This window comes from Salmo salar, chromosome 03 (genome assembly GCF_965601325.2).
Source record: "Salmo salar chromosome 03, fSalSal1, whole genome shotgun sequence".
Classification (NCBI taxonomy): domain Eukaryota; kingdom Metazoa; phylum Chordata; class Actinopteri; order Salmoniformes; family Salmonidae; genus Salmo; species Salmo salar.
Window position 1 is genome coordinate 59,051,775 of NC_138293.1, and position 72,089 is coordinate 59,123,863.

Here is a 72,089-nt window from a genome sequence, read left to right on the forward strand (position 1 = left end):
TCTTGCCGAGGTTCAGCTTGAGGTGGTGATCCGTCATCCACACTGATATGTCTGCCAGACATGCAGAGATGCGATTCGCCACCTGGTTATCAGAAGGGGGAAAGGACAAGATTAATTGTGTGTCGTCTGCGTAGCAATGATAGGAGAGACCATGTGAGGATATGACAGAGCCAAGTGACTTGGTGTATAGCGAGAATAGGAGAGGGCCTAGAACTGAGCCCTGGGGGACACCAGTGGTGAGCACGTGGTGCGGAGACGGATTCTCGCCCTGCCACCTGGTAGGAGCGACCTGTCAGGTAGGACGCAATCCAAGAGTGAGCCCCGCCGGAGATGCCCAACTCGGAGAGGGTGGAGAGGAGGATCTGATGGTTCACAGTATCAAAGGCAGCAGATAGGTCTAGAAGGATGAGAGCAGAGGAGAGAGAGTTAGCTTTAGCAGTGCGGAGAGCCTCCATGACACAGAGAAGAGCAGTCTCAGTTGAATGACCAGTCTTGAAACCTGACTGATTTGGATCAAGAAGGTCATTCTGAGAGAGATAGCAAGAGAGCTGGCCAATTCAGCACGCTCACGAGTTTTGGAAAGGAAAAAAAGAAGGGATACTGGTCTGTAGTTGTTGACATCGGAGGGATCGAGTGTAGGTTTTTTGAGAAGGGGTGCAACTCTCGCTTTCTTGAAGATGGAAGGGACGTAGGCAGCGGTCAAGGATGAGTTGATGAGCGAGGTGAGGTAAGGGAGAAGGTCTCCAGAAATGGTCTGGAGAAGAGAGGAGGGGATAGGGTCAAGCGGGCAGGTTGTTGGGCGGCCGGCCGTCACAAGTCGCAAGATTAAAGCCTATATTTGATAGGCTTTAGGGTTGCAGGCTGCGCCCTGTGTATTTTGGAGTTTGGAGCTGTTCTCCCTGTTGTTTGTGGTTTGCACCCTGCCTAGTCGCTGTATTCACCCTGGACTTTATTAAACATATATTCTACGGACCTCTAGTCTCCTGCGCCTGACTCACCCGTTTCCTGCTACCTTGAAATTCCTGACAGAACGTGGCTAACGAATGACTTGTTACAGAGAGTCACAAAATCGAAACCAACCTACAACAAATGACTCATTCCCATTTCCAGTTCTTATTACCGCTTTCTAGTCTCACACAACTGTGACTTGAAAGTTAGAAGTTGATGTGCTTGGTGTACATATCCCAGAAAGGATCAGATCAGATTGTGAATAAGGATGGTACAATTGTCACACAAGCAATTAACCTGTTAGGGCTAGGGGGCAGCATTGACACGGCTGGATAAAAAACATACCCGATTTAATCTGGTTACCACTCCTACTCAGTAACTAGAATATGCATATACGTATTACATATGGATAGAAAACACCCTAAATTTTCTAAAACTGTTTGAATGGTGTCTGTGAGTATAACAGAACTCAAATGGCAGGTCAAAACCTGAGAGATTCCTTTACAGGAAGTGGCCTGTCTGACCATTTGTTGAACTTCTTTTCCATCTCTATCATTTACTAAGGATCTCTGCTCTAACGTGACACTTCCCACGTCGTCCATAGGCGCTCAGAGCCCGGGAAAAAACAGAATGTCGTCATTCCAGCCCCAGGCTGAAACACATTATCGCCTTTCTCAAGTGGCCCATCAAGAGACACTAGCTTATGCGCGTGACCCCGACCGCCCCCGCCTTTGGGATTTTTTCCTCTGTTTGCCGAAAAGGAGATTCCCTGTCGGAATATTATCGCTTTTCTACGAGAAAAATGTCGTAAAAATTGATTTTAAACAGCGGTTGACATGCTTCGAAGTACGGTAATGGAATACTTAGAATTTTATTGTCACGAATTGCGCCAAGCGCGTGACACTTCTTTACTATTTCGGATAGTGTCTGGAACGCACGAACAAAACGCCGCTATTCGGATATAACGATGGATTATTTTGGACCAAACCAACATTTGTTATTGAAGTAGCTGTCCTGGGTGTGTATTCTGACGAAGACAACAAAAGGTAATGACATTTTTATAATAGTAAATATGATTATGGTGAGTGCTAAACTTGCCGGGTGTCTAAATAGCGAGCCCGTGATGCCTGGGCTATGTACTTAGAATATTGCAAAATGTGCTTTCACCAAAAAGCTATTTTAAAATCGGACATATCGAGTGCATAGAGGAGGTCTGTATCTATAATTCTTAAAATAATTGTTATGCTTTTTGTGAACGTTTATCGTGAGTAATTTAGTAAAATGTTAGCGAATTCCCCGGAAGTTTGCGGGGGGTATGCTAGTTCTGAACGTCACATGCTAATGTAAAAAGCTGTTTTTTTATATAAATATGAACTTGATTGAACAAAACATGCATGTATTGTATAACATAATGTCCTAGGGTTGTCATCTGATGAAGATCATCAAAGGTGAGTGCTGCATTTAGCTGTCTTCTGGGTTTTGGTGACATTATATGCTGGCTTGAAAAATGGGTGTCTGATTATTTCTGGCTTGGTACTCTGCTGACATAATCTAATGTTTTGCTTTCGTTGTAAAGCCTTTTTGAAATCGGACAGTGTGGTTAGATTAACGAGAGTCTTATCTTTAAATGGCTGTAAAATAGTCATATGTTTGAGAAATTGAAGTAATAGGATTTTTAAGGTTTTGAAAATCGCGCCACAGGATAGCCGTGGCTGTTACGTAGGTGTGACGAATTCGTCCCGCCTAGCCTAGAGAGGTTAACAGATGTAGATTTTTTTATTTTATTTATTTCCCCTTTATTTAACCAGGTAGGCAAGTTGAGAACAAGTTCTCATTTACAATTGCGACCTGGCCAAGATAAAGCAAAGCAGTTCGACACATACAACAACACAGAGTTACACATGGAGTAAAACGAACATACAGTCAATAATACAGTAGAAAAATAAGTCTATATACAATGTGAGCAAATGAGATGACATAAGGGAGGTAAAGGCAAAAAATGCCATGGTGGCAAAGTAAATACAATATAGCAAGTAAAACACTGGAATGGTAGATTTGTAGTGGAAGAAAGTGCAAAGTAGAAATAGAAATAATGGGGTGCAAAGGAGCAAAATAAAGAAATAAAGAAATGCAGTAGGGGAAGAAGGTAGTTGTTTGGGCTAAATTATAGATGGGCTATGTACAGGTGCAGTGATTTGTGAGATAGGGATGTATCAATCCGAAAGTATAACCAACTCATCGCAGCTCTACCACAAAAATGGAAGAGGCGATTACTCAAAAAAGAAAGGAATGAAGAGGTTTGTCTGCCTCCAATTAAAAACCATTTCAACTTTAAATGACTTAAGATGGAGAGTTTTGACAACTAAGGCGCATACAATTCAAGAAGTTGGGAACAGATGTTTATGTCCCAATACCATGGAATCGAGTTCATGAACTGACATACAAAACAACAATTGACGCATTAATCAGTAGTTTTCAACTTAAATGATTATATACAATTCCCGCCCCAAAGAAATATGCAAAAAAGAATGCTATTTGACCAAGAAGGAGAGTGATGGAGTGCTGTATCAGATGATCTGGCCTCCACAATCACCCAACCTCAACCCAATTGAGATGGTTTGGGATGAGTTAGAATGCAGAGTGAAGGAAAAGCAGCGAACAAGTGCTAAGCATATGTGGGAACTCCTTCAAGACTGTTGGAAAAGCATTCTAGGTGAAGCTGATTGAGAGAATGCCAAAAGTGTGCAAAACTGTCATAAAGGCAAAGGGTGGCTACTTTGATGAATCTCAAATCTCAAATATATTTTTATTTGTTTAACACTTTTTTGGTTACTACATGATTCCATATGTGTCATGTCATAGTTTTGATGTCTTCACTATTATCCTACAATGTAGAAAATAGTAAAAAATAAAGAAAAACCCTGGAATGAGTAGGTGTGTCCAAACTTTTGACTGGTACTGTGTATATATATATATATAATTTTTTATATTTTCCACCAAGTCCTCCAACTAGGGGCGACATGCAGACAGTCAAATCTCAGTAACTGTAACACAAGCTATATCTGACATACATTTTGCATTAGCTTGGTTGTAGTTTATCTAAATTCAAATCTTATTTTCAGTAATTAATTACTCTTTTGCCATGTAGCGGTGTAGCTAACTACTGAAACTACCCACTACATTTTTTTCTCTCCTGAACCACTGGGCTAAGCCGATGCACTCTCCTATCTGGCTGTCACATAGATCTCCTTACACTGTTAACATCTGACTCTAGAGTTATGTATACTTCCAGTCATGTTTTATTAACATTTTGTATAATATGACATTTCAGATTTACATATGATATTTTTGATGGAGGTCGTTTTGACCTCCATCAAGCGAATAACTTTTTCAAAGTAACTTTATTTACACAAACTATATTTCTCTCATCGGTAGCTTTACTGTAGCTCAACTTCTTCCCCCAGTGTGAAATAATTGGTAGCTTGGTAAACTATATCTTCAGAGTAGTTTCCGCAACAGTCAACATCAAGTGGAGAAACTATTTCACAAAATAAAGTGTTGAGAGTCATTAATAGCAGAAAGCAGGATTTGTGGATTTTAAACATAGAAAGAAGGCCATAGTGTGTGAAACAGATTCTACAAATGTAAGTTTCAGTTGGTCTGTGAGAGTGTGTCAAACGTTAACCACAAGTTAACTGCTGTACATGAGAGGTACATCTCTAACCGGGCAGTTTCACAAAGGAAATGATTGAGCTTGACATACAGTGCATTTCGAAAGTATTCAGATCACTTCACTTTTTCCACATTTTGTTATGTTACAGCCTTATTCTAAAATGAATGTAATAGTTTTTTTCACTCATCAATGCACATACAATACCCCCCACAATGACAAAGCATGCTGCGTGCTGCTCACCATGGAGCGATGGGGAAAAGGGGTTTTTCCCACAACTCCATCAACTTCAATCTAACCAATACTACAACCCACACCGCTGTCCACCGTCACCTGGACCCAGTGGGATTCGGCTCTTGCTCCCAAGGGCTTATGATGGGACGGCTGCTGGGTTCCTCCTCCAGATGGAGCTCTACCTGGCAACCGTTCACCCGGCTCGCTCGGGATACGAGAGCGTGTTCGCCCTCATCTCCTGTCTGTCTGGGAAGGCGCTTGAGTGGGCCAACGTGGAATGGGGAAGTATATAAGCCACGTTGGTCCACTATGAGGATTTCACCCGCCGCTTCCGGGCGGTCTTCGATCATCCACCTGAGGGGAGAGCGGCGGGGGAACGCTTGTTCCATCTCAGAGAGGGGATGAGGAGCGCACAGGAATTCGCACTGGACTTCAGGACCCTGGCTGCCAGCGCGGGATGGAATGAGAGGGCCCTGATCGACCATTACCGATGTAGTCTACGTGAGGACATTCGTCGGGAGCTGGCCTGCAGGGACACCAACCTTAACCTCAACCAGCTGGTGGATTCATCCATCCGGCTGGATAACCTGTTGGCCACCCGAGGACGTCCGGTTCAGGGTCCGTCCATTCCGTCCCCCAGCACCTCCGATTCTACAGCTATGGAGCTCGGAGGTGCTGCTCTAAGGGGGACCGGAGGGGGGGCTGTTACCTGCACTACCTGTGGCCGCAGAGGACACACTGCTGGTCGGTGCTGGAGAGGTACCCCAGGAAGTCGAGGCAGCAGGCAGGGCACTGGTGGATCATCCCAGGTGAGTATGCACCCAACTCACCCAGAGCTTCCTGTTGCACACATGAATTTCCTGAGTTTCCTAGTAGATTCATGCGCAGCTGGGAACTTTATTGATCGTTCGTTTGCTCGTAGATTAGGGATCCCTATTGTTCCTGTTGATGTGCCCTTCCCTGTACATTACTTAGATAGTCGTCCTTTAGGGTCAGGTCTGATTAGGGAGGTCACAGCTCCACTATGTATGAGAACGCAGGAGGGTCATGAGGAGAGAATTAGTCTCTTCCTGATAGATTCTCCTGCATTTCCTGTGGTGTTGGGGTTTCCCTGGTTGGCCCATCATGACCCCACTATTTCGTGGCAACAGAGGGCTCTCAAGGGATGGTCACGTCAGTGTTCAGGGAGGTGTATATGTGTTTCCATAGGTGCAACTACGGTGGAGAGTCCAAACCAGGTCTCCACCATGCACATCCCCTCTGAATATGCCGATTTGGCTCTCGCCTTCTGTAAAAAGAAGGTGACTCAACTACCACCCCATCGATGGGGGGATTGTGCGATAAATCTCTTGGTAGACACAGCACTTCCCAGGAGTCACGTGTATCCTCTGTCACAGGAGGAGACGGCGGCTATGGAAACATATGTCACCGAATCTCTGGGACAGGGATACATTCGGCCTTCCACTTCACCTGCCTCCTCGAGTTTCTTTTCTGAGAAGAAGAAGGATGGAGGTTTACGCCCGTGCATTGACTATAGAGGTTTAAATAAGATCACGGTCAAGTATAGTTACCCTCTGCCTCTCATAGCCAGTGTGACCGAATCATTACATGGGATGTGCTTCTTCACCAAATTGGATCTCAGGAGTGCTTACAACCTGGTGCGTATCCGGGAGGGGGATGAATGGAAGACAGCATTTAGTACCACCTCTGGGCACTATGAGTACGTCGTCATGCTGTACGAGTTGATGAATGCGCCATCCGTCTTCCAATCCTTTGTAGTCGAGATTTTCAGGGACCTGCACAGGCAGGGTGTAGTGGTGTATATAGATGACATTCTGATATACTCCGCTACACGTGCCGAGCATGTGACCCTGGTGCGCAAGGTGCTTGGTCGACTGTTGGAGCATGACCTGTACGTTAAGGCTGAGAAATGTCTGTTCTTCCAACAGTCCGTCTCCTTCCTAGGGTATCGCCTGTCCGAGTCAGGGGTGGAGATGGAGAATGACCGCATTTCAGCCATGCGTAATTGTCCGACTCCAACCACGGTTAAGGAGGTGCAGCGGTTCTTAGGGTTTGCCAACTACTACCGGAGGTTTATCCGGGGCTTTGGTCAGGTAGGGGCTCCCATTACCTCGCTGCTTAAGGGGGGGCCGGTGCGACCGGTGCAACCTAAAGGCTTTGTTTACCTCAGCTCCTGTGTTGGCTCATCCTGATCCCTCCTTAGCGTTCATAGTAGAGATGGACACGTCCGAGGCTGGGATAGGAGCTGTGCTGTCTCAGCGCTCGGGTACGCCACCTAAACTCCGCCCCTGTGCGTTCTTTTCGAAGAAGCTCAGCCCGGCGGAGCGAAACTATGATGTGGGGGACCGGGAGTTGTTGGCTGTTGTCGGGGCTCTGAAAGCGTGGAGGCATTGACTTGAGGGGGCTAAACACCCTTTTCTCATTTGGACTGACCCCCGCAATCTGTAGTACATCCGGGCGGCGCGGAGACTGAATCCTCGCCAGGCAAGGTGGGCCATGTTTTTCACTCGTTTTGTGTTCAGTCTATCCTACTGACCAGGTTCCCAGAACGCTAAGGCAGACACACTGTCTCGAATGTATGACACAGAGGAGCGGTCCACGAATCCCACTCCCATAATTCCGGCTTCTTGCCTGGTGGCACCGGTGGTATGGGAGGTTGACGTGGACATCGAGCGGGCGTTACGTGCGGAGCCCACTCCCACCCAGTGTCCAGTTGGACGTAAGTACGTTCCATCTGATGTTCGTGATCGATTGATCTGTTTCGGCTCATACGTCACCTTCCTCTGGTCATCCTGGTATCGGTCGGACAGTGCGCTGTCTTAGTGGGTGTATGTTTCCTCCTGCTCTGTGTGCGCCCAGTGCAAGGCACCTAGACACCTGCCCAGAGGGAAATTACAACCCCTACCCATTCCACAATGGCCGTGGTCACATCTATCGGTGGATTTCATGACGGATCTTCCTCCGTCACAAGGAAACACCACGATTCTGGTTGTTGTGGATCGGTTTTCTAAGTCCTGCCGTCTCATTCCTTTGCCCGGTCTCCCTACGGCCCTACAGACTGCGGAGGCCCTGTTTACACACGTCTTCCGGCACTACGGGGTGCCTGAGGATATAGTGTCTGATCGGGGTCCCCAGTTCACATCAAGGGTCTGGAGGGCATTCATGGAACGTCTGGGGGTCTCGGTCAGCCTGATCTCAGGGTTTCACCCCGAAAGTAATGGGCAGGTGGAGAGAGTTAACCAAGATGTGGGTAGGTTTCTGCAGTAGTATTGCCAGGACCGGCCGGGGGAGTGGTCAGCTTTCATCCCCTGGGCAGAGAGGGCCCAAAATTCCCTCCGCCACTCCTCCACTAACCTTTCCCTGTTTCAGTGTGTACTAGGTTATCAGCCGGTTCTGGCACCGTGGCATCAGAGCCAGATCAAGGCACCTGCGGTGGATGAATGGTTTTGGCGCTCGAAGGAAACCTTGGACGCTGCCCATGTACGCCTGCAAGGGGCCATCAGGTGACAGGCGAGCACCAACCGCCACCGTAGTGAGGCCCCGGTATATACACCGGGAGACCGGGTCTGGCTCTCGACCCGAAACCTGCCCCTTCGCCTGCCCTGCCGGAAGCTGGGTCCATGGTTTGTGGGGCCATTTAAAGTCCTGAGGAGACTGAACGAGGTATGTTATAGGTTACAGCTTCCCCCTGATTATCGTATTAACCCCTCGTTCCATGTGTCTCTCCTCAGGCCGGTGGTGGCTGATCCGCTCCAGCAATCTGAGGTGCGGGAGGTTCCGCCGCCCCCTCTGGACATCGAGGGGGCCCCGCCGTATACTGTGCGAGCCATCATGGACTCAAGGCGTCGGGCGAGGGGCCTTCAGTACCTCGTGGAGTGGGAGGGATACGGTCCGGAGGAGAGATGCTGGGTGCCGGTGGAGGACATACTATACCCTTCCTTGTTGCAGGAATTTCACCGTCTCCACCCAGATCGCCCTGCGCCTTGTCCTCCGGGTCGTCCCCGAGGCCGGTGTCGTTGCGCTGCTGGAGCCGCACGTCGGGGGGGGAATACTGTCACGATGTCCGCCGAAGTTGGTGCCTCTCCTTGTTCGGGCGGCGTTCGGCAGTTGTCGTCACCGGCTTTCTAGCTGTCACCGATCCACGTTTCTTTTTCCATTTGTTATGTCTTGATTGTTCACACCTGGTTCCCATTACGTTATTATTATTTCCCTATTTAACCCTCTGGTTCTCATTTATGTTTTTGTGCGTGATTGTTTCATGGTTTGTGTGTTAGTCTTTTGTGTTAGGGTTGTTATCCCTGCGTGTATTTTGGATCATTATTTTTTCAGAGTAAAGTACATTATTTTACTCATTTCTGTGTCCTGCGCCTGACTCCATCCTCACCTCCACATAACTGACACTTGACACATCCAGCTTTACAAATGGTGTAAATACCACAACAGCATATGGAAATATTGTTGGTTTGCTTGGTTTACATTTAAAGTTGTTTATAAATGTGTTAATAACTATCTATATAAAGCGTACTAACATTTACAAATGTAGCAATAAAAGTTAATATATGGTGAGTAAACATATAAAAACCTTATGATATTTTACTGAACATTATTATAAGGCGTTATCCATTTAGAAATGGCAATATCAGTAAATGTGTGTTTAATTGCAATGTGTTGGTTGTCTGTGTTTCTCCCCAACAGCTCATCAAATGGTGCTGTATTCATTGGCAGGTTCACACTGAACGAAAACTATAAACGCAACATGCTACAATTTCAACGATTTTATTGAGTTGCAGTTAATATAAGTAAATCAGTCAATTGAAATACATTCATTAGACCCTAATCTATGGATTTAACATGACTGGGAATACAAATATGCATCTGTTGGTCACAGATACCTTCAAAATAAAAGGTAGGGGTGTGAACCAGAAAACCACTTGCCTCATGCAGCACAACACATCTCCTTCGGACAGAGTTGATCAGGCTGTTGATTGTGGCCTGTGGAATGTTGTCCTACTCCTCTTCAGTGGCTGTGCGAAGTTGCTGGATATACTTGCATATAAGCAAAGAGGCACTGAGTTTGAAGGTAGGTCTTGAAATTCATCCACAAGTACACCTCCAATTGACTGAAATTATGTCAATTAGCCTATCAGAAGTTTCTAACGCCATGACATAATTTTCTGGAATTTTCCACGCTGTTTAACCTCTTACATCTAGACATTCCGCTAGCGGAACACCTGCTCCAATATCCAATGATAGGCGTGGCGCGAAATACAAACTCCTCGAAAATCCGAAAACTTCAATTTTTCAAACATATGACTATTTTACACCATTTTAAAGACAAGACTCTCCTTTATCTAACCACACTGTCCGATTTCAAAAAGGCTTTACAGCGAAAGCAAAACGTTACATTATGTCAGCAGAGTACCCAGCCAGAAATAATCAGACACCCATTTTTCAAGCTAGCATATCCTCTCTAGGCTAGGCGGGACGAATTCGTCACACCTACGTAACAGCCACGGCTATCCTGTGGCGCGATTTTCAAAACCTTAAAAATCCTATTACTTCAATTTCTCAAACATATGACTATTTTACAGCCATTTAAAGATAAGACTCTCGTTAATCTAACCACACTGTCCGATTTCAAAAAGGCTTTACAACGAAAGCAAAACATTAGATTATGTCAGCAGAGTACCAAGCCAGAAATAATCAGACACCCATTTTTCAAGCCAGCATATAATGTCACCAAAACCCAGAAGACAGCTAAATGCAGCACTCACCTTTGATGATCTTCATCAGATGACAACCCTGGGACATTATGTTATACAATACATGCATGTTTTGTTCAATCAAGTTCATATTTATATCAAAAACCAGCTTTTTACATTAGCATGTGACGTTCAGAACTAGCATACCCCCCGCAAACTTCCGGGGAATTCGCTAACATTTTACTAAATTACTCACGATAAACGTTCACAAAAAGCATAACAATTATTTTAAGAATTATAGATACAGACCTCCTCTATGCACTCGATATGTCCGATTTTAAAATAGCTTTTTGGTGAAAGCACATTTTGCAATATTCTAAGTACATAGCCCAGGCATCACGGGCTCGCTATTTAGACACCCGGCAAGTTTAGCACTCACCATAATCATATTTACTATTATAAAAATTTCATTACCTTTTGTTGTCTTCGTCAGAATACACACCCAGGACAGCTACTTCAATAACAAATGTTGGTTTGGTCCAAAATAATCCATCGTTATATCCGAATAGCGGCGTTTTGTTCGTGCGTTCCAGACACTATCCGAAATAGTAAAGAAGTGTCACGCGCTTGGCGCAATTCGTGACAATAAAATTCGAAGTATTCCATTACCGTACATCGAAGCATGTCAACCGCTGTTTAAAATCAATTTTTACGACATTTTTCTCGTAGAAAAGCGATAATATTCCGACAGGGAATCTCCTTTTCGGCAAACAGAGGAAAAAATCCCAAAGGTGGGGGCGGTCGGGGTCACGCGCATAAGCTAGTGTCTCTTGATGGGCCACTTGAGAAAGGCGATAATGTGTTTCAGCCTGGGGCTGGAATGACGACATTCTGTTTTTTCCCGGGCTCTGAGCGCCTATGGACGACGTGGGAAGTGTCACGTTAGAGCAGAGATCCTTAGTAAATGATAGAGATGGAAAAGAAGTTCAACAAATGGTCAGACAGGCCACTTCCTGTAAAGGAATCTCTCAGGTTTTGACCTGCCATTTGAGTTCTGTTATACTCACAGACACCATTCAAACAGTTTTAGAAACTTTAGGGTGTTTTCTATCCATATGTAATAAGTATATGCATATTCTAGTTACTGAGTAGGAGTGGTAACCAGATTAAATCGGGTATGTTTTTTATCCAGCCGTGTCAATGCTGCCCCCTAGCCCTAACAGGATATAATGTCACATAAACCCAAACCACAGCTAAATGCAGCACTAACCTTTGATGATCTTCATCAGATGACAACCCTAGGTCATTATGTTATACAATACATGCATGTTTTGTTCAATCAAGTTCATATTTATATCAAAAACCAGCTTTTTACATTAGCATGTGACGTTCAGAACTAGCATACCCCCCGCAAACTTCCGGTGAATTTACTAAATTACTCACGATAAACGTTCACAAAAAACAGAACAATTTTTTAAAGAATTATAGATACAGAACTCCTCTATGCACTCGCTATGTCCGATTTTAAAATAGCTTTTCGGTGAAAGCACATTTTGCAATATTCTAAGTAGATAGCCCGGCATCACAGGGCTAGCTATTTACACACCCAACAAGTTTAGCCCTCACCAAAGTCAGATTTACTATAAGAAAAATGTTATTACCTTTGCTGTTCTTCGTCAGAATGCACTCCCAGGACTTCTACTTCAATAACAAATGTTGGTTTGGTTCAAAATAATGCATAGTTATGTTCAAATATCCTCTGTTTTGTTCGTGCGTTCAAGACACTATCCGAATGGTAAAGAAGGGTGACGCGCACGACGCATTTCGTGACAAAAAAAATTCTAAATATTCCATTACCGTACTTCGAAGCATGTCAACCGCTGTTTAAAATCAATTTTTATGCCATTTTTCTCGTAAAAAAGTTATAATATTCCGACCGGGAAAGCGTGTTTAGGTTCAAAGAGAGAGAAAATAAAAACATGGGGTCGACTCGTGCACGCACCTCCGTCCCATTGTCCTCTGATAGAGCACTTACCAAAAACGCTAATGTTTTTCAGCCAGTGGCTGGAATTACATCATTCAGCTTTTTCCCGCCTTCTGAGAGCCTATGGGAGCCGTAGGAAGTGTCACGTTACAGCAAAGATCCTCGAGTTTTCATTAAAGAGAGCCAAGAAGAACAAGAACTTGTCAGACAGGTCACTTCCTGTAAGGAATCTTCTCAGGTTTTTGCCTGCCATATGAGTTCTGTTATACTCACAGACACCATTCAAACAGTTTTAGAAACTTTAGGGTGTTTTCTATCCAAAGCCAATAATTATATGTATATTCTAGTTTCTGGGCAGTAGTAATAACCAGATTAAATCGGGTACGTTTTTTATCCGGCCGTGCAAATACTGCCCCCTACCCCCAACAGGTTAATGAAAACCTGCTCCAAAGTGCTCAGGAAACTCAGACTGGGGCAAATGTTCAACTTCCAACAGGAGAAAGAACCTAAGCACACAGCCAAGACAATGCAGGAGTGGCTTCGGGACAAGTCTCTGAATATCCTTGAGAGGCCCAGCCAGAGCCCGGACTTGAACCCAATCGAACATCTCTGGAGAGGCCTGAAAATAGCTGTGCAGTGACGCACCCCATCCAACCTGACAGAGCTTGAGGTGATCTATAGAGAAGAATGGGAGAATATCCCCAAGTCAGGTGTGCCAAGCTTGTAGTGTCATACTCAAGAAGACTTGAGGCTGTAATTACTGCCAAAGGTGCTTCAACAAAGTACTGAGTAAAGGTTCTGACTACTTAGTTAAATGTGATATTTCCATTTTTTAAGCCTGTTTTTGCTTTTTGCTTTGGGGTATTGTGTGTAGATTGATGAGGGGTGAAAAAATTCATCCATTTTAGAATACGGCTGTAAAGTAACACAATGTGGAAAAAGTCAAGGGGTCTGAATACTTTCCAAATGCATTGCAATTAAGTAGCATACCACCCTGCATCTCACTACTGGCGTACCTCTGAAGCTAAGCATGGTTGGTCCTGGTCAGCCCTTGGATGGGAGACCAGATGTTGCTGGAAGTGGTGTTGCAAGGCCAGTAGGTGGCACTCTTTCCTCCACTCTAAAATGATCCCAGTGCAGTTATTGTGGACATTTTCCTGTGTGGAGTGCCATCTTTCAGATGGGATGTTGAACGGGTGTCCTGACTCTCTGAGGTCACTAAAGATCCCATGGCACTTATTGTAAGAGTAGCGGTGTTAACCCTGGTGTCCTGGCTAAATTTCCAATCTGGCCTTCATGCCATCTAATCATCCCCGGTTTCCAATTGTCTTATTCATCCCCCCCATCCCCCCATGTAACTATTCCCCAGGTTGTTGCTGTAAATGAGAATGTGTTCTCAGTCAACTTACCTGGTAAAATAAGGTTTAAATAAAACAAGATTATGTGCACTAACTAATATCATAGGCTAATTAATTTGGGTTTCAACACCTGAAGAACTAGAAACACATGAACTTCATTGCTATCAGTAAATATAATACCCACTGCTAGTAGCCATGTATTCATCCAACAGTAAATTGAATGTCCTAAAAAATGTTTTGCAGTTATTAGCTACTACCCATGAGCTCCATATCTCAAATGTCTTTGTTGTAAAATAGATGCTATTGAGATGAATATTGAGAGTTGAGAAATACATAATTATACCTACAGAAAACTGACCCTCCTCTCTTCGACAAGGGGACGAAGCTTGTTGTATGTTTAGAACATATTGTTTCTCTCTCGAGCGCATGGGGGAGAGGAGAGTGGCTCATTATATAAAAACATATTTTTGTGTGTGTCAATTTCGATGGGAAATTAATGGTTTGGTCCCCACAAGGATAGTAAAACAAATGTGTGTGTGTGTGTGTGTGTGTGTGTACTTGCTTTCTCCTGAGTGTCGTTGATTACACATAAGTGTGTGTATGTGTGAGCCTGGCTACAGGTGTGTGGGACCTTAATGTGTGAGGGCACCTGTCACCCAGCAGCACGCAGTAAAACTAGCTGTGTCTGGCTCAGAGGCTAACCAGGGCTGACAAGGGACGGGGGTGCAAGGCATCAGGGCTGACACACACACACACACACACACACACACACACACACACACACACACACACACACACACACACACACACACACACACACACACACACACACACACACACACACACACACACACACACACACACACACACACACACACACACACCAGGGGTGGAGACACCATGCAGCTTTAATGAGCTGCCTTTAAAAACCATCACACTCCTCCTACAGTCAGAAGCCTGACGAGGCATACTGAACACTGACTAGACACACACCAGTCAGGGAAAGTTGGGCAGAGATGGAAAATGTTAACTGCAGCCTGGTCTGGTGTTTATATAGATAGACATGCACACACAGAGGCTCAGCCAAAATATAACAAACTTCACTGCAGAACATTTTCTCTTATTGCCTTGAACTCTCCTAACCCAAGCATACAAAATACATACGATTATTGAGTACTGCATGTCATGCTGGCACTCTAGCACAATGAACAGTAGATTGCAAGAGAGATCACTTGCTGACTATCTAGCACAATGACGGAAAGAAATGTACTGCTTTTGAGGAGTGGTGTGAGGACAATCAGAGAGCTGTGACAATGTGTTCTTGAGGGGTGAGAGAGAGCATATGTGTCCTCTCCATCACCTGCCCTGAGGCAAAGCAAACTTCCACGCTGACAACCTCTGTGACACCAGTTTCTCTTTAGCTCTCTTAAGGCTCCGTATTGCAGCTGCAAACCCTGGCTGTGTCTGAAAATGTTACTAGCTTTCATATCCTTGCAATGGAGATGAGGATTTAAGGTCCCTCCTCCGGGCCTCCTCCTCCAATGAGCTTTAAGAGGAATTAAGGAAACAAGGATTGGAAAACGTTACTATCAAATGAAATTGTATTCGTCACATGCGCCGAATACAACAGGTATTACAACCTTACAGTGAAATGCTTACTTACAAGCCCTTAAACCAACAATGCAGTTTTAAGAAAAATACCTGAAAAAAAAGAAATAAAAGTAACCAGTAATTAAAGAGCAGCAGTAAAATAATAATAGTGAGGCTATATACAGGGGGTACCGGTACAGAGTCATGTTTGGGGCCACCGGTTAGTCGAGGTAATTGAGGTAATATGTACATGTAGGTAGAGTTATTAAAGTGACTATACATAGATAATAACAGAGAGTAGCAGCAGCGTAAAGGAGTGTGTGGGGGGAGGGGGGGCAGTACAAAAATTCTGGGTAGCCATTTGATTAGATGTTCAGGAGACTTATGGTTTGAGGATAGAAGCTGTTTAGGAGCCTCTTGGTCCTAGACTTGGCGCTCCGGTAGTGCTCGCCGTGCGGTAGCAGAGAGAACAGTCTATGACTAGGGTGGTTGGAGTCAATGAATATCATTCTCACAAAAGTGTTCATTCTGTCCAGTTGTGAAAGGGCAGTGTGGAGTGCAATAGAGATTGCATCATCTGGGGATCTGTTGGGGCGGTATGCAAATTGGACTGGGTCTAGGGTTTCTGGGATAATGGTGTTGATATGAGCCATGACCAGCCTTTCAAGGCACTTCATGGCTATAGACGCGAGTGCTACGGGCCGGTAGTCATTTAGGCAGGTTACCTTAGTGTTCTTGGGCACAGGGACTATGGTGGTCTGCTTGAAACATGTTGGTACTACAGACTCGGATAGGGAGGTTGAAAATGTCAGTGAAGACACTTGCCAGTTGGTCAGTGCATGCTCGGAGTACACATCCTGGTAAGCCCTGCGGCCTTGTGAATGTTGACCTGTTTAAAGGTCTTACTCTCATCGGCTGCGAAGAGCGGGATCACACAGTCATCCGGAACAGCTGATGCTCTCATGCATGTTTCGATGTTACTTCCCCTGTGCATAGACGTTATTTAGCTCGTCTGGTAGGCTCATGTCACTGGGCAGCTCTCGGCTGCGCTTCCCTTTGTAGTCTGTAATAGTTTGCAAATCCTGCCACATACGACGAGCATCGGAGCCGGTGTAGTACAATTGGATCTTAGTCCTGTATTGACGCTTTGCCTGTTTGATGGTTGGAGGGCATAGCGGGATTTCTTATAAACTTCTGAGTTAGCGTCCCGCTCCTTGAAAGCAGCAGCTCTACCCTTTAGCTCAGTGAGGATGTTGCCTGTAATCCATGGCTTCTGGTTGTGGTATGTACGTACGTACAGTCACTGTTGGGACGCCGTCATCGATGCACTTATTGATGAAGCCAGTGACTGATGTGGTGTACTCCTCAAAGCCATCGGAAGAATCCCGGAACATATTTCAGTCTGTGCTAGCAAAACAGGCTAGCTACAGTATCATATCCTTGCATTAGTGAAGAGGACTTAAGGTCCCTTCCCCGGGCCTCCTCCTCCAATGAGCATTGAAAGTAATTGAGGAAACAATGATTGAGGAAGCAAGTAAGAATTTGGCAGCTCTCTCCATCCCCCCTCCCCTCTCCCTTGTTCCATTTTCCTCAAGACACTCTTCTCTCTCCCTCTCACTTCCTTCCCCCTCTCCCTCCTTCCTTGCCTTTCACAACTTCTCTTCTGATGTTGTTTTCAACCCCTTCAAATATATTATTGTCTTGCTACTCTGTACATCTGAACTCCTTATTTAATTGAATTATATTGGCGCTAACCTTCCTTTAGTCACGCTTCTGCCTATTTTCTCTCGAAGTACGAAAAGCTCCTTTAAATAATTTTTTATCCTCATTTCTCTTTTTTTCTCTTCATTGAGAAAGGTGCAAGTGAGTCTTCTCTCTCTATCCATCTCTCTTCTCCACTTTACTTAATGGATGTCCTCCGTAAACACATTTTCAATTCTTCTACATTTTGGAGATTCCTCCTTCTATTTCAGCCATATCAGATATCAAGCATGTTGCTCTCTCTTGGAGATCATAGCCTTTGAGAACAGAGTCTTTGCTTAGTGTCACAGGTTATGTCGTGGTGTTGAAGAGAGGACCAACATGCAGCAGAGTTGTGGATACTCATTTTCCTTTAAAATGAGACACACGCAAAGCATCCACAGTGAAAAAACAAAACAATAAATGATACTCACGATAGCAACAGTTTTGCAGGCTATACAAAACGCAGTGCAAAAACAACCACCCACAACCCCAAAGAAAAACACACACACCTATATAGGACTTCCAATCAAAGGCAACTCAACACACCTGCCTTCAATTGGAAGTCCCAATCACCAACACAACATTTAACAAACACAAACCACCTGCCACATCCTGACCAAGACTAACACAATTACGCCCTCTGCTGGTGAGGACGTGACAGTACCCCCCCTCAAGGTGCAGACCCAGGATGCACCTAAAAAAAGAAAAACACAAGAAAATCCCCAATACCCCAACAAAACCAACAAACAATAACCCCTAAACAATAAGGGAGGGAAGGGAGGGTGGCTGCCGTCACTGTGCTACACCCTCCCTCCCCAACCCACCTATCCTGGAGGTGGCTCAGGTGCAGGACGTGGACCTTGCTCCACCTTCGGCGTCGCCCACTTCGGTGGCGCTGCTAGCTGCGCCGGGCAGACGGGCCACTCGGGCTGACCCTGGCAGACGGACCACTCGGGCTGGGCCGGAGGACAGGAGGACCACTCGGGCTGGGCCGGAGGACAGGAGGGCCACTCGGGCTGGGCCGGAGGACAGGACGGCCACTCGGGCTGGGCCGGAGGACAGGAGGGCCGCTCGGGCTGGGCCGGAGGGCAGGAGGGCCACTCGGGCTGGGCCGGAGGGCAGGAGGGACACTCGGGCTGGGCCGGAGGGCAGGAGGGCCACTCGGGCTGTGCCGGAGGACAGGAGGGCCACTCGGGCTGGGCCGGAGGGCCGGAGGACAGGAGGGCCACTCGGGCTGGGCCGTAGGACAGGAGGACCACTCGGGCTGATCCTGACTGACGGGCCACTCTGACAGCTCCGAACAGGCAGGGCACTCTGGCAGCCCTGAACAGGCGGGCCACTCTGGCAGATCCGGACTGTCGGGCCACTCTGGCAGATCCAGACAGGCAGGGCACTCTGGCAGCCCCGAACAGGAAGGCCACTCTGGCAGCTCCGGGCAGTCGGGCCACTCTGGCAGCTCCGGGCAGTCGGGCCACTCTGGCAGCTCCGGGCAGTCGGACCACTCTGGCAGTTCCGGGCAGTCGGGTCACTCTGGCAGTTCCGGGCAGTCGGGCCACTCTGGCAGTTCCGGGCAGTCGGGCCACTCTGGGAGTTCCGGGCAGTCGGGCCACTCTGGCAGTTCCGGGCAGTCGGGCCCTTCTGGCAGATCCGGGCAGTCGGGCCACTCTGGCATCTCCGGGCAGACGGGCCACTCTGGCATCTCCGGGCAGACGGGCCACTCTGGCGGCTCCTGACTAGCGGGCGGCTCTGGCGGCTCCTGACTAGCGGGCAGCTCTGGCGACTCCTGACTGGCGGGCAGCTCTGGCGACTTACGACTGGCGGGCAGCTCTGGCGACTTACGACTGGCGGGCAGCTCTGGCAACTCACGACTGGCGGGCAGCTCTGGCGACTTACGACTGGCGGGCAGCTCTGGTGACTCTTGACTGGCGGGCAGCTCTGGTGACTCCTGACTGGCGGGCAGCTCTGGCGACTTACGGGCAGCTCTGGCGATTCTTGACTGGCGGGCAGCTCTGGTGACTCTTGACTGGCGGGCAGCTCTGGTGACTCTTGACTGGCGGGCAGCTCTGGTGACTCTTGACTGGCGGGCAGCTCTGGTGACTCTTGACTGGCGAGGCTGGGCTGACGCACTAGACTCCTGATGCGTGGGGCTGGTACTGGACGTGCCAGCCTAGAGACACGCACCTCAATGCTAGTGCGTTTAGCGGGAAACACCGGACCGTAGAGGCACACTGGCGGTCTTGAGCGCAGGGTTGGCATCACCCCTTCAGGCTCGATGCTCACACTCCCCTGGCACATGCGGGGCGCTGGTACTGCGCTTACCGGCCTGAAAATGCCAGGCCTCACCACAGCACCTACGCCAAAGCACGAGACCTGTCCAGTGTGTTTTCTTCCAAAAAGGGTACGGGGAGCTGGCCTGGGTCTCCCATCTCGCCCCGCCAAACAGCCCTTGTGCCCCCCCCAAAAAAATGTATTGGGGCTGCCTCTCGGGCTCTACCTGCCTCCCAGGCAGGTTGTCGCAGTGCACCCGCAATTGCTCCCATGTCCAGTCAATCCTCTCCTCCAGTATTTCCAGCGACCAGGAATCCATCACCTCCCGAGCGCGCTGCTTCCAACTTTCCTCCTGTGGCTTCCTCCTCTTCCGCTGCTTGGTCCTTTGGTGGTGGGTGGTTCTGTCACAGAAGTTGTCATGGAGAGAAGAGGACCAAGGCGCAGCGGGATTGTGGACACTCATGTTTATTAAATAAAACACGTAAAGCATCCACTTGAAAACAACAATAAACAGTACTTACAACAGCAACAGTTTTGCAGGCTATACAAAACGCAGTGCAAAAACAACCACCCACAACCCCAAAGAAAAACACACACACCTATATAGGACTTCCAATCAAAGGCAACTCAACACACCTGCCTTCAATTGGAAGTCCCAATCACCAACACAACATTTAACAAACACAAACCACCTGCCACATCCTGACCAAGACTAACACAATTACGCCCTCTGCTGGTCAGGACGTGACACTTAGCCTACAATTGGACTCTTTAGGCCTATTTTATGATGGCTGACAGACAGTGTAGCTGAAGGTCGACTTATTCTCATGACCGTAACTCCATATGTTTTTGTCAGTCTGGGTCTCAAATTACTGTTGAGAGTAAGAATAGTAGAATACACAAAGTGCAATTTCAAAACGTATATTGCATCAGCAAGTTTCCTCTAGCTATACTGTATGTCACTCACTTACAGTAACTCAATTAGCCCATGCCAGTTAACAAGATTGGAAAATTAGTCTAGTTAGTCTAGGGCACGAGCCCTGGGGCACTGACCTCCAGGGAGCCAGCATTGATTTTGCTAGTCACTCTCACTCAGATATCATATTAACATGGCATAAGTTATGCCAGAATATGTGGAATTGCAAGAAATTAGCTGTAAAAATTTTAAACGAATTTGTTTACTTTCTATTGATAAAATACATTTCCAGCTAACATATCCCTCTGTACGTACTTTCCCTTCTTCCAACCAATGGGCATAAATCTAGGGGAGTATTTATATGTCAACTCACCCCTCTCTCACTTGCTGTTTTGCAGCAGCAGTCTTCCAACGACCTTCCACATTCCCACCACCACCAATGAAGGCCCCGTCATCTGAACCCCGTTCTCCAAGCTGGGGGTTTTGATGCCAGCAGCCCAGCATTGGGCAACCTGTCATCAGCATCTGGCTCCAAGGAGCATTCCTTGGAGACAAGGCCTACTCCAAAATATTCAACATTCTGTATTGCACTTAGTGTCAAGTTTGAAGAAGCACTCATTCCATATAGACTTAGGCCTACAATAATAGAAAAAAGGTTTCCCAAACGGTTTTCGGCTGTCCCCATGGGAGAACCTTTTTTGGTTCCAGGTGGAACCCTTTTTGGTTCCATGTAGAACCTTCTGTGGAACAGGTTCTACCTAGAACTATGGGACAGCCAAATAACCCTTTTAGGTTCTAGATAGCACCTTTTTTCCTAAGTGAGAAGGTCTACTTGGAAGCACACAGAGATGGTCTATAATTTGGTAGGTCAGCATTTTGTAGATTCTTGTTATCTCTGAGACGAACAGCTAGCAATCCCCCCCATTAGCAATTATTAATTAGTCATTAGCAGCCTACTTCCCATGTGACCATAGGCTGTTGTATTGCTCGGATAATTGTTAGGAAAACATAATTAAGCGCATGACATTTTACCTTTCTCACCCTTTACACTCTTCCCTTGAAGGCTATGCATGACATTAATCATGGAAAGGTTTCCCGCCTCTAAGAAGTCACGACGTGGGTTCACAAGCACAGCAGAGCGCACAGCGCAGCAGTAACAAATAGCATTGTACTGTAGCAGGCGGTGTATGTGTTGTGAGGAGATGATATGCTTCGACGCCCCTGTGCCTGCGTTTTGACGGCTCATATTCCAATTTAAGCCGACAAGTATAGGTTACGGTTTGGTAAGGGACCAATTCCCCTGTGCCCCTCTTTATATTTACAGTCGCGTTAATTTCTTCAGCAACTAGATAGCGGGGAGCGGAGAGGCAACAACCATCGGTATTGAATGTTGGTAAGCAGGCTCCAGTCCATTGGGTTTTGACGCGGATTCTCGGGCTGCGCTGCATTGCTCGCGAGTACTGTAATCGCAGCTGAGATATGGACGCTATTCTGTGAAGCATGCTGTACTGACAAATGTTCTCCTCCCGGACAACAAAAACTGAAGTGGTAAGAAAGCTCTTATGTTTGCCAGCCTTACATTTACACCTGGTGATAGAATGAATGCATATGTCCTTTATACATAAGAAGCAAAAGTTTCATGGAGGAGTAACATTATATCGCATTGAGAAATATTGAATCTTGTTGTCTGAAACATTGTATTGCTTTATTGTTGGGGACCTTTTGAGGTGCAGCTTACATAATCATATCTCAGGGGGATATGATATGCTTTTGTAAACTACATATCAATATTCATCATTAATCAGTTATGTAGGGTATCCATAAAACTCTTTCAATTTAGGTCAGTGGTCTAATGAATTCATAATAGCCTACTGTATGTGCCAAAGGGTCATTCCTTTGGCACATACAGAATGCATCAATTTAGCCTGAGTGTTGTGGAGAGTAATGGCATATAAATGTAGGCCTACCTTTGTGTACATTAATATTTGATTATGTACATTCATATTTGCCATATCAATATTTGATTTATAAAGCTCCCACATTTTGAGTATTTGAATGTATTAGAACTTTGTCTGCAGGGGATTTTGTGTGATGTCTGGCAGTCCGGCTGAAAGGAACTTTAGATAAGAAAGGGTTCAGACAAACTAATTCACATGCATAACAGAAGATTAGAGATACATTTACATTTTAAATTTTAGTAATTTTAGCAGACGCTCTTATCCAGAGCGACTTACAGTAGTGAATGCATACATTTTAATTAATTTCATATAGTATATATTTTTTTCCGTACTGGCCCCCCATGGGAATCGAACCCACAACCCTGGCATTGCAAACACCATTGCAAACACCATGCTCTACCAACTGAGCCACAGCTATAATAGCCCTCATTTGAGTAGAGGGTCCATGCATCATGTACTGGGAACAAGCTGAATAAAAAAAAAATCCCAGTATTCCTACAATAACACTTCTAGGCTGTCCACTGTGGAAAAGGGTTTTCTGTCTGTGTAAGCCCTGCTCGCAGCGGCAAGCCTCGTGAGACAGGTTCTTCTATTGCACAAAGGTTAACCATGTGAACGTCAAACCAATGACTAGAGAATATCCATCACTTCACTGAGGAGGAGGAGGAGGGAGGAATCAATAGAGGATAACAGCATGAGGCCTTCCTTCGCTCGATAATTGCAAGTTCCCCCATATCACTTACTGGGATGATAGTCTAATCTAATGCATTCAAATGTTATTCTTGTAGTCAGACAGTGAGTGCACATTGTACACCAGGCCCTGTGGTTCGGCTGTATTTTTACTATAATTTAACAGTTTATACAGTGGCAAATCAGTATCTTATTGGAGGACTCATAAGTAACTGAGAGAGTTAGTCAATTGGGACCAGCACATTGGTGGCATGGCAGAGCTGCAACATTTATATTCAATACTCTCTTGGCCTATAATAATACTAAGTCGTTAGGAAGAAAAACAGATGTAACTGAGTAAATGAAGTACTGAGTCTACTCTCGGTCACACACATACACACAGTCGCACACTGTAGTGCACACACTATAGTACAGTCACACAGTATATCAGTCCATTCACTTAGATAATGGGGTTCTGTATCGTTTGGAATTAGTGGTTGTCAAGTTAATGACGCTATATTTAGCCTCTCGTCATTTTCTTTATTAGGTTGTACCCCACTCCTCCTTATGCATTCAGCAGAACCCTAATAAACCAGACTTCTTCTGATTAACTCAGACAGCGAAACTTACTGTATCACGATGACATGCTGTGACAGGTACCACTAATACGGTTGTTATATGGTCCACTCAGGCCTCCCAGACACTCGGCCATCCCTCACCCTGACTCTGAGAAGACAGTGTGCGAGACACAATCCTTCTTATTGAGCCGTGCTGCCTTCGTAATGTGAATTTAAGAGCCGCTCTTAGATTATGTCATTTGTAAACCAGCCTAAGTGGAGTCTGTCTGGTCAGATAGAGCTCATTTCCCAGAAGCTGAACGAACAGTACATTATGTTACAGTACATTATGCTCGTATGCAACAGGCCAATCTGATGGGATGGGAGCCATGTTGGATATAAAGATGCCATTTACTGTTTTATTTATTTTCAGTTATCATTCTTTTCTTTGACTCAGCTGGCTTTGTAAATTGGTGAATACTTTAGGAAGAATATATGTTTCCATTTTTATGTGCAAGATTTACAATTCTGGAAAAAGCATGAATCCATAAAACCAACCTACGACGAATAAGAGCTCTCTTAAGGTTGTTAGACCTTTAGGCCAAACGTTATATCCCGTCAGATCTGCCTGTTGCGTACAGGCATAATGTACTGTAACTGTTCTCATCAAGCTTTGATTAATTGAATTCGCTGTGTAGGGCAAAAACCTAAACGTGCACCCAGGGAGTCCTCAGGGCCGAGATTGGGAAACCCTGCTCTAGGCTACAGTTGTGTTGCGGTGAAACTGTGAGCGTCCCCAGTCCAACTCATACACTTTCTCTGGGGTTTTGTGTCAGTGGAGAAACACATTCTATGTGGCCTTTAGAGAGGATTAGTAAGACGATACTGGACTGTGGCATTTACTGCGCCTCAGCCTGCCTCAGACAGCGCTGCTCCAGAGTCTATTACCTGAGTCGGGCACAGTACTGATGGGCCCGGAAACATTACATTGATTGACCCAAAATGTCCTTACACTAAATGGCCCAAAGATTACCTACTTACCGTTACAGATATAGCCTACATCCTACATCCAAACAGACTTAGGCCTAGATTTAATTAGTTCCAGCATTAGGGCTCTATTACAGCGTGATTGAAATGTTCCCGTGATAGCGGAGACTGCATTCACGGTCAATGTGCATATGTCGGCTCAATCGGAAATTACCTTTACTTTTCTATCACAACAATCTGGAACGCTTCGACGATACAGATTGAATAGAGCCCTTAATTCGCGATAACCGACAACTGCATAGCAGTTTTACTGCTTTTATTTAGGCGATGTTGGAGGTGTAACTGCGTTGGAGCTGTCCAATCGGTGAGCGGCTGCCCTTGTCGTCATTGTCACAAAACCACACCTGTCCTTAAATCCAACGTGTTAGAAGTTCAGAACGAGAAAGTGTAGGCTATATAGAAATGACACTCAAGTTTAAAATCATTCAATTAATCAATAAGGGTTTGATATCAGCCTAATCGAGTTGTCGATTACAACACACGTTCCAGTGGTCGAACTTGCATAGGATTTCTACGAATGCAACTCGGTGCATCCAATGGCAATGTCCGCTGTAATCGCCTGGAGCCGCTTGCTGATTGGACAGCTCCAACGCAGTTCCACCTCCGACATCGCCTAAATAAAACAATAATACTGCTATGCAGTTGTCGGGTTATCGCGGGTTAAGGCGGTTCTGATTGAATCTAGCCCATAGCCTACATCCAAACAGGGTTGGTGCTGTACTGTAGGTGCCAGAGGCCCAGAGATATTCACTCTGAATCTATTAGAGGCTGACAGTACTTTGCCATCTGATATAACCATGACCATATATCTTTTGAGCGTCAATCTCCCTAGTTCCACTGAATCAGAGCAGGATTATGGTAATGCCAAGTCACTCCACGGCAACGTTGAAGTAGGACAAGAGAGAGAAAAAAAACATGCCAATCAATGAGAGTTCCATCTTCCATCACAGCACTGGCAGGAAGCACCTTATCTGTAATCTGTATGCACGGATGACGCCCTCGCTGATCTCTATCCCACTCCTCCTCTTCACTACAGCTGTGTTTTGTCATTTTCTGTTCGCCAAGACACAAGTGCCAATTCATTACAATTAGCCCAGTCAGGATCAAAGTGGGCTAAAAATAACACATAGCACTTGTATGGCTATTAGGATTACTCACACAGAGATGGTTCTGTGTTGCTTCTGCCACACTGATATTAGTGTCATTTGCAATCACTTGTTGTCCTCGTTCCTTTTCTCCATTATTTTCTCTCTGACATTTTTCCTCATTGTCTCTCAGGCCGGCTGGTTGGTGAAGCTGTGACCTATGCAGGGTTGTCTTGGGTAATGGTCCAGGGGCTGTGTCCTTCTAGGAGGGTATGCCTGTATCCCACCATGCCGCTGCTGGCAGAATGGCTGCTGTGCCACTCCTTGGTGGCATGTCTGCTGCTGCATAGCCTGGCACTCAGCTCCACCACCGCGGGCCTCCACGGTGCAAACACCGGCTGCTCCGAGAGCTGCTACTGCTCCGAGTCGGCAGACGGCGGGAGGGTGGTGCGCTGCAGCAACATGCGCCTGGCGGAGGTGCCGCATGACCTGCCTAACGACACCCGCCGACTTTACCTGGACGGTAACCTCCTCACCACCATCCCCGCCAACGCCTTTGCGGGGCTTCCTTTGCTCAACGAGCTGGACCTCTCCCACAATGAGCTAACTCAGATGGAGCCCGGGGCTTTCCGGGGTCTGGTCCCCTCTCTCAGGAGCCTGGACCTATCCTCTAACAGACTGACCACCCTGGAGCCAGAGGTCCTGGGGGGCCTGAGGGCCCAGGCCAACCTCACCCACAACCCCTGGCACTGTGACTGCCGCCTCCAGGTGGCTATGCCCCGGCTGGACCTGGAACCGGCCTCACTGGCTGGCGTGGTGTGCCACACTTCGGAGCCCAAGGACGTCGGCGTAGATACAGGGGTGCCCTTCGTCATGGTTGCGGCCGACCTGGACCTGTGCGCAGGGCTCAAGAGGACCACGGACGTGGCCATGCTGGTGACCATGTTCGGCTGGTTCGCCATGGTCATCTCCTACCTGGTGTATTACGTCAGGCACAATCAGGAAGACACACGGAGACACCTGGAGTACCTCAAGTCCCTTCCCAGCAAACTGGACAGACCAGAGGAGTCCTCTACACTCAGCACAGTGGTGTGAGAAGTAAAATACCAGACCTTTGTCAAGTACTTTCACATTCTGAAAATGTGCTTGATTGAGCTTGATTGTTGTGCAAGGAGGTAGAGTTTGCACTTTTGGGACTATTCTATTGTAGTCGGTAAGCTAAATCAAGCGAACCTGTAGTATTTTAAAGTATTTGACATATATTTACCTAAGTCAGGTGGAGACAAAGGAAATAACAGCCAAACACCTCAAAAGGATCCAAAAAGGAAATGCCCAAACTTGGAAATAGACCGGGATACTAGTGTACTGTACAAGTTTTCAACCTGTTCATCACCAGTAATCCATTTGAAACACAATACCTCACGGTAACGTTTCATTCAAACAAATTCACACTCTTTGATAAATGAATGCCATTAAATTAGAAAAAAAAATTACATAGCTGTTTGTTATACAAAATAAGGAATTATTTTACACATACATTTGTGAATATTCTAAATGTATTTGCAAATCAGTCTCAGTCTTTATGTAAGATTCTCTGTATTTCAAAATGATTTAATTCCAACAAGGTATTGAACGATTGTCAAATGCATAACTATTTCACAATGGACTGCCGAGGGCACCGTTTTGTTGTTATTCAGGAATGCATGACGTCATAAAATGTCCCCATATTAGTCATAATACTGTGCTTGGCAGTATAACAGAGACTGCATTGTTCTTCCAGCAGCTGCACTCATTGATTGTTGGATCTATATTTTCTGGATGAGAACCCCATGTAATCGTCAAACATTTTACCAGAAAGAATAAAATCATGAAATGCTCCTTCATTTTTATTTTGTCCACAATACCATATTTATTCACAGTTGTATTGCATGTAATGTTTAATTTCGCACTAAGTCTGCCTGAACATATCACATTTTCATTTATTTTAAGTGAACAATGTGTTGATTATATTGAATTATGATATTTGACAGTCCGTAGTGCACGAAAACTAGTTTAGAAATGTGAATTGCGCAACTTTGTGGGTCCAAAAAGTAATTTCTTAAGAAAGAGTTCGCTGTCTGAAGTCTTATTTCGATTTCCTCCAAGCCTCATGAATTCCTTTGATCTCACTAACAGGTATGCCTTTTAGAATTCTTAATTGGCTTTAGTGACAGACTGCACTAAATATGGCTTCTGTCACAAACGCACGCACGCACGCACGCACGCACGCACGCACGCACACGCACACACACACACACACACACACACACACACACACACACACACACACACACACACACACACACACACACACACACACACACACACACACACACACACACACACACACGACTAATGGCCACAAAGCACACAGTAAAACTTCACACCCTCAGGCTGAAATAAAAATGATGGATTTGACCTTTGCTCATCGTTTGGAAACTGGGCCTGCCAATGGGATCACCCCTGGCCTTCCCCATTATGACGCAGGATGGGAACAAATACAGAATGGTGTTTTCCTGTCTTACTGGAACTATTAAAACCCTGCCCCTTGACCGTGGTACAGTATCTAGCCACAGTCTGTCCGCTTTCTGTCTGTCTTAAGTGCCCATTCGTGGAGGATGGGAAGATGGGCGGAACCTCTCTCTCCCTTGCGTTTATCTGTCATCCTGAGCTCTTAATGACCATGGGGACATACACACCACCAATCTGATGCTGAACACTGAAGGTCACTCGCACGCACGAACACACGCATGCACGCACACAAATAAATATACTTCACATAATTATACAGTATAGCCTGTTCAATCTTAAAAATGTCAGCCATGAGCCTCACGGATACATTACCCTCATTAGTATGTGTTTATTTGCATGGACAAATGCACTCACTCACATTACCATTCATACTGTAATAGGAGAATGTTTGTACATGGGTGCTATTTAAGCAATAAGGCATGGGGGGGTTTGGTATATGGCCACTATACCAGGGATAAGGGCTGTCCTTAGGCACGACGCAACGCGCCTAGACACAGCCCTTAGCCGTGGTATATTGGCCATATATCACAAACTCCCGAGGATACTTATTGCTATTATAAACTGGTTACCAAAGTAATTAAAGCAGTAAAAAAAAAATGTTTTGTCATACCCGTGGTGTATAGCGTATTGCTGACCTCTCTTAGCTGAACATTATTACACACACACACACTCTCTCTCACTCTCTCTCCTGGATGTAAGGCAGGCTTGATAGGTGACATTCAAACAGTGTCCAGGTGTCTGAGAACATCCCTGTCACCACTGTCACTGAAACCAGAGTCATTGCCCTGCTTCTCAGTTACACCCTGTATTAAGTGAGAAGGCTTTCTCTCTGAAGGAAACGCACATTTCTTACCTTCATTTTTAAATGCTGTGTCCTCTGGGAAATTAAGACATTTCCTGACTGCTTTTGATTGTAAAGTGTAAAGTGGCTTATTGTCTTGTATTTAGACCTACTGTAGTCAATTGGAAGGTATTGTTGTTTAATAAGAATTGAGGACTCATTTGCACTGTGTTAGGTGAATAGCTCATAGTCCTGAAAAGTAGAAGATGGGTATAGGAACATACACACACACACTTACACACACACACACACACACACACACACACACACACACACACACACACACACACACACACACACACACACACACACACACACACACACACACACACACACTGCTTCTGAGCTCATATCCAACCCTTTCAGAGTTACTAAACTCTCTCCTCCCCAGCGGGTTAATTGCAAGTGAAGGGAACAAGTCCTCTCAGTCCATCTCCCTGAATGAGCTTTGTTGTTTCACTGATTACTTCTGCAATGCAACACTCACTTCGTTGTTTACAAAAGGAAGATAATACGCAGCAGAGAGAATGACGCTTTGGTTTGCAGCTCCTGATTAGATCTCATAACTTTTGTTCTCTGTCCCACTCATTTCCTAAATTGCTTTGTGTTCTGTATGCTTGATTTCACCTCTGTAATCAAATCCACTAATTGCCTCTGATTTCAATCTCCAGCTGTGTATGATATTATACTGCATCAAAGGTTTAAAAAAAGATCATTCTCTGAAAGGAACTGTCTCTCTGTGGGAGTTGTAAAGGGGCTCCATGCTTGATGCAGCATAATCTTATTTCTTCAGAACCATTCCTAAAGCCCCTTGTTATCCCACTGGCAAGCTCCTTGTTTGATTCTCCCACTGGCTAGCTAGCAGCATGAACACCTGCATCCAGTCAGTGTGGCGCAGTCAGTGGGGCTGCTAACCTGTGTGTGTGTGTGTGTGTGTGTGCGTGTGTGCGTGCGTGTGTGCGTTTACGCTCTCTCCATTGGTGTTCTGAGTGGCACTGATTCTGTATGTGCTGTTGTCCGAGATTAACTGTTTGTGTGTATTACCTCGGAGTCTGTACATCATAGGCTTTCATGAATGTCTGTGTATTTGTGTTCATGTCTTTGATGGAACTTGTATTTGATGGTGTTTGTATTGGGAGATTGCATGTCAAAATACAGCTGGTTCTTTATTTATGATGTGAGCTTCAAGGAATGAGTGTGTGTGGTTTAAACTGAAAGTGTGTGTGTGTGTGTGTGTGTGTGTGTGTGTGTGTGTGTGTGTGTGTGTGTGTGTGTGTGTGTGTGTGTGTGTGTGTGTGTGTGTGTGTGTGTGTGTGTGTATGGTGGGTGTGTATGTGTGTCTTTGTGCATACCCAACCTCTAAATGGGTAACCTTGCCTGGGGCAGTGTCACCACTGGGAGCTTGGCCTACCGCAGGAGCCAAATCATATCCTGCCACAGCCTCCTGCAGAACAAAACCCACTCCAGCTGGTAAGCGAGCCCACCTTGTCCCCACATCACTAATGCCATGCTTTAGCCTAGATTGATGTTGTACTTACATTGTTCCCTAGCCAACGAAGAAGGAGCATGTCTTGAAAACGGAATCACGGGTAGCACCCAGCCTTGGCTAAGGCCTCCCATAATCTATTCTGTCCACCTACAATTACTGAATGGATGAGTGCTCTGACCTCATCTCTCTCTCTCTCTCTCTCTCTCTCTCTCCTCTCTCTCTCTCTCTCTCTCTCTCTCTCTCTCTCTCTCCTCTCTCTCCTCTCTCTCTCTCTCTCTCTCTCTCTCTCTCCTCTCTCTCTCTCTCTCTCTCTCTCTCAGCCTTGCATTTAGACTAAATGTTGTATTTACTGCATGGTAGAACTGCAAACTCAAGGCTACAGCTCCCAGGTTGTGTGTGTGCTGGTATAATGACAGGTCTGTGTAATAATGAGCTTGGTCCACACTTCCCACACACTGTGGTAGCTGCTGTTATAGTCTGTGGCATTCCATCCTCTTTGATAGATACAGGTAAAATAGCTCAACTAATCAGAATGGCCAGTGTAGTGTAGGGCTAGCCAGCCACTTAGCAATTCAATTCTAATTTCGCCTGAAGCAGCTGAATATCCTCAAATTGGTAGTAATTTAATTTTGGTTCCACAAATGATTACAAAATAATAATTTGTGTACTTGCAGCATTAGGTTTTTGTGAAAGTGGCAGGATTAGTAATAGTAAAAGAAGGATTGCCTTTCTTGTAAAAGGTATGGGAAGGGGAATTGAATGAAGGCTGTCACTCACTGCAATTTCCTAGTGAAAAGCATGAGCTAACACACACACACAAATGTTTGTGAAGGGGCTGACTAACCATGAGTAAGCAGTAAAAAAAAAAAGATAGATAGATAGATAGATAGATAGATAGATAGATAGATAGATAGATAGATAGATAGATAGATAGATAGAAAGTTGCACACTATGTGCACCCAACAATTGAATGGGTTAACCTAACCTACTGTGACGGCCTGTCCCCGCTCTGTCTACTGGGTTTTGCTGTGCTTACTTCCTGCAGGAGATTGGTGGGCGGAGTAGGAGAGGTGGGCGGAGCTGGGAGGGTCAGTCAGTGCTGATGGGGCACACCTGCGACAGCTCAGCTGTGGCACAAAGCCACTGTTTCCCCATTCAGCTAGAGATTCCTCTCTCCATGCATGTCTTTCGTTGTTTAGTTGTGGTTTTGGCAGTAGACACCCAATTTATAACCTTCATGCCTCATCTGATTATTATTGTGAGTGTTTATTTATGGAATAAATTAATTTTGTTATTCCTTTACCCAGTGTGTGGTTTCCCATTGTTTGTTACAATCTTGAGCCAGGTTGTAACACTACCTACCTCATTGCAAGAAAACACCACATCGGTGGTATTGTATTAAGAATTGGCAGTGGGTGCCTACCACAATATTAAAACCTTGTTCCATTAATGCTGCATGTATTGTACTTGTTATCCCTGCCAAAATCATGTCAAATGTGCACGTGTGGACTGACAATGTATTCATGCGTTGCTATTGTTCTCTTCATAGAGTTACAGTTGATCCAAATGTAACGTTTATAGAGGAGAGCATTTCCCCATCAGGTAATGAGACACAGGCCATTCCGGATAGGGTGTCACACATCCATCCAATCTAATGGAGCATGCTCTGTCTCCACCAACTCCCTGCTTCTCTGGCCTGCTCTGGATCAGGCGTATATCAGGTGTCCGGATGGGCTACTGCAAGGTGGTCCTGCCTGTGTAGAATGACGACTTGAATGATAACTGTATGTGCACTTGTTTGTGCTGTATTATACAATGGGTGGGTCTAATCCTGAATGCTGATTGGTTAGAATCGCATTCCATCCGGTGTCTTTTTAAGCAATAAGGCCCGAGGGGGTGTGGTATGTGGCAAATATACCACGGCTCAGGGCTGTTCTTAAGCACTACGTAATGCGGAGTGCCTGGATACAGTCCTTAGCCGTGTTATATTGGCCATATACCACAAACCCCCGAGGTGCCTTATTACTATTATAAACTGCTTACCAACATAATTAGAGCAGTAAAAATAACTGTTTGTCAAACCCGTGGTAGACGGTCTGATATACCATGGCTGTCAGCCAATCAGCATTCAGGGCTCGAACCACCCAGTTTATAAGCAATCCACTATCTCATCAGCACAGCCAGGTAATTTATAAACTTGATCTCCACTATAAAAAGCATCTAGACATTATCTCACATTTCTTGTAAGCTAACATTTTCAACAGCGGATATTTGTATAAACCTTGCTGTTTGTCTCTCTGACATTTGCAACATTGTTTCAATATAAAAATTTGATCTCAAGCTGTCACATCGTAATGAACCAGTCGGGAGTTGGGATGAGACAGACAGGCAGGCAACATTTCTCAGGCAGTCGAAATCATGAATGAAAATCATTCTTAAGTATCAAAATATCACATTTCTTAAATTAAGCAAACCAGATGGCACCATTTTCAAGTTTTTTTAAAATCTTTGGATAGCCAGGGGCACACTCCAACACTCAGACATTATTTACCAACGAAGCATGTGTGTTTAGTGAGTCCGCCAGATCAGAGATAGTATGGATGACCAGGGATGTTCTCTTGATGAGTTCGTGAATTGGACCATTTCCCTTTTCTGCTAAGCATTCAAAATGTAACGAGTACTTTTACTTAAGTACTTTACACCACTGGATACCGCCCAAGCCTAACTCACACCTCATTAGTCTGCAGCTGGAGGTCAAGACAGAGACACCCCTTGACTCTTCAGAGCTCTGACTCCAGATGAGAACCAAAGAGGATAGGAGAGCCACCAAATTGACCCAATGCCCCGCCACCTCAGGAGCACCAAAGTGAGGCCTATTGTCGGCGTCTACTCTGTGATGTCTGACGTCTCTCCCTACGATGACCCCAACACAGGTATTTTCAGGGGGGGGGGGGGGGGGTTATCAAAAAGGGGCTTAGGTGTGTGTAGCTGAATTTTAGAGGCCCTTATCTTGATGGTGTAGAGAAACATTTTGCATTTTTAAGCCAGTTTCCTGCAATTTTACAAATTTCTCCATTCAAATGAGATAACGTTTTGCAGTTTTAAAGCTCATTTCCTGCAATTCTATGCATCTTGCCATGGCTAATGGTGTGTTATTTTGCTCAAACATAATAACAAAATGAATACTGCTAAATGAATTGTTTTCCCTGACTGTCTACATTTTATTTAGGTGAATTTTAGTTCTCAACGATTAGGGCTTAGGTGGTAAATATTGGAAAATTATGGAGAAAAAAACATTTGTAGAAGGACTCTATGAGAGTCATTTTTTGTGACTTTTCAAAGGACATTCTACTCCAAAATGTATGAAAATAAAATTATGTTGACACCATCTAAAAAAGAGAGGGCTTACTCTTTTACCATAGCCTATACATGGTCCATATTATCAGGCAGGTGTACTATTAGCGATAAGCTATCTGATGTAACATACCATTCTGTACAGTTCATTGATGGATGTATAAAATTAATGCTTGTGACAAAATGAAAATAGGAACATTTATTGAGCTGTATTGACACAAAGCGTACACAAACAGACAATTTATAGCTTGAAACTCCATGTCAACAGTCCTATCTGTGTCTGTCCCTGTCTCCAGTCCTGTCCCTGTTTTTCTGTCGCTGTTACTCTGTCCGTGTCTCTAATTCTGTCCCTGTCTCTGTTTTTCTGTCTCTGTCCTGTGTCTGTTTCTCTGTCGCTGTTACTGTGTCCCAGTCTCAAATTCTCTGTCCCTGCCCCACTTGTTGTTGTCATTGACTTGAATGCAGATGTCACACGCCTTTCTGAACACCTCACTCTTCTTTTTTTTTTTATTGGCCATGTAAAACATTTTCACAAAGTGCCTGTAGTCCACCTCCTCCTGCGATGGCCCATCTACTGCCACCCTGCAACACATATCCAGCTGGAGGTATTTTAGTCTGTCTTGACCTATTGAAAATACAGAGTGCAGGAATGTAGAAAGGGACAGAGAGCGGGACAGAGACAGGGACAGCATGCATTTAATCTGTTTGTCTTTTTGGGGTGCTGTAAAAACATACAATTATATTATTTACATTAAAAAGCTCTAATTGTATTTATTATGTAACCAGAGCTGTCACGTTAAGATTTGCATATATATATACATTGCAAGTTAACCCTGGCCAAGAAAGTAGAGTACAATATGTGTAGAGGACAGCGCATTACATTTTTCCTGTTTATATTTACCAGCTTGAGGGAAGAGAACAGCCTCTTCATATCAGCAGTTTGGATTGGGGCTGTTAGAGCAATGGATGCAGCCAGGCTGAGAGCAGGGAACAGGTCACTGACATCAGGAGCCACCAGCCACAGAACCTCCTCCAGACGTTTAGACTGTAACATGCAAATCAAATTAAACATTTTCAATTGAACACGATTTTATTCATATCTTTGTGTTTTGTCTCAAACCTTTAAGTCTGGACTCTTCACCCTCTCCACATATGTTTCCATTCCCCAAGGAGATTGTCTTCTCTCAGTCTAGGGAAATCTTTTGCGAGGACACGCATCTCCTCAATCCCATAGTCAGGGTCAGTGCTGTTGAGGATGTTCTTCAGGGTAAACACAATGAAAGTACCCAAAGTTTGGGAAGCGGCATTCAACGTTCAAGACAAGCATGTCGTGGAATAGGTACATAACCTACAATGAAATTAATACATTATTCATCAAGGTTTTATTCTTATAGTTCTCTTGAACCTCTCCCAGACACCATCTTTGAAGTAAGATGGGATCCTGTCTTGTAGGGGCTGGTCTCAAACGATCCCGCAGGTGAAGAAGCCGGATGTGAAGGCCCTGGGCTGGTGTGGTTACACGTGGTCTGTGGTTGTGAGGCCGGTTGGATGTACTGCCAAATTCTCTAAAATGTTGTTGGCCTCGGGCTTATGGTAAAGAAATTAACATAAAATTCTCTGGCAACAGCTCTGTTGGAAATGCCTGCAGTCAGCATGCAAATTGCATGCTCCCTCAAAACTTGAGACATCGGTGGCATTGTGTTATGTGACAAAACTGCACATTTTAGAGTGGCTGTTTATTGTCCCCGGCACAAGGTGCACCTGTTGTTATGTTCATGCTGTTTAATCAGTTTCTTGATATGCCACACCTGTCAGGTGGATTGATTATTTTGTAAATGAGAAATGATCTCTAACAGGGATGTAAACAACATTTTAGAGAAATAAGCTCTTTGAACATATGGAACATTTCGGGTATCTTTTTTTTCAGCTCATGAAACTTTACATGTTGCGTTGACTATTGTTTTTGAATATACAGAGTTATGAGTAGGACAAGAAGACTCATTAATTGTACAGACAAAAGAAAATCAAACTAGCAGCTGTAACTGAAACTGAGAAGTGTGATGACATTATCTTTCAATAATGACACTTGATGTTGTATACACATTCCCGATACAAATATTTAATATTATCCACATTTTAAAAATGCACATATATGGTTATAAGTTGCAAGGGTTCACAATTGTTATCAAATGGTCAAATTATGAAAGACCGTCCTAAAGACATGCGAGGGAAAACAATGCCAACAATTCAAGAATGCGGAGTACATAAGTGACATATGCTCATATTATTGAACAGGTAGTGGGTCTCCCCTTCTGCAGTCTGTTTAGGTACACACACCCTTTCTTCACATACACCACCCACAACATTCATGTTGGCTCCTATGCCACTCTGGGCTCGTGTGGGTGGAACAGGCTTTGGTTTGTGGACCTCTGTCTGTGTGAGATCGCATGTCCCCTTCTTATTGGAGAGAGAGCCCCACGGTGGCAGGAGATAGCACAGCATGGGACGGGATCGCTGCATCGCCCCTCCACTACCTCCCCCACCATGCTCCCAGCCTTTGATGTGTCTCTCATTACTCTGCTGGCATGCTAGCACTTTCTCCATTTCCATGGTAACGGCTCATTCTTGTTTACCCCCTTGTGCAAACAATCCCTGATCTATCCTCTCTGTTTTCTCTTTCAAGACTGTGAAGGGAGTTGTGATTATATGACTTTATGGCACATCTCTTGCCTTTGGTTTGGTATCTTTACAGTAGATCTGTGTGGCGTGTGAACATCATCTGAACATCATACTGTTCAGATGATCAAAGAAATAATGTTGGAATAGCAATCAGTGTAATTACTGTATGTGTGCGCCTAAGCTTCTAAAATGGTCATAAACGTTGTGAGTGGATTGGCTCACAAAGTAAATTATCCCACTAATGATGTATACTGATCAAAAATATAAATGCAACATGTAAAGTGTCGGTCCCATTTTTCATGAGCTGAGGAGTATTTCTGTCTGTAATAAAGCCCTTTTGTGGGGAGAAAAATTATAATTCTGATTGGCTGGGCCTGGCTCCCCAGTAGATGGACCTGGCTCCCAAGTGGGTGGGCCTATGCCCTCACAGGCCCACTCATGGCTGTGCCCTTGCCCAATCGTGAAATCCATAGATTAGAGCCTAATGAATGTATTTCAATTGACTGATTTCCTTCTATGAACTGTAACTCAGTAAAACTTTTAAATTGTTGCATGTTGCGTTTATATTTTTGTTCAGTATATATGTGTCAATGTGAGAAATGTACTTCATATAAATGACCACATAGGCTACAACTCTGCAAAAGCACTGTAGGTTTACAAGACATCATTGATTTCATCACAGCTCGCCATAAATTGTTTGGATTATTTCAGGAAGATTAGTGGAGCACTATAAATATGCGATTTCTCTCTAAATTGGATTAAGAAAATGATTATTGTTACCAGACCTCCCTGTTTTATATCTACATCAAAACAACAAATCGTACTAAAAGTAGCGTTACAGGGAAAATTAACACTTTCATCAGCTATCTATTACTTTTGACTGCTCGATATTGTCAGGATCAACTAGTATGGTATGTCCCCATAATCCTTTGCGCGTCACAATAGTTGCCAGTCATTCTGCCGACGAGACGAATGTGAGTGTTGAATGGAGTCAAATAAATGTGAATTCTACGTAGTTTATTTTGACATGTCTTATTGATAGTTACGTTGTTACTTTTACTTGCACGTTTCATTTCAGACAGTATGAAAGAGACAACAGCCAAGAGACGCGAGAAATCCAAGGACTCCAAAGCTGATAAACAGAAGGATGCGGGCCCCGAGCCGCAGGATGTGGAGATGCCAGAGGAAGACTCGGCTACTGCAGAAAAGAAACCCAAGGAACTTGATACCCTCACACTTGAAGGTAGCTAGCTAGATGGTTAGCTGAGATATAACAGAAATACTGAAAAGGATACATTCAAACTCAATGTCAGATAACCTTACTGAATATTGCAACTGCTTCGTGTTTTTGCTAACTACTGTACATAATGTTAGTTAGCGTTAGCAAGCAGTTGTTAGTCAATGTAACTAGCTAACGTTAGCGTATTTGCCCGGTTTAATTGGCAATATTTTGTTCAAATGTAACTATACTGAGAGAATATAGTTAGCTGACCTAGTTAGCCTGTTTACTATATGGTCTGACTTTTATTCACTCGCTGGAGTAGTAACTAGCTAGGTAGCTAACGTTAGCTAGCTAGCTGGGTATCTAACAAAAACAAAACCCCTTAGTCATAGCTAGCCAGCTAGTTAATTTATCAGTTTGCTAGCAATGTTTACTTCAATGTGTGTCAGTTGGAAATCACTACTGTCAAAGCAGTACTTTTTTATATTTTTTTTTATCTCCAATTGTAGCTACCTACCTTGCCATGTCAGTCAGTCACTACATTGTATTTTAAATTATTTTCAGTTTTGAGATGAGTGAAAGAACTGACATTAGGTGTCAGATTTTTTTGTATCACTCTTCCATAATTCTTTCCTCATGACCTTACTCCCCCTTTCCTGTTGCAGACATCAAGGAGCATGTAAAGCAGATAGAGAAGGCTGTGTCGGGCAAGGAGCCTCGCTTTGTGCTGAGGGCCTTGCGTGCCCTGCCCTCCACCAGCCGCCGTCTCAACCCCAATGTGCTGCACAAGGCTGTGTCTGGCTTCTACACCTCCAATGCCGCCGGCAAGGAGTTCCTACTCAGCTTTCTGGAGGAGGTACGATGAGCACAGATAGTATCAGATAGAAAAGACTGTGGTACTACTATTACTATTGCTGAGAAACCTTGGCTATTAACTATTACTCATGGCCTTTTTTGCTCTGTCTCCTTTGGTTGCTTTCTGTCCGGTTCTGTCTTTCCTTTTCCCTCCTCTACCCACACCCTCTCCCCTCCATCTATTGCACCCTTCCAGCCCATGGACACCGAGGGAGATGTCCAGTTCAGGCCCCGTACAGGGAAGGCAGCTGCCACCCCCCTGATCCCTGAGGCGGAGGCCTACCTGCAGCTACTCCTGGTGGTTTACCTCACCAACAACAAACGCTACACAGAGGTGGGCTGACTGAGCTCACACGCTCTCTCTCATGCATGCACAGTACATATTTATATTAGATTGAGCTCTGAATTCTCTTTGCTTTTACATTGCTCACCATCATACCATAGTCCTTAGAAATTAGTTATGACTGGGTTAAAGCCCGACTGCCTGTCTTGGTTGTTAGCTTCTCACTTTTCTCTCTGTAGGCCCAGAAGGTGTCAGACGAGCTCTTGCAGAAGATCGGCCCTCAGAACCGGCGGGCTCTGGACCTGGTGGCTGCTAAGTGTTACTACTACCACTCCCGCGTCTACGAGTTCCTCAACCAGCTGGACACCGTGCGTAGGTAAGCCCACCAACACTTTCACTGACTGTTTTTGTTTTTTCTGACTTAAACAGATGGGGGAAAGATGGATTTTGTTTCAAAAGGCAGTAGGCCAGTTTGGAACCTATGCAAGTCAATATGTAATGCCTTTGATCGATTTTTAAACAAATTAAAACCCTTCTCTCGCAAAGTTTCCTGCACACACGCCTGAGGACAGCCACCTTGCGGCACGACGCCGACGGCCAGGCCACGCTGCTCAACCTGCTGCTGAGGAACTACCTGCAGTACAACCTGTACGACCAGGCTGAGAAGCTGGTGTCCAAGTCAGTCTTCCCCGAGCTGGCCAACAACAACGAGTGGGCCCGCTACCTCTACTATACAGGTGAGGGGGAGGAGCCTTAAGCATACCAATTTCTGTTGAAATAAAGCATCACCTGTGATAAAACTGTAAACATTTTATTAGTTGACGACATCAGAAGTTTAGTTTAATCACATTCAATTGAATTATCAGGCCACTATGCCTCTACAGATTTTGAAGTGACTAAGAAACTTCCTCAGAATATGAATTCATTTGTAGTTATGGCCTTAGTTTGCTGCTTTTCCACACTGATCATTCTCTCCCTCCCAGTGGCGTAAAGTACTTAAGTAAAGATACGTTAAAGTACTACATAAGTAGGTTTTTTGTGGTATCTGCACTTTAATTTACTATTTGTATTTTTGACAACTTATACATTTTTTACTTCATTTCTGAAGAAAATAATGTACTCTTTACTCCATACATTTTCCCTGACATCCAAAAGTACTCGTTACATTTTTAATGCTTAGCAGGACAGAAAATTGTCAAATTCACACACTTATAAAGAGACTATCCCTATTATGTCTGTGTTGGAGTGTGCCCCCTGGCTAGCTGTAAACATAAAAAGAAAGTTATTCATACTTTTACTTTTGATACTTATGTAGATTTTAGCAATTACATTTACTTTTGATACTTAAGTATATTTAAAACCAAATACTTTTAGACTTTTACTCAAGTAGGTTTACTGCTTGAGTAATTTTCTATTAAGGTATCTTTACTTTTACTCAAGTATGACAATTGGGTACTTTTTCCACCACTGCTCCCTTGCCCCTCCAGGTCGTATCAAGGCTATCCAGCTGGAGTACACAGAGGCCAGGAGGACCCTGACCAACGCCTTGAGGAAGGCCCCCCAACACACAGCTGTGGGCTTCAAACAGACAGTCAGTACACACAGCATGCAGTTTTTCCCTAAGTGTAATTATTACATTTTAGTCTTTTAGCAGACACTCTTATCCAGAGCGACTTATAGAAGCAATTTGGATTAATAACCTGGCTCAACGGCACATCCGACAGATTTTTTTTACCAAGTCGTCACATGGATTTGAAACGGCGACCTTTTGGTTACTGGCCCAACTCTCTTAACCACTAGGCTACCTTTTATTTTTATTTTCTTTAAATACACTTTTGTTAAGGTTTTACAGTTGTTGCTCAAATGTTATTTATATAGCACATTTCTTACAGGGGATGATGCATTTCTTTTTTTAAATATATAATATTTAGTTTTACATTTTTCCTAATTTTCTTTCTCCACTTCATACACAAACCTACACACACGAACAACAACTTAGATGCACGCAATGACATCTCATCTGCCAAGACCCGCATGCTCACCCCCCCACCCCTAAGGCCTGCATTATTGGCTGTAAATTGTATCAGTTAGTTTTTCTCAGTCGCTAATGCTATTTCAATAATAATTCAGCAGATGCAGGTCAAAGTGCTTAACAAATAAAATAGCCCACAAAAAAAGTTCAGTTTGTTCACATCTCTCTATCCCTATCAGGTCCACAAGTTGCTGATTGTGGTGGAGCTGTTGCTTGGGGAGATCCCAGACAGGCTGCAGTTCCGCCAGGCTCCACTGAAGAGATCCCTAGCGCCCTATTTCCTGCTCACCCAGGGTAAGTTATCGGAAAGCTGGGTCATGAGAATGCATTTTAAGTGTGAGTAAGATTTCAACCCTGGTCTCTGTTCCCACACAGCTGTCAGGACGGGTAACCTGGCCAAGTTCAACCAGGCCCTGGATCAGTTTGGAGAGAAGTTCCAGGCAGACGGCACCTACACCTTGATCATCCGCCTGCGACACAATGTCATCAAGACAGGTCAGTGACCAGGCCTTTCACTTCGGGCTATTCTTCCACATTATCAGATGGCTTCCTCTTCTTTTAAATTTTTTGGTCTTGGCTCTTCATTTTTAATACCTGAATGACTTGTTGATATTTAAAACCATCTCTCCCTGTAGGTGTGCGTATGATCAGCCTGTCATACTCTCGTATATCACTGGCAGACATCGCTCAGAAGCTGCAGCTGGACAGTCCAGAGGATGCTGAGTTCATAGTGGCCAAGGTAACATGACATACTACAGCCATACTCAATTGGTGGACCATTATCCGAACCCAGATTGGGGTCAACATGGTCTAGGTGCGTGGATCAGAAAACCAGTCAGTATCTGATGTGACCATTTGCCTCATGCAGCGCGACACATCTCCTTCGCATACAGTTGATCAGGCTGTTGATTGTGGCTTGTGGAATGTTGTCCCACTCCTCTTCAATGGCTGTGCGAAGTTGCTGGATCTTGGTGGGAACTTGAACACACTGTCATACATGTCGATCCACAGCATCCCAAACATGCTCAATGGGTGACGTGTCTGGTGAGTATGCAGGCTATGGAAGAACTGGGACATTTTCAGCTTTAAGGAATTGTGTACAGATTCTTGCGACATGGCATTTTCATGATTAAAAATTAGGTGATTGCGGCGCATGAATGGCACAACAATGGGCCTCAGGATCTCATCACGGTGTCTCTGGGCATTCAAATTGCCATCGATAAAATTCAGTTGTGCTCATTGTCCGTAGCTTATGCCTGCCCATACCATAATCCCACCGCCACCATGGGGCATTCTGTTCACAACATTGACATCAGCAAACCGCTCGCCCACATGACTCCATACACACTTTCTGCCATCTACTCGGTACAGTTGAAACCAGGATTCATCTGTGAAGAGCACGCTTCTCCAGCGTGCCAGTGGCCATCGAAGGTGAGCAATTATCCACCGAAGTCTGTTAGGATGCTGAACTGCAGTCAGGTCAAGACCCTGGTGAGGATGACGAGAACGCAAATGAGCTTCCCTGAGACTGTTTCTGACAGTTTGTGCAGAAATTATTTTGCTGTGCATACCTACAGTTTCATCAGCTGTCCGGGTGGCTGGTCTCAGACAATCCCGTAGGTGAAAAAGCCGAATGTGGAGGTCCTGGGCTGGCGTGGTTACATGTGGTCTGCGGTTGTGAGGCCAGTTGTACGGACATGAACATTACAGCTCTGCTGGAAATTCCTGTAGTCAGCATGCCAATTGCGTGCTCCCTTAACTTGAGATGAGGCTTTGTGAGCTTGTGTAATGATCATGCTGTTTAATAATCAGCTTCTTGAAATGTCAAACCTGTCAGGTGACTGGACAAAGGAGAAATGCTCAATAACAGGGATGTAAACGAATTTGAGAGAAATAAGCTTTTTGTGCGTATAACAATGTCTGGGGTGTTTTATTTCAGTTAATGAAACATGGGATCAACACTTTCCGTTTATATTTTTGTTCAGTGTATATATTGTACCTTTACCTTAAAGATAAACCCCTCAATGCAACCGCTGTGTCAGATTTAAAAAAAGATTACGGGGAAAGCACACCATTCGATAATCTGAGTACAGCCACCAAAACAAGCCATACAGATACCCGCCAAGTTGTGGAGTCAACAAAAGTCAGAAATAGCGTTATAAATATTCACTTACCTTTGATCTTCATCGGAATGCACTCCCAGGAATCCCAGTTCCACAACAAATGTTTGTTTTGTTCGATAAAGTTCATCTTTATGTCCAAATACCTCCTTTTTGTTTTGCGCGTTTAGTTCACTAATCCAAATGCACAAAGTGCGGGCACTAAGTCCAGACGAAAAGTCCAAAAAGTTCCATTACAGTTCGTAGAAACATGTCAAATGATGTATATAATCAATCTTTAGGATGTTTTTATCATAAATCTTCAATAATATTCCAACCGGAAAATTTCGTTGTCATTAGAAAGGAAAGGGAATGGAGCTCGTGCACACAGCAGCACGCGATAAACCACTCATGGCTATCAGCTGAGCCACTTACTGTGAGTGGTCTTATTCTCTCCCCTTTCACAATAGAAGCCTGAAACAACTTTCTAAAGACTGTTGACATCTAGTGGAAGCCTTAGGAAGTGCAATCTGACTCCATTTACACTGGATATTGGATAGGCAATCACTTGAAAAACTACAAACCTCAGATTTCCCACTTCCTGGTTGGATTTTTCTCAGGTTTTTGCCTGCCATATGAGTGCTGTTATACTCGGACGTTATTTTAACAGTTTTCGAAACTTTAGTGTTTTCTATCCAAATCTACTTATTATATGCATATTCTATTTACTTTGGGCACACTTTTCATCCGGACGTGAAAATACTGCCCCCTAGGTTAAGAGGTTAAGATCATGGTGTATCCCCACCTCCTGCTCTACATCAACTCATGGAAGTATTTCCTAAAGAGCATTAATAGAAAAGCACATCGCTTCTGTGGTAAATATGGCATGCATTCCTCAACTGTCCTAAGCCACAGGTGGCAATGGAAAATTACCTCAGTCTCTTACAGATTTTTCTCTCTCCCGACATCATCTCTCTTTTCCAGGCAATCCGTGATGGAGTGATCGAAGCCAGCATTAACCATGAGAAGGGCTATGTTCAGTCTAAAGAGACCATGGACATCTACGGTACCAGGGAGCCCCAGCTGGCCTTCCACCAGAGGATCTCCTTCTGCCTGGACATACACAACATGTCTGTCAAGGCCATGAGGTTTCCACCCAAGGCTTACAACAAGGACCTAGAATCAGCAGAGGTGTGTACCAACCTTGTACTACTCCTTGTATTAGCCCCTGAAATTGACCCTCGTGAGTTCTGTTGGAGATGGTAGGAAATTGTTCTTTATATCTGTTCTACTGAACTAACAATATACTATATTTTACTGTTGTGACCACAAGGGGGTAGTGTTGTCAACTACTTTGTCAAATGTTATATTTGGCGCTAGAATTTCAGACTAGATGCGTACTATCATTTTAAAATGATTGCTATTTGCAAACTTAATCGTTTTAAAGATGCACTATGCAGAAATCACTCTGCCGTTTTCTGGTTGCTAAGTCTAATAGTTCGCCTAATTTCAGTTTGTGAGAATCATTGTACCATCTAAGCCACTTAGATGGTACAATGATTTTGGTTATTTCCATAACCAAAAATATTATATTTTCAGCTATTTGAAGCTGGTGTACAAAACCTAATTTTAAGATCGGGATGCATAGAAATAGTGCACATAGAACAGATCTACCGCTTAAACTTGCTTTCAATGAGAATGACAGATCTATAACACGGATTTCTGTGTGAATTTGGTCCCAAGAAGTTACCTATTGCAGCTTTAATGTGTTGACATGTTCTTCTGTGTGTTTACATTTCAGGAGCGCAGAGAGCGGGAGCAGCAGGACCTGGAGTTCGCCAAGGAGATGGCCGAAGATGACGACGACAGTTTCCCATGATCCTCTGAGGGGAGCAAGTGCAAGGATGCCTTGACTTTTTTTCCCTTTTTCTCCCCCTCCATCCTTCCTCCTCCCTCTTGTAATAGTTGTTTTTGTTTATTTCTCTGCAGGCACAAGGCCATTATAATGTTATATATCTATGTTAGCATTCTAACATACAATAAGAACCTCTATTCAACTCTACCACTGGTCCTCGTTGTCCCTGCTTTTAGACTTTGCGTGTCACTGTTAACTTGCTGGTGGAAGCATTTGGTGTATCTGTACTGAGTTTGAGGCCAGCACACAAATAAACAGTCTTTGTCAATTTAATTTCTAATTTGGGGAACACTAATTTGTACAGTGAATGTCTGGAAATCTAATCTGTTTGGCACAGAGCAGCTTGTATTTGTAAGCTTTGCTGTCAGGAATGATGTTGGGTCCTTGATTTGTTATTCTTGCTGCGCAATGCAATTCAATATCTTGACAGCTGCCCTTTCTAAAATGTGGAAATGGAAACTCATATTTCAAAATACCTTGAGGAAATCAATTAATTTGTTGCCCCTCTTGAGAACTGCGTGCCATTGAGCTCAACTAGTTAGATTTCTCTCTGCCTCATTGTTTATTATTCACAGCTCCTGTTCCTTCCCCTGATTTCTTCATTTAGCTCTATCTTCCTCCTACCTCAGGGTGCATCCCAATTATCTACATTTTTCAGGAAGTGTGCACTTGTTCCATTCGCTTCATGGATTTTAAAAGAAAGACATTTTAAAAGAAATAACTGGTATAATACAGTGCATTCGGAAAGTATTCAGACCCCTCATCTTTTTCCACATTTTGTTACGTTACAGCCTTATTCTAAAATGGATGAAGTTTTTTCCTCAATCTACACACAATACCCCATAATAACAAAGCAAAAGCACGTTTTTAGAAAAGTTTGCAAAATTATAAATAAATGGAAATATCACATTTTATTTAATTATTCAGACCCTTTACTCAGTCCTTTGTGAAGCACCTTTGGCAGCAATTACAGCAATTGTCTTCCCTGTGGCTCAGTTGGTAGAGCATGGTGTTTGCAACGCCAGCATGGTGTGTGCAACGCAGGGTTGTGTGTTCGATTCCCACGGGGGGCCAGTACAAAAAAAAATCAACAAAGAAAAAAGGCATGAAATGTATGCATTCACTACTGTAAGTCGCTCTGGATAAGAGCGTCTGCTAAATGACTAAAATGTCAATTACAGCCTTGAGTCTTCTTGGGTATTACGCAACAAGCTTGACACAACTGTATTTGGGGAGTTTCTCCCATTCTCTGCTCTGTCAGGTTGGATGGTGAGCGTCACTGCACAGCTATTTTCAGGTTTCTGTGTGCTTAGGGTTGTTGTCCTGAACCTTTGCCCCAGTCGGAGGTCCTGAGTACTCTGTAGCAGGTTTTCATCAAGGATCTCTCTGTATGTTGCTCTGTTCATCTTTCCCTCGATTCTGACAAGTCTCCGGGCCTCTGAAAAACATCTCCACAGCATGATTCTGCCACCACCATGCTTCACCGTAGGGATGGTGCCAGGTTTCCTCCAGACGTGATGCTTTGCATTCAGGCCAAAGGGTTCAATCTTGGTTTCATCAGACCAGAGAATCTTGTTTCTCATGGTCGGAGAATCTTTTCGGTGCCCTCTGGCAAATTCCAAGCGACTGTCATGTGCCTTTTACTGAGGAGTGGCTTCAGTCTGGTTACTCTACCGTAAAGGCCTGATTGGTGGAGTGCTGCAGAGATGGTTGTCCTTCTGGAAGGTTCTCCCATCTCCACAGAGGAACTCTGGCGCTCTGTCAGTGATCATTGGGTTCTTGGTTACCCCCCTGACCAAGGCCCTTTTCCCCCAATTGCTCAGTTTGGCTGGACGGCCAGCTAAGGAAGAGTCTTGGTGGTTCCAAACTTCGTCCATTTAAGAATGTGTTCTTGGGGACCTTCAATACTGCAGAAATGTTTTGTTACACTTCCCCAGATCTGTGCCTCGACACAATCCTGTCTCGGAGCTCTACGGACAATTCCTTCAACCTCATGGCTTTGATTTTGCTCTGACATCCATTGTCGTCTGTGGGACCTTTATATAGACAGGTGTGTGTGCCTTTCCAAATCATGTCCAATCAATTGAATTTACCACAGGTGGACTCCAAGTTGTAGAAACATCTCAAGGATGATCAATGGAAACAGGATGCGCCTGAACTCAATTTCGAGTCTCATAGCAAAGGGTCTGAATACTTATGTAAATAAGCTATTTCTGTTTTGTTTTTTTTTTATAATTTTTTTATACATTTGCAAACATTTCTAAAACCCTGTTTTCACTTTCATTATGGGGTATTTCGTGTAGATTGAGGAAAACATTTAATTTGATCCATTTTACAATAAGGCTGTAATGTAACAAAATGTGAAAAAAGGGAAGGGGTCTGAATACTTTCCCGAATGCACTGTATAAACTAATCATATAATGCATTCATCTGCCAGTCATTTCCTGTCAAATTAATGAAGGAAGTGAACGAATTCCCATGCCAACACCAATCCAGTGCTTTTCAATATGTGGAGACTAGTGAATAAGTCATACTTCAGGAGGAGGGAGAGATTATTAGGACACAACCGTAGACATACAGTTCAAGGCCCTTTGCAAGGTAAGGTCATTTGTGGAAAGTCAGTTTAATTCATACACCAATTGCCATTGCATCTATGAAAATAAGAAATGTTTGTCTTTGGTAAAGCGTGACAGTAGAACCTTGGTGCATGTTTTTGGCCATTTATCAATTCATTGTATTATAAAAAATCTATACACCTACTGGCTGCTTGTGATCATTTGTCAAATGTGTTTTAATTTGTTAAATTAAGATATAGAATCTGATAATACTTCAGAAAGTTGATAGGTTCAAAGTGGACAAGATTTCAAGAACACAAAATCTAGAGCATCGTGCTTGATTACTCAATTACTAGGTGACAATTGAATATTAAAATGTCAAGATGCTCTGCAAAATGGATTGATCATATTGTCAGGGATCAGTCATAATGATGCATTCGATATTCACGACCTTGCATTACGGGTAGGCACAACAACTGGAAAAGGCCTAGCCTACATTGGAAAAAAATGTACACCATCAAAAGAAGCGTATAGCACTGTCATGCCAATTCTTGAAGCGATATAGGTTATTCATGAACGGCATGACAAATGGTACATTAAGATGCTGGGAATGAGGTCCGTTTTGCCTAAGAAAATTATTTGTAGTCAAGAACAGGGAGCACACCTTGCAATCAAGATGTGTGTGGACTTGCTGTGATTGCGCAATGCACATAGCTTGAAGTAAGACCACTTCACTTGCTGCGGAAGAAACGATTTCACAAATGGGGACATTCGTCTTTAATATGCTTGAGGCAATAAGATATGGACTAAGCATTTGATAACGCAACCTTATATCCTTTGTATAGACCTACTCAGAGGGAAGCATACGTAAAATGTCGAATTGCTACAACTAGAGTTGTGAAATTATGTACATATATTTTTCCTGAGTAATGTAGCCCTACATGAACGTCACTGAAAATGCCATGAGGCTGTTTGAGTCATTGCTCGCCGTGATGTCAACAGCTACACGTGCGAACTTTCTCTGCAGTGTATTTGGATGTGCGACTGTTTTTTAGAGCGCAGGTAGCTACTTTCAAGCATAGACTATTGTCCGCAGCGCGACTGTTCACTTCAGGCTATTGAATTTAATCAAAAACTCATGTGACATTCTTTCGGAATTATAGGCTACAACTAATTTCCCATTCGCAAATGTAAATTAAAGAGTAAAATAATAATAATTATAGCCTATAGGCCTGTTAATCAAGTCAAGTCACCAGCTAGGCCTATTTAAAGTGCATTTCATAATTTTCAACACACTTTACAGATAAAACGTTGTTTAATAGATGGGGTTAAGACACATCAGTTAAACATCAGGGAGTACTGTAGGGCAGAAGTGACAGCAAGTCCAGACAGTGACAGCCAGGTGGAGGTGGAGGGATCACAGGGTAGGACAGTGGATCCAGTCAATATAAGGCAATTAATAGCTTTGTTTCATTTATTTGATTCATTATGTGCAGCTCAAAGTGCTTCACATTAAGCAATAGGAAATAAAATAATATTGGCCTAGTAAAATAAAAAGAATAGCATTGTAATAGATGTAAAACAGCAAATACAACAATTAGGCTTAGCCTGTATGTCGTTTCTGTATTGACAGCCTAATAGGCAAGTGGTCTTTTTTTTATCATAAGCGCAGTTTTAATCACATGCATTATATATTTGCTCATGTTCTGATTTTCAAATCAAATTTCATTGTTCACATACACATGGTTAGCATGCGAGTATAGCGAAAAATGCTTGTGCTTCTAGTTCTGACAGTGCAGTAATATCTAACAAGTAATCTAACAATTCCACAACAACTACCTAATACACACACATCTAAAGGGATGGAATAAGAATATGTACATATAAATATATGGATGATTGATGACTGAGCAGCATAGGCAAGATGCAATAGATGGTATAAAATACAGCATATACATATGAAATGAGTCATGTAAGATATGTAAACGTTATTAAAGTGGCATTATTTAAAGTGAATGCATGCCAAACTATCACAAGGTCAGCAGGAAGTAGTACTATCATGTCTTAAAGGATTTTATTCAATATGTAAAACTGAAGCGTGACAGATTCCGCGATAGAAAAGTGAAGGTAGACCACATTGGCAGCGTTTACCGTGAATTCAGTCTCCACTAAAGCGAGAACATTGCCTTTAAATTTCAATCACGCAATGCAGATTGAATAGAGACCAAATTATTAGTCACTCACTATTGCAGGTTTACAATGACCCTTCAGTGGAAATTCCCATGAATCGTACTATCATTCATATAAATACTTCAAGTCTCCTTCAAGTCTTTAGCAAAATAGACTAACCATACCGACACGGAATGAACACTCTCAAAAGTAAGTGATATTTGATCTTATATTTGTATAAATACATTTGACTAGGACACTCTTTAATGAGTGCATTTGTTCTGCTTGATGCAACTTTTTTTTACTTGGAAACAATATATATATATATTATTATTGTCTGAAGAAAGTCATAATAGCTTGGACATATTTTGAGTGGTTGTCTCCAGGCATTTTAATTGTGCATGGCAACTGAGTAACTCAATGCACTATCTTTGGCACGCGCTACTTTCTTGCTTACGGTTCTGCGCCGCACTGGCTGTACATCACAGTTCAACTTGTTAAGGATCTGTAGCATCGTAGAGTCGTTCTGCAGCTGTTTTTTCTTTCTCAAAGTTGTAGGCCTGATCTGCTGTTCAGCTTTTCTGGTCCAGTCCGCGCATATTCCAGAGAAGTCAATGGACTCAAGGAGTTTGATCGAAAAAATATTAGACAACATCCCTGTGGTTCACGGGTCTAGTGTCAAAATCATGGTAAGTCTATGGGAGTGCGATGATGCCCTGTTCTTACCTGGTGTGTATTGTCTTTACTGCATGTAATTTATCGCAAACTTTTATGGGTAAAATTACGCAGCTTTGCATGGTCTTTAATGCTCGATTTGAGTTGAAATCACGTTGACCGTTTGATGAATGTGTATCATGCAAATAGTGTGGTTTGTTTATGCATGAAACAAACCCTAGCACGTGACAGGCCACATTTAAACTGAAGAATGCAAAGCATGTATCTAACAAAGATCACTATCACCTTTAGCTGCAGCTACATTTAGTCAATTCAATCATGCCTTGTAGCTGCAGGCCAATTAAGGAACATATAGGTTTAATTAAAATGCAAAACAGATGCATTTCTTTGTGCATTTAAACTTGCAGTGGTTGGTTTTACATCCAGTCATGACCACTAACACCACAGATTCCAAAAGTGCACTAACCATAACTTCTCTCTGTTTGATCTGCAGTCTACCCATAGACATACATTAATGCATTACATTGGCTCCAGCTCTATAACCACACCACTCCTGTTCTCCTAGGGCCTGACCCTTGACCCGTCCAGCCAGTCTAGCAACATGCCTTACCAGTCCATGGTGACCTCCCTGGGCATCCCCGCAGCACCAGAACTAAGGACTGTCTGCAGACCCCTAAACCAAATCGACTTCACCCTGGTGAGGTGTGTGTGTGTGTGTGTGTGTGTGTGTGTGTGTGTGTGTGTGTGTGTGTGTGTGTGTGTGTGTGTGTGTGTGTGTGTGTGTGTGTGTGTGTGTGTGTGTGTGTGTGTGTGTGTGTGTGTGTGTGTGTGTCAGTGCTGGTCAGTGCCGTTTAAGATGAGGGAGGACGATTCTTTTTTTTTAATGAGCATGGCCTTATTTCTATTACAGCGTATCGGATGACTGTCATTCATATTCCATTCACCCAGCTCAATGTAACATCGCTAAGTTTAGACTACTACATGATACAACATTTTTCCATATACCCATCTGGAGGTTGCTACAACCTAGTCTATTAATGTAAGTTCACAACGTAGGTGCACAGGTCGAGAGCTGCCTTGCACACTCTTGCCTGCATCTAGCTGATCTAGGGTGTAATCATTAGTCCAACCGCTGCAAACAAGAGTTTCTATTGGACAAATTCAGGTATGTTTATCCGTGTTTTGTTCTGTTTGCTTCTGTTTAAGAAACATTTTTCAACAGAATCGGCAGAATGAATACACCCCTGATCACACGCAAACACAGTTCACTTTCATTGCAGCCACATACAAACAGCATGATCACTTTTGTTGTTGTATAATTCTTTCTCGCATCTACACAATCTCCTCTCACATTTTCCCTTTGCTTGTGGACTTCAGTGCACAACACATCAGCTGTCTGTGACCAGCTGAAAAAACCTTTTCAAGCAAACCTTTATATCATAACCGCTATACGCTACACACAGCCTACATCGTTGTCACCATATTAGCTGACGTCATAGTCAACATAGCTACTATAACTAACGCGCTAGTAAACCCGCTACAATCATGCAGTACAGTGTAAACTCACCAAGCAGTTTAGCAGTTACACCTGCCGGCCCTGGTGGCAATAAATATTAAAACCAAACGCTAACGCTAACCAAACGCTAGACAACATGTCAGTTCATGCTGCAAGAGCTCTGATAGGATTGAGGAAGTTGTCATAATTACTGTGTAAGTCTATGGTTGGGGGTGAGAGCCGTGACCCTCCTAGGTTTTGTATTGAAGTAAATGTACCCAGAGGAGAATGGAAACTAGCTCTCCTCCAGCTACACCATGGTGCTACCCTACAAAGTGCTTTTGAGGCTACTGTTGGGTTGTCATTTGAAATACTTGCTACACCAGAAGTTAATGGTTATCTGTATGAGGAATGTATATGGTGGGGTCAATTAAGGGTGGATATGAGCCATGGGCTTGGAGAGTTACTAAGTGAGGGAAATGGCAATGACATGGTTGCGGTCACTGATAAGGGTGGATAGCTGTGGATTAGTGAGGAATGGGAGCTGAGGTCAGGTCACATGAAGGGAAAATTAACAGTTTATTACACACATCATTTAACTTTCTGCCTAGCAACAAAGATGTCATGTTTAGAGAAAAGGAGGAGACTCCGCCTAAAGTCGGGTGTAAATACTTGTGCTGGTGGGAACATGTCTTTGTCTTTTCAGCTGCCAGCTTACCCGTTGGGTAAATAAACTTGGTTTGAGCTTTTCGTAGTTGTCCGTTAGGTTCTAAATAAACAGAGTAAAAACTAACACTACTGTAGACCTTCATTGCAAAACAGTGTGTTTTAATCAATTATTTGGTGGCGTGAATATATTTCGTGTTTTTATTTTATGAAACGCACTGAGGACAATGGTCCTTCCCTTCCTCCTCTGAGGAGCCTCCACTAAGTGTGTGTGTGTGTGTGTGTGTGTGTGTGTGTGTGTGTGTGTGTGTGTGTGTGTGTGTGTGTGTGTGTGTGTGTGTGTGTGTGTGTGTGTGTGTGTGTGTGTGTGTGTGTGTGTGTGTGTGTGTGTGTGTGTGAGAAGGGGAAACAATGCTATGGTTCTCCTGAATGTTACAGATTAAAGCTGACACAAATAGTTCAGACACGATTCCTTATTGGGTTGTGTCCTAGTCTACTGGACATGGTCCAGGTTAGTTGTCTGACCAGCTGTTTGATTCACCTACAGGAGGTGTGTCTGAACAGTATGTCTGCGGGGCTGCAGCTGTATCAGGATGTGCTGGGTGAGCTGAAGGAGCGTATGACCACTGACAAGGTGACAGGACTCCTGGCTGACATCAGAGACCTGCTGGCCCAGGTCAACAAGGTGAGACTGACACACACACACAAACTCCCTAAGTAATAAGAAGTAGACACATGCATGCACACTGGCACAAGATCATAGAGGTCCTACACTCATATCATCACACTTGAGATGTTCGTTTAGGGTTAATAACTTTCTGTATGTGTGTGTTTTTGTGTTGTTCAGATGCAGGAGCCTGGCCAGATGAGCAGTGTGTCCCAGTACGAGGCCTCGGGACTGGCCTCACGCCTCCCAGGGGACTACGAGGTTCAGGTTGCAACTCACTTTACCCTGCTGCAGCTCCGTGACTTCACACAGAACCTAAAACGCAGCCTGCGCAACGTCGAACACCTGACTTCCAGGCCAGGACAGAGGGGCTGAACTGTACTCTACAGAAGCAGCAAAACCTGTGCAGACATGGATGGAGGACTGTAGGGGGGTCGTCCGTGCCAGAAGCCTATTGGACTTCTAAGGCAACTGCGTAGTGATGGAGTCCGGCTGAAACATGTTTCCTTTCTGTTCGAGCCTGCTTCAGTCTTTCTATCTAATCTGTCCATCAAGGTCAAACGGGACATTTGAAAACATGAAGCAAGCAGAGCACTTTATTTATCTGAAATAGGGGATGGCATCAAAACCAATTGTGTAGTGTCCCTGTATCTGCCAAGGTTTGGACCTCATCCTATAACTGCAGGTAGCTGTTATAGGACCAGTTCCCCTATCTGTTCCCCATCAATTGGGAAATAGCAACTGGTCAAGGACTGAGTGCCTGCTTTTCTTCATCTCGTTCTCCCCATGAGGGTTTTGTTCTTAGCTTGTTCTGGCACTCAACACCACCTCTGATTGCTTTCTCAGAGTTTCCTTGAGATAAAGCAACACCGATAGCTGCCAGATAGTGGCAAGTCCCTGAAAGTCTCTGAGATACTTATTTATACTTAAAATTATATATATTTATATATTTATGAAGTACTGGGATATCATTTGTTTGTGTATTTTAATTCATTTGTTTGTGTATGCAGGTATTTATTTATTTGTAATGTATTTATGTATTTATACTGTATGTGCTTTTTTATTGATTGATACTGTCATCCCTAGAGTAATTTCCTGGTGGGTGTCAAGAGATTTGTACTGTATGTGGTTTGGCAGAGAGGTCAATTTTGCACTAAAGTGTTTTTTTCTCCAACATAGTAATAAACCTTTAATGTGTAACAAGAAACGTGTTACTTTTCTAATCTCTGTTTCGTCAGAATGGAAGCTACCTGGAGCAATACAGTGTACTCAGATAAATAAAGGTTAAAAAAAAATATATATATATATATATATATATATATATATACTCAGGAAGGATATCCTGCAAACACACTTGTGTGAAGCTTCCAAGTTGTTAGAATGTGATGTTGGCTGACTAAGCTTTCCTATGAACTGCTCTCAATTTATACTGTATGTGTTTTTTTATTGATTGATACTGTCATTCCTAGAGTCATGTCCTGTTGGGTGTCAAGAGATTTGTACTGTATGTGGTTTGGCAGAGAGGTCATTTTTTATATACCAGGAGCTCCGATCTCCTTCCCTTTGTTTTATTTATTATTATATATATTTTTACAGGACAGTAGGAACTCGGAAGACATGTATAGAACAAACAGTGAGGAAGGGCTTTAGACGAACGGTCGAGTTGTGACTTGATCCCGTCGCCTTGTAGGTATGTGTGGTCTGGGAATCCAGAGTGTTACCGCTTGAACCAGACTCCGGCACGAGAGGGTTATTAGTCAATACAGTCACCCCTAGAGTCATTTCCTGGTAGGTGTGTCATTCCCTGTTTAGGAAGTTCCTTTTCTAGTTTTTATTAACACAAGACAAAGTCTAGAAAGTCAGAAAAGTTATCTATTTATTTAGTTTAGCCCTGATGATGAAATATACTCTTCACACTGAAGTATGTAAGACATTGAACATGTTCTAATGTGTGTCGTTGAAGAAGGTTGAATGGTACTTGTGACAACATACTGTATTTCGATTTTAGACTGTATTTAGGTCTAGTGTGTATCAAGCGTGTCCTTGTTTAAAATGGTGATGTCATCTTATTAACAGAAAGGTTTTGTTCGTAAACCCTATGGGAAAATCATTTTCTACAATTGTACTATACTTGATCAGTTATTTGCCTTAATCGGTTGATTCCATATACTTTGCACTAAAGTGTTTTTTTCTCCAACATAGTAATAAACCTTAAATGTGTAACAAGAAACGTGTTACTTTTCTAATCTCTGTTTCGTCAGAATGGAAGCTACCTGGAGCAATACAGTGTACTCAGTTAAATAAAGGTAAAAAAAAAAATATATATATATATATATACATATACTCAGGAAGAATATCCTGCAAACACACTTGTGTGAAGCTTCCAGGTTGTTAGAATGTGATGTTGGCTGACTAAGCTTTCATATGAACTGCTCTCATAAATATACAAACATTGTAAGCATCCAGGCTGTTCACTGTTTACATGACTTGTTGTTTTCTGGGAAGAATCAGGGAGTGCTCCCATTGTTGTTACAGCTATGGTAAGCACTTTGGTCACTCTGGAAAGCCAGAGTGATGATTCAGAGTGATGATACAGATGTTACTTGCTTTCCAATGTTGTCCATGACTTGATTGAACATTTTGAACAGATTCACAACATTGTCATAGAGCTGTGAAGACCTGTTGGAGACTGCAGAGCTTTCACAAGAAGCAGGGATGAGAAGAGGGAACAAATCAAATTGTATTTGTCACATGCACCGAATACAACAGGTGTAGACCTTACAGTGAAAAGCTTACTTACAAGCCCTTAACCAACAATGCAGTTTTAAGAAATTACCTAAAAAAAAGTAAGAGATAAGCATAACAAAAGATTAAAGAGCAATGCATATAGTCTGGGTAGCCTTTTGATTAGCTGTTCAGGAGTCTTGTGGCTTGGGGGTAGAAGCTATTTAGGAGCCTCTTGGACCTAGACTTGGTGCTCCGGTACCGCTTGCCGTGCGGTAGCAGAGAGAATAGTCTATGACTAGGGTGGCTGGAGTCTTTGACAATTTTTGGAGCATTCCTCTGACACCGACTGGTATATAGGTCCTGGATGGCAGGAAGCTTGGCCCTGGTGATGTACTGGGTCGTACGCACTACCCTCTGTAGTGCCTTGTGGTCAGAGGCCGAGCAGTTGCCATACCAGGCAGTGATGCAACCGGCCAGGATGCTCTCGATTGTTCAGCTGTAAAACCTTTTGAGGATCTGAGGACACATGCCAAATCTTTTCAGTCTCCTGAGGGGGAATAGGTTTTGTCGTGCCCTCTTCACGACTGTCTTGGTGTGCTTGGACCATCTTAGTTTGTTGGTGATGTGGATGCCAAGGAACTTGAAGCTCTCAACCTGCTCCACTACATCCCCGTCGATGAGAATGGGGGCATGCTCGGTCCTCCTTTTCCTGTAGTCCACAATCATCTCCTTTTTCTTGATCACATTGAGGGAGAGATTGTTGTCCTTGCACCACACGATCAGGTCTCTGACCTCCTCCCTCTTAGGCTGTCTCATCGTTGTCGGTGATCAGGCCTACCACTGTTGTGTCATCAGCAAACTTAATGATGATGTCGGAGTCGTACCTGGCCGTGCAGTCATGAGTGAACAGGGAGTACAGGAGGGGACTGTGCACCCACCCCTGAGGGGCCCACGTATTGAGGATCAGCGTGGCGGACGTGTTGTTACCTACCCTTATCACCTAGGGGGAGGCACGTCAGGAAGTCCAGGATCCAGTTAGTGTTCTTGGGCACAGGAACTATGGTGGTCTGCTTGAAACATGTTGCTATTACAGACTCAGACAGGGGGAGGTTGAGAATGTCAGTGAAGACACTTGCCAGTTGGTCAGCGCATGCTCGGAGTACACGTCCTGGTAATCCATCTGGCCCTGCGTTTTTGTGAATTTTGACCTGTTTAAAGGTCTTATTCACATCGGCTGCGGAGAGCGTGATCACACAGTCGTCCTGAACAGCTGATGCTCTCATGCATGTTTCAGTGTTACTTGCCTCGAAGCGAGCATAGAAGTTATTTAGCTTGTCTGGTAGGCTTGTGACACTACCCAGCTCTCAGCTGTGCTTCCCTTTGTAGTCTGTAATAGTTTGCAGGCCCTGCCACATCCGACGAGCGTCGGCGCCAGTGTAGTACAATTCGATCTTAGTCCTGTATTGATGCTTTGCCTGTTTGATGGTTTGTCGGAAGGCATAGCGGGATTTCTTATAAACAGTCCTGTAGTTTAGCATCTGCTTCATCTGACCACTTTTTTATGGACCGAGTCTCAGGTGCTTCCTGCTTTCAGTTTTGCTTGTAAGCAGGAATCAGGAGGATAGAATTATGGTCAGATTTGCCAAATGGAGAGCGAGGGAGAGCTTTGTACGCGTCTCTGTGTGTGGAGTAAAGGTGGTCTACAATTTTTTCCCCTCTGGTTGCACGTTTAACATGCCGCCTCTGGATGAGCGTTTTCCTGTTTGTGTCAGTGAACAGCAACTTATTCACTGACAATTTAGCAAAGGCATACCCAGGCTCAGAGGAAAAGAGCTTCCTTGATTGTTTTTCCCTCATCACGAAAGTCGATAGAACAATGTCTAACACACTTTCCCCACTGCCACTGATTCCATAACAAACAGGTTTCTGTGTTTCAAAATCAATTATATGATGGGACAGAGTGGAGAATACTTCCTGTAGTGCTGCTGGATTTACAACATCCAGGATTGTGTTAACTACATCAAACCAAATTTCAAATCAAATCATATTTTATTGGTCACATACACATGGTTAGCAGATGTTAATGCAAGTGTAGCGAAATGCTTGTGCTTCTAGTTCCGACCGTGCATTAATATCCAACAAGTAATCTAACAATTTCACAACTACCTCATACACACAAGTGTAAAGGAATGATTAAGAATATGTACATATAAATATATGGATGAGCGATGGCCGAACGGCATAGGCAAGATGCAGTAGATGGTATAGAGTAGGGTATATACAGTATCTCACAAAAGTGAGTACACCCCTCACATTTTTGTCATTATTTGAGTATATCTTTTCATGTGACAACACTGAAGAAATGACACTTTGCTACAATGTAAAGTAGTGAGTGTACAGCTTGTTTAACAGTGTACATTTGCTGTCCCCTCAAAATAACACAAAACACAGCCATTAATGTCTAAACCGCTGGCAACAAAAGTGAGTACACCCCTAAGTGAAAATATTCAAATTGGGCCCGAAGTGTCAATATTTTGTGTGGCCACCATCATTTTCCAGCACTGCCTTAACCCTCTTGGGCATGGAGTTCACCAGAGCTTCACAGGTTGCCACTGGAGTCCTCTTCACCTCCTCCATGATGACATCACGGAGCTGGTGGATGTTAGAGACCTTGCACTCCTCCACCTTCCGTTTGAGGATGCCCCACAGATGCTCAATAGGGTTCAGGTCTGGAGACATGCTTGGCCAGTCCATCACCTTTACCCTCACCTTCTTTAGCAAGGCAGTGGTCGTCTTGGAGGTGTGTTTGGTGTCGTTATCATGTTAGAATACTGCCCTGTGGCCCAGTCTCCGAAGGGAGGGGATCATGCTCTGCTTCAGTATGTCACAGTACATGTTGGCATTCATGGTTCCCTCAATGAACTGTAGCGCCCCAGTGCCGGCAGCACTCATGCAGCCCCAGACCATGACACTCCCACCACCATGCTTGACTGTAGGCAAGACACACTTGTCTTTGTACTCCTCACCTGGTTGCCACCACACACGCTTGACACCATCTGAACCAAATAAGTTTATCTTGGTCTCATCAGACCACAGGACATGGTTCCAGTAATTCATGTCCTTAGTCTGCTTGTCTTCAGCAAACTGTTTGCGGGCTTTCTTGTGCATCATCTTTAGAAGAGGCTTCCTTCTGGGACGACAGCCATGCAGACCAATTTTATGCAGTGTGCAGCATATGGTCTGAGCACTGACAGGCTGACCCCCCACCCCTTCAACCTCTGCAGCAATGCTGGCAGCACTCATACGTCTATTTCCCAAAGACAACCTCTGGATATGACGCTGAGCACATGCACTCAACTTCTTTGGTCGACCATGGCGAGGCCTGTTCTGAGTGGAACCTGTCCTGTTAAACCGCTGTATGGTCTTGGCCACCGTGCTGCAGCTCAGTTTCAGGGTCTTGGCAATCTTCTTATAGCCCAGGCCATCTTTATGTAGAGCAACAATTCTTTTTTTCAGATCCTCAGAGAGTTCTTTGCCATGAGGTGCCATGTTGAACTTCCAGTGACCAGTCAGTATGAGGAAGTGTGAGAGCGATGACACCAAATTTAACACACCTGCTCCCCATTCACACCTGAGACCTTGTAACACTAACGAGTCACATGACCCCGGGGAGGGAAAATGACTAATTGGGCCCAATTTGAATATTTTCACTTAGGGGTGTACTCACTTTTGTTGCCAGCGGTTTAGACATTAATGGCTGAGTGTTGTGTTATTTTGAGGGGACAGCAAATTTACACTGCTATACAAGCTGTACACTCACTACTTTACATTGTAGCAAAGTGTCATTTCTTCAGTATTGTCACATGAAAAGATATATTCAAATATTGACATAAATGTGAGGGGTGTACTCACTTTTGTGAGATACTGTACACATGAGATGAGTAATCTACGGTATGTAAACATTATATAAAGTGCCATTGTTTAAGTGACTAGTGATACATTTTTTACATCCAAATATTAATTATTAAAGTGGCTAGAGATTGAGTCTGTATATTGGCAGCAGACACTCAATGTTAGTGATGGCTGTTTAACAGTCTGATGGCCTTGAGATAGAAGCTTCTTTTCAGTCTCTCAGTCCCAGCTTTGATGCACCTGTACTGACCTCGCCTTCTGGATGATAGCGGGGTGAACAGGCAGTGGCTCGGGTGGTTGTTGTCCTTGATGATCTTTTTGGCCTTCCTGTGACATCGGGTGTTGTAGGTGTCCTGGAGGGCAGGTAGTTTGCCCCTGGTGATGCGTTGTGCAGACCTCACTACCCTCTGGAGAGCCTTACGGTTGTGGGTGGAGCAGTTGTCGTTCCAGGCGGTGATACAGCCCAACAGGATGCTCTCGATTGTGCATCTGTAAAAGTTTGTGAGTGTTTTTGGTGACAAGCCAAATTTCTACAGCCTCCTGAGGTTGAAGAGGCACTGTTGCGCCATTTTCACCACGCTGTCTGTGTGGGTGGACCATCAGTAATGGTTTCGCCACCCACTGGAGGGTCTGGGACTGTACCATTATTCACATGAATAATTGTACTTCGTACAATCAGGCAACTATAGACAGGCAACTCACTAGGAATAGGAGTCCCTGGGAGCAATGTTCCCTTACATTTTGGGGCACTGAGCAAATTTTTGGTCTTCTGTACCCTTACAGTTTTAGACAGTAGCCAATAGGCTATTGTGGCTATTTGAGCATAATGTAGGCCATGACTGCTAACCCTCTTCCTGGAGATCTACTGTCCTGTAGATTTTCAATCCAACCCTAATTTGTCACACCTGATTCAGCTAGTTAAGGTCTTGTTGAGCAGCTAATTAGTAGAATCAGGTGTGTTAAATTAGGGTTGGACTGAAAACCCACAGGACTGTAGATCTCCAGGAAGAGGGTTGGGCAGCCCTGATGTAGGCCTTCCAGCAAAACCAATGGCACAAATCCCATAACATTTTCACATGGAAATAGCTTTTGACTTCTACGATTTTCAATGCAGGCCTAAATTGCATGATACTTTTAAAAACGTTTTACATTATGAAGGGCTTGACATTAATTAATGATTTTTTACTTGGTCTGTAACACCATGGGCCAAATAGGTGACTGTAAATTGCATTGTATTGTGTTGTAATATGCAAGACACCACTTAAAAAATGTAATGAATTATTATTACGATACAGAGAATTAGGCAATGTAGACTACCCCTCTGCCTATAGGCTTATTTGCATATTTGAGCCTTTCTCAAAATACAACACTGCCCCTTTAATTAAGACATAAGCTTTTTACCTGACTGGCTTTTCAAAGACAGATTGAAATGTAGCGTACACATTTTGTGCTCTTGTAGGAAGCAGTAACTCCCCATTGCTGACCTATACTTATCTATTACTGGGCTAATAACTCGATAACTAGCGAATAATATCAACAAATGTGCACTCGTGGGTGATTGAAAGACCGCTTGTGGACACCCTCCTTAAAATAGAATTCTACTCCGTTGCACTCTGGCTCTGCCTACAACAAAATCACAGACTCAATCTTGCAAAGTTAGATTTGTTTTGGTTTGTTGCATTGAAAAGGGGCTGATAATGTTGATTTGATCAGAGAAAAAGGGAAGCTCTATTCCTCTGAGCCTGGGTATGCCTTTGCTAAATTGTCAGTGAATAAGTTGCTGTTCACTGACACAAACAGGAAAACGCTCATCCAGAGGCGGCATGTTAAATGTGCAACCAGAGGGGAAAAAATTGTAGACCACCTATACTCCACACACAGAGACGCGAACAAAGCTCTCCCTCGCTCTCCATTTGGCAAATCTGACCCTAATTCTACCCTTCTGATTCCTGCTTACCAGCAAAACTGAAAGCAGGAAAGCACCAGTAACTCGGTCCATAAAAAAGTGGTCAGATGAAGCAGATGCTAAACTACAGGACTGTTTTGCTAGCACAGACTGGAATACGTTCCGGGATTGTTCTGATGGCATTGAGGATTACACCACATCAGTCACTGGCTTTACCAATAAGTGCATCGAGGACGTCGTCCCCACAGTGACTGTACGTACATACCCCAACCAGAAGCCATGGATTACAGGCAACATTTGCATTGAGCTAAAGGGTAGTGCTACCTCTTTGAAGGTGTGGGACTCTAACCTGGAAGCTTATAAGAAATCTCGCTATGCCTTCCGACAAACCATCAAACAGGCAAAGCATCAATAGAGGACTAAGATCGAGTTGTACTACACTGGCTCCGACGCCCATCGGGTGTGGCAGGGCCTGCTTACTATTACAGTCTACAAAGGGAAGCACAGCCGAGAGCTGGCCAGTGTCACAAGCCTACCAGACGAGCTAAATAACTTCTATAACTTCTATGCTCGCCAAGCTTCCTGCCATCCAGGACCTCTATACCAGGCGGTTCAGAGGACGGCTCCAAAAATTGTCAAACACTCCAGCCACCCTAGTCATAGACTGTTCTCTCTGCTACCGCACGGCAAGCGGTACCGCAGCGCCAAGTCTAGGTCCAAGAGGCTCCTAAATAGATTCTACCCCCAAGCCATAAGACTCCTGAACAGCTAATCAAAAGGCTAGCCAGACTATATGCATTGCTCTTTAATGTTTTGTTATGCTTATCTCTTACTTTTTTTTTAGGTAATTTCTTAAAACTGCATTGTTGGTTAAGGGCTTGTAAGTAAGCTTTTCACTGTAAGGTGTTGTATTCGGCGCATGTGACAAATACAATTTGATTTGTTCCCTCTTCTCATCCCTGCTCCTTGTGAAAGCTCTGCAGTCTCCAACAGGTCTTCACAGCTCTATGACAATGTTGTGAATCTGTTCAAAATGTTCAATCAAGTCATGGACAATATTGGAAAGCAAGTAACATCTGTATCATCACTCTGAATCATCACTCTGGCTTTCCAGAGTGACCAAAGTACTTACCATAGCTGTAACAACAATGGGAGCACTCCCTGATTCTTCCCAGAAAACAACAAGTCATGTAAACAGTGAACAGCCTGGATGCTTACAATGTTTGTATATTTATGAGAGCAGTTCATATGAAAGCTTAGTCAGCCAACATCACATTCTAACAACCTGGAAGCTTCACACAAGTGTGTTAGCAGGATATTCTTCCTGAGTATATATATATATTTTACCTTTATTTAACTGAGTACACTGTATTGCTCCAGGTAGCTTCCATTCTGACGAAACAGAGATTAGAAAAGTAACACGTTTCTTGTTACACATTTAAGGTTTATTACTATGTTGGAGAAAAAAACACTTTAGTGCAAAGTATATGGAATCAACCAATTAAGGCAAATAACTGATCAAGTATAGTACAATTGTAGAAAATGATTTTCCCATAGGGTTTACGAACAAAACCTTTCTGTTAATAAGATGACATCACCATTTTAAACAAGGACACGCTTGATACACACTAGACCTAAATACAGTCTAAAATCGAAATACAGTATGTTGTCACAAGTACCATTCAACCTTCTTCAACGACACACATTAGAACATGTTCAATGTCTTACATACTTCAGTGTGAAGAGTATATTTCATCATCAGGGCTAAACTAAATAAATAGATAACTTTTCTGACTTTCTAGACTTTGTCTTGTGTTAATAAAAACTAGAATAGGAACTTCCTAAACAGGGAATGACACACCTACCAGGAAATGACTCTAGGGGTGACTGTATTGACTAATAACCCTCTCGTGCCGGAGTCTGGTTCAAGCGGTAACACTCTGGATTCCCAGACCACACATGCCTACAAGGCGACGGGATCAAGTCACAACTCGACCGTTCGTCTAAAGCCCTTCCTCACTGTTTGTTCTATACATGTCTTCCGAGTTCCTACTGTCCTGTAAAAATATATATATTAATAAATAAAACAAAGGGAAGGAGATCGGAGCTCCTGGTATATAAAAAATGACCTCTCTGCCAAACCACATACAGTACAAATCTCTTGACACCCAACAGGACATGACTCTAGGAATGACAGTATCAATCAATAAAAAAACACATACAGTATAAATTGAGAGCAGGATATCGTTCCTGAGTATATATATATATATATATATATTTTTTTTTTTTACCTTTATTTAACTGAGTACACTGTATTGCTCCAGGTAGCTTCCATTCTGATGAAACAGAGATTAGAAAAGTAACACATTTCTTGTTACACATTAAAGGTTTATTACTATGTTGGAGAAAAAAACACTTTAGTGCAAAATTGACCTCTCTGCCAAACCACATACAGTACAAATCTCTTGACACCCACCAGGAAATTACTCTAGGGATGACAGTATCAATCAATAAAAAAGCACATACAGTATAAATACATTACAAATAAATAAATACCTGCATACACAAACAAATGAATTAAAATACACAAACAAATGATATCCCAGTACTTCATAAATATATAAATATATATAATTTTAAGTATAAATAAGTATCTCAGAGACTTTCAGGGACTTGCCACTATCTGGCAGCTATCGGTGTTGCTTTATCTCAAGGAAACTCTGAGAAAGCAATCAGAGGTGGTGTTGAGTGCCAGAACAAGCTAAGAACAAAACCCTCATGGGGAGAACGAGATGAAGAAAAGCAGGCACTCAGTCCTTGACCAGTTGCTATTTCCCAATTGATGGTGAACAGATAGGGGAACTGGTCCTATAACAGCTACCTGCAGTTATAGGATGAGGTCCAAACCTTGGCAGATACAGGGACGCTACACAATTGGTTTTGATGCCATCCCCTATTTCAGATAAATAAAGTGCTCTGCTTGCTTCATGTTTTCAAATGTCCCGTTTGACCTTGATGGACAGATTAGATAGAAAGACTGAAGCAGGCTCGAACAGAAAGGAAACATGTTTCAGCCGGACTCCATCACTACGCAGTTGCCTTAGAAGTCCAATAGGCTTCTGGCACGGACGACCCCCCTCCAGTCCTCCATCCATGTCTGCACAGGTTTTGCTGCTGCTGTAGAGTACAGTTCAGCCCCTCTGTCCTGGCCTGGAAGTCAGGTGTTCGACTTTGCGCAGGCTGCGTTTTCGGTTCTGTGTTAAGTCACGGAGCTGCAGCAGGGTAAAGTGAGTTGCAACCTGAACCTCGTAGTCCCCTGGGAGGCGTGAGGCCAGTCCCGAGGCCTCGTACTGGGACACACTGCTCATCTGGCCAGGCTCCTGCATCTGAACAACACAAAAACACACACATACAGAAGGTTATTAACCTAAACGAACATCTCAAGTGTGATGATATGAGTGTAGGACCTCTATGATCTTGTGCCAGTGTGCATGCATGTGTCTACTTCTTATTACTTAGGGAGTTTGTGTGTGTGTGTGTCAGTCTCACCTTGTTGACCTGGGCCAGCAGGTCTCTGATGTCAGCCAGGAGTCCTGTCACCTTGTCAGTGGTCATACGCTCCTTCAGCTCACCCAGCACATCCTGATACAGCTGCAGCCCCGCAGACATACTGTTCAGACACACCTCCTGTAGGTGAATCAAACAGCTGGTCAGACAACTAACCTGGACAATGTCCAGTAGACTAGGACACAACCCAATCAAATCAAATGAAAGTCTATTTGTCACTTGCGCCGAATACAACAGGTGTAGACCACTTCCCAAGTCGGATGGAAAGCAGTTGGATTTGAAAAAGCAACAGGAGAGAGAGATGGAGGAGGATAAAGATTCAGTAGTCCAGCCAAAGAAAGACAGGACTGGCAGTGGAAAGACAACCTGGTTACTTAGTAGGGTGGTTGGTCGGGTGTATAACGCAAAAGTCTAGCAACCCAAAGGTTGTGAAGTCGAATCTCATCATGGACAACCTTAGCATTTTAGCTAATTAGCAACTTTTCAACAATGTACTACTTTTGAGCTACTTTGCAACTACTGAGCATGTTAGCTGACCCTTCCCCTAACCCTAATCTTAACCCTTTATCCTACCTCCTAAACTTAACCTTAACCTTACCCCTAACCCCTAGCCTAGCTATCGTTAGCAAGCTAGAATTTGTAACATATCATACATTTTGCAAATGTGTAACATATTGTGCAAATTCGTAACATATAATATGAATTGTAGTTTGTAACATATCATACGAAATGGGTGATGGACATCCACAAATGTACAGTCGTGGCCAAAAGTTTTGAGAATGACACAAATATAAATTTTCACAAAAGTCTGCTGCCTCAGTTTGTATGACAGCAATTTGCATATACTCCAGAATGTTATGAAGAGGGATCAGATGAATTGCAATTAATTGCAAAGTCCCTCTTTTCCATGGAAATGAACTGAATCCCCCAAAAACATTTCCACTGCATTTCAGCCCTGCCACAAAAGGACCAGCTGACATCATGTCATTGATTCTCTCGTTAACACAGGTGTGAGTGTTGACGAGGACAAGGCTGGAGATCACTCTGTCATGCTGATTGAGTTCAAATAACAGACTGGAAGCTTCAAAAGGAGGGTGGTGCTTGGAATCATTGTTCTTCCTCTGTCAATCATGGTTACCTGCAAGGAAGCACGTGCCGTCATCATTGCTTTGCACAAAAAGGGCTTCACAGGCAAGGATATTGCTGCCAGTAAGATTGCACCTAAATCAACCATTTATCGGATCAAGAACTTCAAGGAGAGCGGTTCAATTGTTGTGAAGAAGGCCTCAGGGCGCCCAAGAAAGTTCAGCAAGCGCCAGGACCGTCTCCTAAAGTTGATTCAGCTGCGGGATCGGGGCACCACCAGTACAGAGCTTGCTCAGGAATGGCAGCAGGCAGGTGTGAGTGCATCTGCACGCACAGTGAGGTGAAGACTTTTGGAGGATGGCCTGGTGTCAAGAAGGGCAGCAAAGAAGCCACTTCTCTCCAGGAAAAACATCAGGGACAGACTGATATTCTGCAAAAGGTACAGGAATTGGAATGCTGAGGACTGGGGTAAAGTCATTTTCTCTGAAGAATCCCCTTTCCGAATGTTTGGGGCATCCGGAAAAAAGCTTGTCCGGAGAAGACAAGGTGAGCGCTACCATCTGTCCTGTGTCATGCCAACAGTAAAGCATCCTGAGACCATTCATGTGTGGGGTTGCTTCTCAGCCAAGGGAGTTGGCTCACTCACAATTTTGCCTAACAACACAGCCATGAATAAAGAATGGTACCAACACATCCTCCGAGAGCAACTTCTCCCAACCATCCAGGAACAGTTTGGTGACGAACAATGCCTTTTCCAGCATGATGGAGCACCTTGCCATAAGGCAAAATTGATAACTAAGTGGTAAAACATCGATATTTTGGGTCCATGGCCAGGAAACTCCTCAGACCTTAATCCCATTGAGAACTTGTGGTCAATCCTCAAGAGGCAGGTGGACAAACAAAAACCAACAAATTCTGACAACTCCAAGCATTAATTATGCAAGAATGGGCTGCCATCAGTCAGAATGTGGCCCAGAAGTTAATTGACAGCATGCCAGGGCGGATTGCAGAGGCCTTGAAAAAGAAGGGTCAACACTGCAAATATTGCATCAACTTCATGTAATTGTCAATAAAATCCTTTGACACTTATGAAATGCTTGTAATTATACTTCAGTATTCCATAGTAACATCTGACAAAAATATCTAAAGACACTGAAGCAGCAAACTTTGTGAAAATTAATATTTGTGTCATTCTCAAAACATTTGGCCACGACTGTATTACATACTATACAAAACGTAACATATCATACTAAATGGAGTGTCTTGGATTTACTTACAGAATAATGTGAAATCCTCTGAGACCAGGTTGGGAAAAAAGGTAAGTTAAAATGACAACAAATACTGGTTCCTTCCTGCACTGTAATATAATAGTATGAATATGAATTCAATCTCAACATTTGAGTTGGCTCATTATTGGAGATAGCACATCCACCCTCCTCTAATGCTCCACAATTTCAACAGGACCTATTCTATCCAAGTATTTGAATGGATGTTAGTCCTGCGTGGCTGTCTGTCATAAAGTGAGATTTGTTTTCTTCTAGGTAACAAGAAAGTCAACTGTCAGGAAGTGCTCGGCTGAGCAGTATGGCACAAATAGGCCTACAGAAGCAGGTTAGAGATTCAAGACAGTTTTAAATCCACACAATTACAGATTAGCAGTTTGATTGAAAAAAGTACTATAATGTCATTATACCATCAGTATCAGTATTGACAATATATATATATACACTACCAGTCAAAAGTTTTAGAACACCTACTCATTCAAGGCTTTTTCTTTATTTTTGCTATTTTCTACATTGTAGAATAATGAAGACATCAGTGAAGACATCAAAACTATGAAATAACACATATGGAATCATGTAGTAACCCCAAAAATGTTAAATAAATGAAAATAGATTTTACATTTGAGATACTTCAAATAGTCACCCTTTGCCTTGATGACAGCTTTGCACACTCTTAGCAGTCTCTCAACCAGCTTCATGAGGTAGTCACCTGGAATGCATTTCAATTAACAGGTGTGCCTCCTTAAAAGTTAATTTGTGGAATTTCTTTCCTTCTTAGAGTGTTTGAGCCAATCAGTTGTGTTGTGACAGAAATACCGAAGATAGCCCTATTTGGTAAAAGACCAAGTCCATATTATGGCAAGAACAGCTCAAATAAGCAAAGAGAAAGGACAGTCCATCAGTACTTTAACCTCTTGACGGTCGCCTAGGATAGGGGGCGCCACAGCGCATTTTGAAAAAAAATGGTGCCCATTTTAAACGGCCTACTACTCAAACTCAGAAGCTAGGATATGCATATAATTAATACTTGTGGATAGAAAACACCCTAAAGTTTCTAAAACTGTTTGAATGGTGTCTGTGAGTATAACAGAACTCATATGGCAGTCAAAACCCCGAGACAGATCGAAACAGGAAGTGGAATTCTGAAATGCGGACTCAACTTCATCACGTTGCCTATTAATCACACCGTGAGCTATGGTTCATTGAGCACTTCCTATTGCTTCCACTAGATGTCCCCAGTCTTTACAAAGTGATTTCAGTCTCCTACTGTGAAAACTGACAGAATGACACGCTGTGGAACGTGGTCACACGGTTAGGGCCATCACCATTACGACGCTGGCTACCCTCCCCTTTCGAAACGTTTATAAAGACAATGCAATCGTCCCCCTTGAATCTTATTGGAGCTCTGGTTGAAAAAGGCCCTAAAGATTTATGTTATACAACGTTTGACATGTTTGAACGAACCTAAATAAGAAAAAAATGCATTTTGTTGAAAGAGTAGCCCCGCGCACGTCGGAACTTTTGGTGCAGCCTTCAGAACGCGCTAACAACAACAAGCTAATGGAACATAAAGGATGAACTTTTTCGAACGAAAATACATTTGTTGTGGACCTGGGATTCCTGGAAGTGCCTAAGGATGAAGATAATCAAAGGTAAGGGATTATTGACAATAGTATACAAGACTAGATTTGATATGCGATTGTTCCAAGATGGCGCTGACCTGTATTGCTAGCCTATTGTTCTGAGTATCGCATCCCCTTTATCGCAAAGTGTGATTACCCAGTAAAGTTATTTTTTAAATCTGGCATTAAAGGTGCTTTCAAGAGATATTCATCAATAAATCTTAGAATGACAATATTACATTTTAAAAATGTTTTCGAATAGTAATTTAGTAAATTGTAGCGCTGTTTCATCGGATGCATTGGAGGGAAAATAGTTAGTCAACGTTACGCACCGATGTAAGATGCTGTTTTTATATATAAATATGAACTTTATCGAACAAAAGAATGCATGTATTGTGTAACATGATGTCCTAGGTGTGTCATCTGATGAAGATTGTCAAAGGTTAGTGCTGCATTTAGCTGTTTTTTGGTTATTTGTGATGCATGTGGTTGGTCGGAAAATGGCTATGTGGCTACTTTTACGATATACTCCTCTAACATAATCTAATGTTTTGCTTTTGCTGTAAAGCCTTTTTGAAATCGGACAACGTGGTTCGATTCAGGAGAGGTGTATCTATAAAACGATATAATTTGAAAAAAAAATTGAAAAAAAATAATTATTAAATTTTGTTATGCTAATGGCGATAGGATTTTTCGAGAACTTTGGAAGTTTCTTTAAGTGCAGTCGCAAAAACCATCAAGCGCTATGATGAAACTGGCACTCATGAGGACCGCCACAGGAATGGAAGACGCAGAGTTACCTCTGGTGCAGAGGATAAGTTCATTGGAGTTACCAGCCTCAGAAATTGCAGCCTAAATAAATGCTTCACAGAGTTCAAGTAGCAGACACATCTCAACATCAACTGTTCAGAGGAGACCACGTGAATCAGGCCTTCATGGTCGAATTGCTGCAAAGAAACCACTACTAAATGACACCATTAAGAAGACTAGACTTGCTTGGGCAAAGAAACACGAGCAATGGACATTAGACCGGTGGAAATCTGTCCTTTGTTCTGGAGTCCAAATTGGAGATTTTTGGTTCTAACCGCCGTGTCTTTGTGAGACACAGATCAAGCCACATGTCATTTTTTGGTTACTACATGATTCCATATGTGTTATTTCATAGTTTTGATGTCTTCACTATTATTCTACAATGTAGAATAATAGTAAAAATAAAGAAAAACCCTTAAGATACTGTCACGATTCCCACCGAGGGTGGCGCCCCCTCCTGCTCGGGTGGCGCTCGGCGGTCGTCGTCACCGGCCTATTAGCTGCCACCGATTCCCTTTTTGGTTTTCCCTTTTTTTGGTTTTGGGCACCTGTGTTCAGTTTAGTTAATTAGCGGGGCTATTTCATTTAGCTGGCCCGCTTCCGTGTTGTGCGGGATTGTTTCTTGTCAGACGGCTTATGTTCGTGTCGGCGTTGTTTTACGCCGTATGTGTTTTCTCCCCTGTGTTTGGGAACATTTGTTTTTGTGTGAGTGTATATTAAAAACACCACTACCCTGTGTTCGCTGCTTCCTGCGCCTCATTCCTCCTCCACGATTACCAAGCCGTAACAGATACTGATACTGTCAATGCTGATACTGTATAATGACATTATAGTACTTGTTTCTGTCAAACTACTAATCTGTAGTTGTGTGGATTTAAAACTGTCTTGAATCTCTAACCTGCTTCTGTAGGCCTATTTGTGCCATGCTGCTCAGCCGAGCACTTCCTGACAGTTGACCTTCTTGTCGCCTAGAAGAAAACAAATCTCACTTATTGACAGATAGCCATGCAGGACTAACATCCATTCAAATACTTGGATAGAATAGGTCCTGTTGAAATTGTGGAGCATTAGAGGAGGGTGGATGTGCTATTTCCAATCATGAGCCAACTCAAATGTTGAGATTGAATTCATATTCATATTATTATATTACAGTGCAGGAAGGAACCAGTATTTGTTGTCATTTTAACTTAACCTCTGAGACCAGGTTGGGAAAGAAGGTAAGGTTTGGGTTAGGTAAAGGGTTAGCTAAAAGGGTTAAGGTTAGTGTTAGGGGAAGGGTTAGCTAAAATGGTTAAGGTTAGGGTTAGGGGAAGGGTTAGCTAACATGCGCAGTAGTTGCAAAGTAGCTCAAAAGTAGTACATTGTCGAAAAGTTGCTAATTAGCTAAAATGCTAAGGTTGTCTATGATGAGATTCGAATTCACAACCTTTGGGTTGCTAGACGTTTGCGTTATACACCCGACCAGCCACCCTACTAAGTAACCATCTGTCTTATGAAACCATACCAAACTTAACATATCATACTAAATGGAGTGTCTTGGTTTTACATACAGAATAATACAAAAGGCTCTGAGACCAGGTTGTCTTTCCACTGCCAGTCCTGTCTTTCTTTGGCTGGACTACTGAATCTTTATCCTCCTCCATTTCTCTCTCCTGTTGCTCTTTCAAATCCAACTGCTTTCCATCCGACTTGGGAAGAATGCAACATTTTCGTTATTTCTATTTGCTAAAACATGTACCACCAGTACAAGCCCGTTTAAACTGCACCCTGAATTCGGGAATTGCAGGTGTCATAAAGTGATAATGATAATGTCATTAATATAGTCCTACTGCACCTGATTGGCTTGGTGCTATTCTATA

At 43.6% G+C, this 72,089-nt stretch overlaps 2 protein-coding genes across 3 annotated transcripts; both read left to right on the forward strand.

Annotated features, from left to right (window-relative positions):
- Positions 1-21,579: 21,579 nt before the first annotated feature.
- LOC106600854 (leucine-rich repeat-containing protein 3B) lies at positions 21,580-27,633 on the forward strand. Its single transcript, XM_014192571.1, has 2 exons — positions 21,580-21,982; positions 25,944-27,633. Exon 2 carries the CDS (start codon positions 25,991-25,993, stop codon positions 26,843-26,845), a length of 855 nt encoding a protein of 284 aa, XP_014048046.1. The 5' UTR covers positions 21,580-21,982; positions 25,944-25,990; the 3' UTR covers positions 26,846-27,633.
- A 9,996-nt stretch (positions 27,634-37,629) lies between these two features.
- psd3 (26S proteasome non-ATPase regulatory subunit 3) lies at positions 37,630-45,363 on the forward strand. 2 transcript variants are annotated; one of them, XM_014192412.3, is made up of 12 exons: positions 37,630-37,658; positions 37,767-37,927; positions 38,572-38,762; positions 38,958-39,095; positions 39,284-39,420; positions 39,591-39,781; positions 40,532-40,635; positions 41,256-41,370; positions 41,452-41,571; positions 41,712-41,815; positions 44,160-44,366; positions 44,977-45,363. In XM_014192412.3, exons 2-12 carry the CDS (start codon positions 37,768-37,770, stop codon positions 45,052-45,054), a joined length of 1,545 nt encoding a protein of 514 aa, XP_014047887.1. In that variant the 5' UTR covers positions 37,630-37,658; position 37,767; the 3' UTR covers positions 45,055-45,363.
- Positions 45,364-72,089: the final 26,726 nt, after the last annotated feature.

What these genes read in the sequence shown, in the direction of transcription:
- psd3 (XM_014192412.3), top strand. Translation starts at nt 37,768, where the DNA reads ATGAAAGAGACAACAGCCAAGAGACGCGAGAAATCCAAGGACTCCAAA. An exon ending in ACACAATGTCATCAAGACAG is followed by an intron (nt 41,572 to 41,711) that starts GTCAGTGACCAG and finishes CTCTCCCTGTAG; the next exon opens with GTGTGCGTATGATCAGCCTG. An exon ending in AGGACCTAGAATCAGCAGAG is followed by an intron (nt 44,367 to 44,976) that starts GTGTGTACCAAC and finishes TTTACATTTCAG; the next exon opens with GAGCGCAGAGAGCGGGAGCA.
- LOC106600854 (XM_014192571.1), top strand. Translation starts at nt 25,991, where the DNA reads ATGGTCCAGGGGCTGTGTCCTTCTAGGAGGGTATGCCTGTATCCCACC.